Genomic DNA, 72,089 nt, shown 5'->3' on the forward strand with positions numbered 1-72,089 from the left:
ATGAAATATTCAAACACTTGTACTGTTGTGTAGCGCATTGCGTGTTTGCAATGATATATTCGAACACTTGCACTATTGTGTAGCGGATTGCGTGTTGGCAATGATATATTCGAACACTTGTGCTATGGTGTAGCGCATTACGTGCTGCATTGATATATTCGAACACTTGTACTATTGTGTAGCGGATTGCGTGTTGGCAATGATATATTCGAACACTTGTGCTATTGTGTTGCGGATTGCGTGCTGGTAATGATATATTCGAACACTTGTACTATTGTGTAGCGGATTGCATGTTGGCAATGATTTATTAAAACACTTGTGCTATTGTGTAGCGGATTGCGTGTTGGCAATGATATATTCGAACACTTGTGATATGGTGTAGCGGATTTCGTGTTGGCAATGATATATTCGAACACTTGTACTATTGTGTACCGGATAGCGTGTTGGCAATGATATATTAAAACACTTGTACTATTGTGTAGCGGATAGCGTGTCGGCAATGATATATTCGAACACTTGTACTATTGTGTAGCGAATTGTGTGTTGACAATGATATATTCGAACACTTGTACTATTGTGTTGCGGATTGCGTGTTTACAATAATATATTCGAACGCTTCTACTATTGTGTTGCGGATTGCGTGTTGGCAATGATTTACTCGAACATGTGTACTATTGTGTAGCGGATTGCGTGTTGCCAATGATATATTAGAAAACGTGTGCTATTGTATACCGGTTTGCGTGTTTGCAATGATTTATTCGAACACTTGTGCTATTGTGTAGCGGATTTCGTGTTGGCAATGATATATTCGAAAACTTGTACTATTGTGTAGCGGATTGCGTGTTTGCAATGATTTATTCGAACACTTGTGCTATTGTGTAGCGCATTGCGTGTTTGCAATGATATATTCGAACACTTGTGCTATTGTTTAGCGAATTGCGTGTTGGCAATGATATATTCAAACACGTCTGCTATTGTGTAGCGGATTGCGTGTTTGCAATAATATATTCGAACACTTGTGCTATTGTGTAGCGGATTGCGTGTTGACAATGATATTTTCGAACACTTGTGCTATTGTGTAGCGGATTGCGTGTCGGCAATGATATATTCGAACACTTTTGCTATTGTATAGCGGATTGCGTGTTGGCAATGATATATTCGAACACTTGTGCTATTGTGTAGCGGATTGCGTGTTGGCAATGATATATTCGAACACTTGTGCTATTGTGTAGCGCATTACGTGCTGCAATGATATATTCGAACACTTGTACTATTGTGTAGCGGATTGCGTGTTGGCAATGATATATTCGAACACTTGTGCTATTGTGTAGCGGTTTGCGTGTTGGCAACGATATATTCGAACACTTGTGCTATTGTGTTGCGGATTGCGTGCTGGTAATGATATATTCGAACACTTGTACTATTGTGTAGAGGATTGCGTGTTGTCAATGATGTATTCGAACACTTGTACTATTGTGTAGCGGATTGCGTGTTGACAATGATATATTCGAACACTTGTGCTATTGTGTAGCGGATTGCGTGTCGGCAATGATATATTGGAACACTTTTGCTATTGTATAGAGGATTGCGTGTTGGCAATGATATATTCGAACACTTGTGCTATTGTGTAGCGGATTGCGTGTTGGCAATGATATATTCGAACACTTGTGCTATGGTGTAGCGCATTACGTGCTGCAATGATATATTCGAACACTTGTACTATTGTGTAGCGGATTGCGTGTTGGCAATGATATATTCGAACACTTGTGCTATTGTGTTGCGGATTGCGTGCTGGTAATGATATATTCGAACACTTGTATTATTGTGTAGAGGATTGCGTGTTGTCAATGATGTATTCGAACACTTGTACTATTGTGTAGCGGATTGCGTGTTGACAATGATATATTCGAACACTTGTGCTATTGTGTAGCGGATTTTGTGTTGGCAATGATTTATTCGAACATGTGTACTATTGTGTAGCGGATTGCGTGTTGGCAATGATATATTCGAACACTTGTACTATTGTGTAGAGGATTGCGTGTTGTCAATGATGTATTCGTACACTTGTACTATTGTGTAGCGGATTGCGTGTTGACAATGATATATTCGAACAATTGTGCTATTGTGTAGCGGATTTCGTGTTGGCCATGATTTATTCGAACATGTGTACTATTGTGTAGCGGATTGCGTATTGGCAATGATATATTCGAACACTTGTACTATTGTGTAGCGCATTGCGTGTTGGCAATGATATATTCGAACACATGTACTATTGTGTAGCGGATTGTGTGTTGGCAACGATATATTCGAACACTTGTGCTATTGTGTTGCGGATTGCGTGCTGGTAATGATATATTCGAACACTTGTACTATTGTGTAGAGGATTGCGTGTTGTCAATGATGTATTCGAACACTTGTACTATTGTGTAGCGCATTGCGTGTTGGCAATGATATATTCGAACACATGTACTATTGTGTAGCGGATTGTGTGTTGGCAACGATATATTCGAACACTTGTGCTATTGTGTAGCGCATTACGTGCTACAATGATATATTCGAACACTTGTACTATTGTGTAGCGGATTGCGTGTTGGCAATGATATATTCGAACACTTGTGCTATTGTGTAGCGGTTTGCGTGTTGGCAACGATATATTCGAACACTTGTGCTATTGTGTACCGGATTGCGTGTTGGCAATGATATATTAAAACACTTGTACTATTGTGTAGCGGATTGCGTGTCGGCAATGATATATTCGAACACTTGTACTATTGTGTAGCGAATTGTGTGTTGACAATGATATATTCGAACACTTGTACTATTGTGTTGCGGATTGCGTGTTTACAATAATATATTCGAACGCTTCTACTATTGTGTTGCGGATTGCGTGTTGGCAATGATTTACTCGAACATGTGTACTATTGTGTAGCGGATTGCGTGTTGCCAATGATATATTAGAAAACGTGTGCTATTGTATACCGGTTTGCGTGTTTGCAATGATTTATTCGAACACTTGTGCTATTGTGTAGCGGATTTCGTGTTGGCAATGATATATTCGAAAACTTGTACTATTGTGTAGCGGATTGCGTGTTGGCAACGAAATATTCAAACACTTGTACTGTTGTGTAGCGCATTGCGTGTTTGCAATGATATATTCGAACACTTGTGCTATTGTGAAGCGGTTTTCGTGTTTGCAATGATATATTCGAACACTTGTGCTATTGTTTAGCGAATTGCGTGTTGGCAATGATATATTCAAACACGTCTGCTATTGTGTAGCGGATTGCGTGTTTGCAATAATATATTCGAACACTTGTGCTATTGTGTAGCGGATTGCGTGTTGACAATGATATTTTCGAACACTTGTGCTATTGTGTAGCGGATTGCGTGTCGGCAATGATATATTGGAACACTTTTGCTATTGTATAGCGGATTGCGTGTTGGCAATGATATATTCGAACACTTGTGCTATTGTGTAGCGGATTGCGTGTTGGCAATGATATATTCGAACACTTGTGCTATTGTGTAGCGCATTACGTGCTGCAATGATATATTCGAACACTTGTACTATTGTGTAGCGGATTGCGTGTTGGCAATGATATATTCGAACACTTGTGCTATTGTGTAGCGGTTTGCGTGTTGGCAACGATATATTCGAACACTTGTGCTATTGTGTTGCGGATGGCGTGCTGGTAATGATATATTCGAACACTTGTACTATTGTGTAGAGGATTGCGTGTTGTCAATGATGTATTCGAACACTTGTACTATTGTGTAGCGGATTGCGTGTTGACAATGATATATTCGAACACTTGTGCTATTGTGTAGCGGATTGCGTGTCGGCAATGATATATTGGAACACTTTTGCTATTGTATAGCGGATTGCGTGTTGGCAATGATATATTCGAACACTTGTGCTATTGTGTAGCGGATTGCGTGTTGGCAATGATATATTCGAACACTTGTGCTATGGTGTAGCGCATTACGTGCTGCAATGATATATTCGAACACTTGTACTATTGTGTAGCGGATTGCGTGTTGGCAATGATATATTCGAACACTTGTGCTATTGTGTTGCGGATTGCGTGCTGGTAATGATATATTCGAACACTTGTATTATTGTGTAGAGGATTGCGTGTTGTCAATGATGTATTCGAACACTTGTACTATTGTGTAGCGGATTGCGTGTTGACAATGATATATTCGAACACTTGTGCTATTGTGTAGCGGATTTTGTGTTGGCAATGATTTATTCGAACATGTGTACTATTGTGTAGCGGATTGCGTGTTGGCAATGATATATTTGAACACTTGTACTATTGTGTAGAGGATTGCGTGTTGTCAATGATGTATTCGTACACTTGTACTATTGTGTAGCGGATTGCGTGTTGACAATGATATATTCGAACAATTGTGCTATTGTGTAGCGGATTTCGTGTTGGCCATGATTTATTCGAACATGTGTACTATTGTGTAGCGGATTGCGTATTGGCAATGATATATTCGAACACTTGTACTATTGTGTAGCGCATTGCGTGTTGGCAATGATATATTCGAACACATGTACTATTGTGTAGCGGATTGTGTGTTGGCAACGATATATTCGAACACTTGTGCTATTGTGTTGCGGATTGCGTGCTGGTAATGATATATTCGAACACTTGTACTATTGTGTAGAGGATTGCGTGTTGTCAATGATGTATTCGAACACTTGTACTATTGTGTAGCGCATTGCGTGTTGGCAATGATATATTCGAACACATGTACTATTGTGTAGCGGATTGTGTGTTGGCAACGATATATTCGAACACTTGTGCTATTGTGTAGCGCATTACGTGCTGCAATGATATATTCGAACACTTGTACTATTGTGTAGCGGATTGCGTGTTGGCAATGATATATTCGAACACTTGTGCTATTGTGTAGCGGTTTGCGTGTTGGCAACGATATATTCGAACACTTGTGCTATTGTGTAGCGGATTGCGTGTCGGCAATGATATATTGGAACACTTTTGCTATTGTATAGCGGATTGCGTGTTGGCAAAGATATATTCGAACACTTGTGCCATTGTGTAGCGGATTGCGTGTTGGCAATGATATATTCGAACACTTGTGCTATGGTGTAGCGCATTACGTGCTGCAATGATATATTCGAACACTTGTACTATTGTGTAGCGGATTGCGTGTTGGCAATGATATATTCGAACCCTTGTGCTATTGTGTTGCGGATTGCGTGCTGGTAATTATATATTCGAACACTTGTATTATTGTGTAGAGGATTGCGTGTTGTCAATGATGTATTCGAACACTTGTACTATTGTGTAGCGGATTGCGTGTTGACAATGATATATGCGAACACTTGTGCTATTGTGTAGCGGATTTTGTGTTGGCAATGATTTATTCGAACATGTGTACTATTGTGTAGCGGATTGCGTGTTGGCAATGATATATTCGAACACTTGTACTATTGTGTAGAGGATTGCGTGTTGTCAATGATATATTCGTACACTTGTACTATTGTGTAGCGGATTGCGTGTTGACAATGATATATTCGAACAATTGTGCTATTGTGTAGCGGATTTCGTGTTGGCCATGATTTATTCGAACATGTGTACTATTGTGTAGCGGATTGCGTATTGGCAATGATATATTCGAACACTTGTACTATTGTGTAGCGCATTGCGTGTTGGCAATGATATATTCGAACACATGTACTATTGTGTAGCGGATTGTGTGTTGGCAACGATATATTCGAACACTTGTGCTATTGTGTTGCGGATTGCGTGCTGGTAATGATATATTCGAACACTTGTACTATTGTGTAGAGGATTGCGTGTTGTCAATGATGTATTCGAACACTTGTACTATTGTGTAGCGCATTGCGTGTTGGCAATGATATATTCGAACACATGTACTATTGTGTAGCGGATTGTGTGTTGGCAAGGATATATTCGAACACTTGTGCTATTGTGTAGCGCATTACGTGCTGCAATGATATATTCGAACACTTGTACTATTGTGTAGCGGATTGCGTGTTGGCAATGATATATTCGAACACTTGTGCTATTGTGTAGCGGTTTGCGTGTTGGCAACGATATATTCGAACACTTGTGCTATTGTGTTGCGGATTGCGTGCTGGTAATGATATATTCGAACAATTGTGCTATTGTGTAGAGGATTGCGTGTTGTCAATGATGTATTCGTACACTTGTACTATTGTGTAGCGGATTGCGTATTGGCAATGATATATACGAACACTTGTACTATTGTGTAGCGGATTGTGTGTTGGCAACGATATATTCGAACACTTGTGCTATTGTGTAGCGCATTGCGTGTTGGCAATGATTTATTCGAACACATGTACTATTGTGTAGCGGATTGTGTGTTGGCAACGATATATTCGAACACTTGTGCTATTGTGTAGCGCATTACGTGCTGCAATGATATATTCGAACACTTGTACTATTGTGTAGCGGATTGCGTGTTGGCAATGATATATTCGAACACTTGTGCTATTGTGTAGCGGTTTGCGTGTTGGCAACGATATATTCGAACACTTGTGCTATTGTGTAGCGGATTGCGTGTCGGCAATGATATATTGGAACACTTTTGCTATTGTATAGCGGATTGCGTGTTGGCAATGATATATTCGAACACTTGTGCCATTGTGTAGCGGATTGCGTGTTGGCAATGATATATTCGAACACTTGTGCTATGGTGTAGCGCATTACGTGCTGCAATGATATATTCGAACACTTGTACTATTGTGTAGCGGATTGCGTGTTGGCAATGATATATTCGAACACTTGTGCTATTGTGTTGCGGATTGCGTGCTGGTAATGATATATTCGAACACTTGTATTATTGTGTAGAGGATTGCGTGTTGTCAATGATGTATTCGAACACTTGTACTATTGTGTAGCGGATTGCGTGTTGACAATGATATATTCGAACACTTGTGCTATTGTGTAGCGGATTTTGTGTTGGCAATGATTTATTCGAACATGTGTACTATTGTGTAGCGGATTGCGTGTTGGCAATGATATATTCGAACACTTGTACTATTGTGTAGAGGATTGCGTGTTGTCAATGATGTATTCGTACACTTGTACTATTGTGTAGCGGATTGCGTGTTGACAATGATATATTCGAACAATTGTGCTATTGTGTAGCGGATTTCGTGTTGGCCATGATTTATTCGAACACTTGTACTATTGTGTAGCGCATTGCGTGTTGGCAATGATATATTCGAACACATGTACTATTGTGTAGCGGATTGTGTGTTGGAAACGATATATTCGAACACTTGTGCTATTGTGTTGCGGATTGCGTGCTGGTAATGATATATTCGAACGCTTGTACTATTGTGTAGAGGATTGCGTGTTGTCAATGATGTATTCGAACACTTGTACTATTGTGTAGCGCATTGCGTGTTGGCAATGATATATTCGAACACATGTACTATTGTGTAGCGGATTGTGTGTTGGCAACGATATATTCGAACACTTGTGCTATTGTGTAGCGGATTGCGTGTTGGCAGTGATGTATTCGAACACTTGTACTATTGTGTAGCGGATTGCGTGTCGGCAATGATATATTCGAACACTTGTACTATTGTGTAGCGAATTGTGTGTTGACAATGATATATTCGAACACTTGTACTATTGTGTTGCGGATTGCGTGTTTACAATAATATATTCGAACGCTTCTACTATTGTGTTGCGGATTGCGTGTTGGCAATGATTTACTCGAACATGTGTACTATTGTGTAGCGGATTGCGTGTTGCCAATGATATATTAGAAAACGTGTGCTATTGTATACCGGTTTGCGTGTTTGCAATGATTTATTCGAACACTTGTGCTATTGTGTAGCGGATTTCGTGTTGGCAATGATATATTCGAAAACTTGTACTATTGTGTAGCGGATTGCGTGTTGGCAACGAAATATTCAAACACTTGTACTGTTGTGTAGCGCATTGCGTGTTTGCAATGATATATTCGAACACTTGTGCTATTGTGAAGCGGTTTTCGTGTTTGCAATGATATATTCGAACACTTGTGCTATTGTTTAGCGAATTGCGTGTTGGCAATGATATATTCAAACACGTCTGCTATTGTGTAGCGGATTGCGTGTTTGCAATAATATATTCGAACACTTGTGCTATTGTGTAGCGGATTGCGTGTTGACAATGATATTTTCGAACACTTGTGCTATTGTGTAGCGGATTGCGTGTCGGCAATGATATATTGGAACACTTTTGCTATTGTATAGCGGATTGCGTGTTGGCAATGATATATTCGAACACTTGTGCTATTGTGTAGCGGATTGCGTGTTGGCAATGATATATTCGAACACTTGTGCTATTGTGTAGCGCATTACGTGCTGCAATGATATATTCGAACACTTGTACTATTGTGTAGCGGATTGCGTGTTGGCAATGATATATTCGAACACTTGTGCTATTGTGTAGCGGTTTGCGTGTTGGCAACGATATATTCGAACACTTGTGCTATTGTGTTGCGGATTGCGTGCTGGTAATGATATATTCGAACACTTGTACTATTGTGTAGAGGATTGCGTGTTGTCAATGATGTATTCGAACACTTGTACTATTGTGTAGCGGATTGCGTGTTGACAATGATATATTCGAACACTTGTGCTATTGTGTAGCGGATTGCGTGTCGGCAATGATATATTGGAACACTTTTGCTATTGTATAGCGGATTGCGTGTTGGCAATGATATATTCGAACACTTGTGCTATTGTGTAGCGGATTGCGTGTTGGCAATGATATATTCGAACACTTGTGCTATGGTGTAGCGCATTACGTGCTGCAATGATATATTCGAACACTTGTACTATTGTGTAGCGGATTGCGTGTTGGCAATGATATATTCGAACACTTGTGCTATTGTGTTGCGGATTGCGTGCTGGTAATGATATATTCGAACACTTGTATTATTGTGTAGAGGATTGCGTGTTGTCAATGATGTATTCGAACACTTGTACTATTGTGTAGCGGATTGCGTGTTGACAATGATATATTCGAACACTTGTGCTATTGTGTAGCGGATTTTGTGTTGGCAATGATTTATTCGAACATGTGTACTATTGTGTAGCGGATTGCGTGTTGGCAATGATATATTTGAACACTTGTACTATTGTGTAGAGGATTGCGTGTTGTCAATGATGTATTCGTACACTTGTACTATTGTGTAGCGGATTGCGTGTTGACAATGATATATTCGAACAATTGTGCTATTGTGTAGCGGATTTCGTGTTGGCCATGATTTATTCGAACATGTGTACTATTGTGTAGCGGATTGCGTATTGGCAATGATATATTCGAACACTTGTACTATTGTGTAGCGCATTGCGTGTTGGCAATGATATATTCGAACACATGTACTATTGTGTAGCGGATTGTGTGTTGGCAACGATATATTCGAACACTTGTGCTATTGTGTAGCGGTTTGCGTGTTGGCAACGATATATTCGAACACTTGTGCTATTGTGTTGCGGATTGCGTGCTGGTAATGATATATTCGAACACTTGTACTATTGTGTAGCGCATTGCGTGTTGGCAATGATATATTCGAACACTTGTACTATTGTGTAGCGGATTGCGTGTTGGCAATGATATATTCGAACACTTGTGCTATTGTGTAGCGGTTTGCGTGTTGGCAACGATATATTCGAACACTTGTGCTATTGTGTTGCGGATTGCGTGCTGGTAATGATATATTCGAACACTTGTACTATTGTGTAGAGGATTGCGTGTTGTCAATGATGTATTCGAACACTTGTACTATTGTGTAGCGGATTGCGTGTTGACAATGATATATTCGAACACTTGTGCTATTGTGTAGCGGATTGCGTGTCGGCAATGATATATTGGAACACTTTTGCTATTGTATAGCGGATGGCGTGTTGGCAATGATATATTCGAACACTTGTGCTATTGTGTAGCGGATTGCGTGTTGGCAATGATATATTCGAACACTTGTGCTATGGTGTAGCGCATTACGTGCTGCAATGATATATTCGAACACTTGTACTATTGTGTAGCGGATTGCGTGTTGGCAATGATATATTCGAACACTTGTGCTATTGTGTTGCGGATTGCGTGCTGGTAATGATATATTCGAACATTTGTATTATTGTGTAGAGGATTGCGTGTTGTCAATGATGTATTCGAACACTTGTACTATTGTGTAGCGGATTGCGTGTTGACAATGATATATTCGAACACTTGTGCTATTGTGTAGCGGATTTTGTGTTGGCAATGATTTATTCGAACATGTGTACCATTGTGTAGCGGATTGCGTGTTGGCAATGATATATTTGAACACTTGTACTATTGTGTAGAGGATTGCGTGTTGTCAATGATGTATTCGTACACTTGTACTATTGTGTAGCGGATTGCGTGTTGACAATGATATATTCGAACAATTGTGCTATTGTGTAGCGGATTTCGTGTTGGCCATGATTTATTCGAACATGTGTACTATTGTGTAGCGGATTGCGTATTGGCAATGATATATTCGAACACTTGTACTATTGTGTAGCGCATTGCGTGTTGGCAATGATATATTCGAACACATGTACTATTGTGTAGCGGATTGTGTGTTGGCAACGATATATTCGAACACTTGTGCTATTGTGTTGCGGATTGCGTGCTGGTAATGATATATTCGAACACTTGTACTATTGTGTAGAGGATTGCGTGTTGTCAATGATGTATTCGAACACTTGTACTATTGTGTAGCGCATTGCGTGTTGGCAATGATATATTCGAACACATGTACTATTGTGTAGCGGATTGTGTGTTGGCAACGATATATTCGAACACTTGTGCTATTGTGTAGCGGATTGCGTGTTGGCAATGATATATTCGAACACTTGTGCTATTGTGTAGCGGTTTGCGTGTTGGCAACGATATATTCGAACACTTGTGCTATTGTGTAGCGGATTGCGTGTCGGCAATGATATATTGGAACACTTTTGCTATTGTATAGCGGATTGCGTGTTGGCAAAGATATATTCGAACACTTGTGCCATTGTGTAGCGGATTGCGTGTTGGCAATGATATATTCGAACACTTGTGCTATGGTGTAGCGCATTACGTGCTGCAATGATATATTCGAACACTTGTACTATTGTGTAGCGGATTGCGTGTTGGCAATGATATATTCGAACCCTTGTGCTATTGTGTTGCGGATTGCGTGCTGGTAATGATATATTCGAACACTTGTATTATTGTGTAGAGGATTGCGTGTTGTCAATGATGTATTCGAACACTTGTACTATTGTGTAGCGGATTGCGTGTTGACAATGATATATGCGAACACTTGTGCTATTGTGTAGCGGATTTTGTGTTGGCAATGATTTATTCGAACATGTGTACTATTGTGTAGCGGATTGCGTGTTGGCAATGATATATTCGAACACTTGTACTATTGTGTAGAGGATTGCGTGTTGTCAATGATGTATTCGTACACTTGTACTATTGTGTAGCGGATTGCGTGTTGACAATGATATATTCGAACAATTGTGCTATTGTGTAGCGGATTTCGTGTTGGCCATGATTTATTCGAACATGTGTACTATTGTGTAGCGGATTGCGTATTGGCAATGATATATTCGAACACTTGTACTATTGTGTAGCGCATTGCGTGTTGGCAATGATATATTCGAACACATGTACTATTGTGTAGCGGATTGTGTGTTGGCAACGATATATTCGAACACTTGTGCTATTGTGTTGCGGATTGCGTGCTGGTAATGATATATTCGAACACTTGTACTATTGTGTAGAGGATTGCGTGTTGTCAATGATGTATTCGAACACTTGTACTATTGTGTAGCGCATTGCGTGTTGGCAATGATATATTCGAACACTTGTACTATTGTGTAGCGGATTGTGTGTTGGCAAGGATATATTCGAACACTTGTGCTATTGTGTAGCGCATTACGTGCTGCAATGATATATTCGAACACTTGTACTATTGTGTAGCGGATTGCGTGTTGGCAATGATATATTCGAACACTTGTGCTATTGTGTAGCGGTTTGCGTGTTGGCAACGATATATTCGAACACTTGTGCTATTGTGTTGCGGATTGCGTGCTGGTAATGATATATTCGAACAATTGTGCTATTGTGTAGAGGATTGCGTGTTGTCAATGATGTATTCGTACACTTGTACTATTGTGTAGCGGATTGCGTATTGGCAATGATATATTCGAACACTTGTACTATTGTGTAGCGGATTGTGTGTTGGCAACGATATATTCGAACACTTGTGCTATTGTGTAGCGCATTGCGTGTTGGCAATGATTTATTCGAACACATGTACTATTGTGTAGCGGATTGTGTGTTGGCAACGATATATTCGAACACTTGTGCTATTGTGTAGCGCATTACGTGCTGCAATGATATATTCGAACACTTGTACTATTGTGTAGCGGATTGCGTGTTGGCAATGATATATTCGAACACTTGTGCTATTGTGTAGCGGTTTGCGTGTTGGCAACGATATATTCGAACACTTGTGCTATTGTGTAGCGGATTGCGTGTCGGCAATGATATATTGGAACACTTTTGCTATTGTATAGCGGATTGCGTGTTGGCAATGATATATTCGAACACTTGTGCCATTGTGTAGCGGATTGCGTGTTGGCAATGATATATTCGAACACTTGTGCTATGGTGTAGCGCATTACGTGCTGCAATGATATATTCGAACACTTGTACTATTGTGTAGCGGATTGCGTGTTGGCAATGATATATTCGAACACTTGTGCTATTGTGTTGCGGATTGCGTGCTGGTAATGATATATTCGAACACTTGTATTATTGTGTAGAGGATTGCGTGTTGTCAATGATGTATTCGAACACTTGTACTATTGTGTAGCGGATTGCGTGTTGACAATGATATATTCGAACACTTGTGCTATTGTGTAGCGGATTTTGTGTTGGCAATGATTTATTCGAACATGTGTACTATTGTGTAGCGGATTGCGTGTTGGCAATGATATATTCGAACACTTGTACTATTGTGTAGAGGATTGCGTGTTGTCAATGATGTATTCGTACACTTGTACTATTGTGTAGCGGATTGCGTGTTGACAATGATATATTCGAACAATTGTGCTATTGTGTAGCGGATTTCGTGTTGGCCATGATTTATTCGAACATGTGTACTATTGTGTAGCGGATTGCGTATTGGCAATGATATATTCGAACACTTGTACTATTGTGTAGCGCATTGCGTGTTGGCAATGATATATTCGAACACATGTACTATTGTGTAGCGGATTGTGTGTTGGAAACGATATATTCGAACACTTGTGCTATTGTGTAGCGCATTACGTGCTGGTAATGATATATTCGAACGCTTGTACTATTGTGTAGAGGATTGCGTGTTGTCAATGATGTATTCGAACACTTGTACTATTGTGTAGCGCATTGCGTGTTGGCAATGATATATTCGAACACATGTACTATTGTGTAGCGGATTGTGTGTTGGCAACGATATATTCGAACACTTGTGCTATTGTGTAGCGCATTACGTGCTGCAATGATATATTCGAACACTTGTACTATTGTGTAGCGGATTGCGTGTTGGCAATGATATATTCGAACACTTGTGCTATTGTGTAGCGGTTTGCGTGTTGGCAACGATATATTCGAACACTTGTGCTATTGTGTTGCGGATTGCGTGCTGGTAATGATATATTCGAACAATTGTGCTATTGTGTAGAGGATTGCGTGTTGTCAATGATGTATTCGTACACTTGTACTATTGTGTAGCGGATTGCGTATTGGCAATGATATATTCGAACACTTGTACTATTGTGTAGCGGATTGTGTGTTGGCAACGATATATTCGAACACTTGTGCTATTGTGTAGCGCATTGCGTGTTGGCAATGATTTATTCGAACACATGTACTATTGTGTAGCGGATTGTGTGTTGGCAACGATATATTCGAACACTTGTACTATTGTGTAGCGTATTGCGTGTTGACAATGATATATTCGAACACTTGTGCTATTGTGTAGCGGATTTTGTGTTGGCAATGATTTATTCGAACATGTGTACTATTGTGTAGCGGATTGCGTGTTGGCAATGATATATTCGAACACTTGTACTATTGTGTTGCGGACTGCGTGTTTACAATGATATTTTCGAACGCTTCAACTATTGTGTGGCGGATTGCGTGTTCGCAATGATATATTCGAACACTTGTACTATTGTGTTGCGGATTGCGTGTTGGCAATGATTTACTCGAACATGTGTGCTATTGTGTAGCGGATTGCGTGTTGCCAATGATATATTAGAACACGTGTGCTATTGTATACCGGTTTGCGTGTTTGCAATGATTTATTCAAACACTTGTGCTATCGTGTAGCGGATTGCGTGTTGGCAATGAAATATTCAAACACTTGTACTGTTGTGTAGCGCATTGCGTGTTTGCAATGATATATTCGAACACTTCTGCTATTGTGTAGCGGATTGCGTGTTTGCAATGATATATTCGAACACTTGTGCTATTGTGTAGCGGTTTTCGTGTTTGCAATGATATATTCGAACACATGTGCTATTGTTTAACGAATTGCGTGTTGGCAATGATATATTCGAACACTTGTGCTATTGTGTAGCGGTTTTCGTGTTTGCAATGATATATTCAAACACGTCTGCTATTGTGTAGCGGATTGCGTGTTTGCAATAATATATTCGAACACTTGTGCTATTGTGTAGCGGATTGCGTGTTGACAATGATATATTCGAACACTTGTGCTATTGTGTAGCGGATTGCGTGTCGGCAATGATATATTGGAACACTTTTGCTATTGTATAGCGGATTGCGTGTTGGCAATGATATATTCGAACACTTGTGCTATTGTGTAGCGTATTGCGTGTTGACAATGATATATTCGAACACTTGTGCTATTGTGTAGCGGATTTTGTGTTGGCAATGATTTATTCGAACATGTGTACTATTGTGTAGCGGATTGCGTGTTGGCAATGATATATTCGAACACTTGTACTATTGTGTTGCGGACTGCGTGTTTACAATGATATTTTCGAACGCTTCAACTATTGTGTGGCGGATTGCGTGTTCGCAATGATATATTCGAACACTTGTACTATTGTGTTGCGGATTGCGTGTTGGCAATGATTTACTCGAACATGTGTGCTATTGTGTAGCGGATTGCGTGTTGCCAATGATATATTAGAACACGTGTGCTATTGTATACCGGTTTGCGTGTTTGCAATGATTTATTCAAACACTTGTGCTATCGTGTAGCGGATTGCGTGTTGGCAATGAAATATTCAAACACTTGTACTGTTGTGTAGCGCATTGCGTGTTTGCAATGATATATTCGAACACTTCTGCTATTGTGTAGCGGATTGCGTGTTTGCAATGATATATTCGAACACTTGTGCTATTGTGTAGCGGTTTTCGTGTTTGCAATGATATATTCGAACACATGTGCTATTGTTTAACGAATTGCGTGTTGGCAATGATATATTCGAACACTTGTGCTATTGTGTAGCGGTTTTCGTGTTTGCAATGATATATTCAAACACGTCTGCTATTGTGTAGCGGATTGCGTGTTTGCAATAATATATTCGAACACTTGTGCTATTGTGTAGCGGATTGCGTGTTGACAATGATATATTCGAACACTTGTGCTATTGTGTAGCGGATTGCGTGTCGGCAATGATATATTGGAACACTTTTGCTATTGTATAGCGGATTGCGTGTTGGCAATGATTTATTCGAACACTTGTGCTATTGTGTAGCGGATTGCGTGTTGGCAATGATATATTCGAACACTTGTGCTATTGTGTAGCGGTTTGCGTGTTGGCAACGATATATTCGAACACTTGTGCTATTGTGTTGCGGATTGCGTGCTGGTAATGATATATTCGAACAATTGTGCTATTGTGTAGAGGATTGCGTGTTGTCAATGATGTATTCGTACACTTGTACTATTGTGTAGCGGATTGCGTATTGGCAATGATATATTCGAACACTTGTACTATTGTGTAGCGGATTGTGTGTTGGCAACGATATATTCGAACACTTGTGCTATTGTGTAGCGCATTGCGTGTTGGCAATGATTTATTCGAACACATGTACTATTGTGTAGCGGATTGTGTGTTGGCAACGATATATTCGAACACTTGTACTATTGTGTAGCGTATTGCGTGTTGACAATGATATATTCGAACACTTGTGCTATTGTGTAGCGGATTTTGTGTTGGCAATGATTTATTCGAACATGTGTACTATTGTGTAGCGGATTGCGTGTTGGCAATGATATATTCGAACACTTGTACTATTGTGTTGCGGACTGCGTGTTTACAATGATATTTTCGAACGCTTCAACTATTGTGTGGCGGATTGCGTGTTCGCAATGATATATTCGAACACTTGTACTATTGTGTTGCGGATTGCGTGTTGGCAATGATTTACTCGAACATGTGTGCTATTGTGTAGCGGATTGCGTGTTGCCAATGATATATTAGAACACGTGTGCTATTGTATACCGGTTTGCGTGTTTGCAATGATTTATTCAAACACTTGTGCTATCGTGTAGCGGATTGCGTGTTGGCAATGAAATATTCAAACACTTGTACTGTTGTGTAGCGCATTGCGTGTTTGCAATGATATATTCGAACACTTCTGCTATTGTGTAGCGGATTGCGTGTTTGCAATGATATATTCGAACACTTGTGCTATTGTGTAGCGGTTTTCGTGTTTGCAATGATATATTCGAACACATGTGCTATTGTTTAACGAATTGCGTGTTGGCAATGATATATTCGAACACTTGTGCTATTGTGTAGCGGTTTTCGTGTTTGCAATGATATATTCAAACACGTCTGCTATTGTGTAGCGGATTGCGTGTTTGCAATAATATATTCGAACACTTGTGCTATTGTGTAGCGGATTGCGTGTTGACAATGATATATTCGAACACTTGTGCTATTGTGTAGCGGATTGCGTGTCGGCAATGATATATTGGAACACTTTTGCTATTGTATAGCGGATTGCGTGTTGGCAATGATATATTCGAACACTTGTGCTATTGTGTAGCGTATTGCGTGTTGACAATGATATATTCGAACACTTGTGCTATTGTGTAGCGGATTTTGTGTTGGCAATGATTTATTCGAACATGTGTACTATTGTGTAGCGGATTGCGTGTTGGCAATGATATATTCGAACACTTGTACTATTGTGTTGCGGACTGCGTGTTTACAATGATATTTTCGAACGCTTCAACTATTGTGTGGCGGATTGCGTGTTCGCAATGATATATTCGAACACTTGTACTATTGTGTTGCGGATTGCGTGTTGGCAATGATTTACTCGAACATGTGTGCTATTGTGTAGCGGATTGCGTGTTGCCAATGATATATTAGAACACGTGTGCTATTGTATACCGGTTTGCGTGTTTGCAATGATTTATTCAAACACTTGTGCTATCGTGTAGCGGATTGCGTGTTGGCAATGAAATATTCAAACACTTGTACTGTTGTGTAGCGCATTGCGTGTTTGCAATGATATATTCGAACACTTCTGCTATTGTGTAGCGGATTGCGTGTTTGCAATGATATATTCGAACACTTGTGCTATTGTGTAGCGGTTTTCGTGTTTGCAATGATATATTCGAACACATGTGCTATTGTTTAACGAATTGCGTGTTGGCAATGATATATTCGAACACTTGTGCTATTGTGTAGCGGTTTTCGTGTTTGCAATGATATATTCAAACACGTCTGCTATTGTGTAGCGGATTGCGTGTTTGCAATAATATATTCGAACACTTGTGCTATTGTGTAGCGGATTGCGTGTTGACAATGATATATTCGAACACTTGTGCTATTGTGTAGCGGATTGCGTGTCGGCAATGATATATTGGAACACTTTTGCTATTGTATAGCGGATTGCGTGTTGGCAATGATTTATTCGAACACTTGTGCTATTGTGTAGCGGATTGCGTGTTGGCAATGATATATTCGAACACTTGTGCTATTGTGTAGCGGTTTGCGTGTTGGCAACGATATATTCGAACACTTGTGCTATTGTGTTGCGGATTGCGTGCTGGTAATGATATATTCGAACAATTGTGCTATTGTGTAGAGGATTGCGTGTTGTCAATGATGTATTCGTACACTTGTACTATTGTGTAGCGGATTGCGTATTGGCAATGATATATTCGAACACTTGTACTATTGTGTAGCGGATTGTGTGTTGGCAACGATATATTCGAACACTTGTGCTATTGTGTAGCGCATTGCGTGTTGGCAATGATTTATTCGAACACATGTACTATTGTGTAGCGGATTGTGTGTTGGCAACGATATATTCGAACACTTGTACTATTGTGTAGCGTATTGCGTGTTGACAATGATATATTCGAACACTTGTGCTATTGTGTAGCGGATTTTGTGTTGGCAATGATTTATTCGAACATGTGTACTATTGTGTAGCGGATTGCGTGTTGGCAATGATATATTCGAACACTTGTACTATTGTGTTGCGGACTGCGTGTTTACAATGATATTTTCGAACGCTTCAACTATTGTGTGGCGGATTGCGTGTTCGCAATGATATATTCGAACACTTGTACTATTGTGTTGCGGATTGCGTGTTGGCAATGATTTACTCGAACATGTGTGCTATTGTGTAGCGGATTGCGTGTTGCCAATGATATATTAGAACACGTGTGCTATTGTATACCGGTTTGCGTGTTTGCAATGATTTATTCAAACACTTGTGCTATCGTGTAGCGGATTGCGTGTTGGCAATGAAATATTCAAACACTTGTACTGTTGTGTAGCGCATTGCGTGTTTGCAATGATATATTCGAACACTTCTGCTATTGTGTAGCGGATTGCGTGTTTGCAATGATATATTCGAACACTTGTGCTATTGTGTAGCGGTTTTCGTGTTTGCAATGATATATTCGAACACATGTGCTATTGTTTAACGAATTGCGTGTTGGCAATGATATATTCGAACACTTGTGCTATTGTGTAGCGGTTTTCGTGTTTGCAATGATATATTCAAACACGTCTGCTATTGTGTAGCGGATTGCGTGTTTGCAATAATATATTCGAACACTTGTGCTATTGTGTAGCGGATTGCGTGTTGACAATGATATATTCGAACACTTGTGCTATTGTGTAGCGGATTGCGTGTCGGCAATGATATATTGGAACACTTTTGCTATTGTATAGCGGATTGCGTGTTGGCAATGATATATTCGAACACTTGTGCTATTGTGTAGCGGATTGCGTGTTGGCAATGATATATTCGAACACTTGTGCTATGGTGTAGCGCATTACGTGCTGCAATGATATATTCGAACACTTGTACTATTGTGTAGCGGATTGCGTGTTGGCAATGATATATTCTAACACTTGTGCTATTGTGTAGCGGTTTGCGTGTTGGTAACGATATATTCGAACACTTGTGCTATTGTGTTGCGGATTGCGTACTGGTAATGATATATTCGAACACTTGTATTATAGTGTAGAGGATTGCGTGTTGTCAATGATGTATTCGAACACTTGTACTATTGTGTAGCGGATTGCGTGTTGACAATGATATATTCGAACACTTGGGCTATTGTGTAGCGGATTTTGTGTTGGCAATGATTTATTCGAACATGTGTACTATTGTGTAGCGGATTGCGTGTTGGCAATGATATATTCGAACACTTGTACTATTGTGTAGAGGATTGCGTGTTGTCAATGATGTATTCGTACACTTGTACTATTGTGTAGCGGATTGCGTGTTGACAATGATATATTCGAACAATTGTGCTATTGTGTAGCGGATTTCGTATTGGCAATGATATATTCGCACACTTGTACTATTGTGTAGCGCATTGCGTGTTGGCAATGATATATTCGAACACATGTACTATTGTGTAGCGGATTGTGTGTTGGCAACGATATATTCGAACACTTGTGCTATTGTGTTGCGGATTGCGTGCTGGTAATGATATATTCGAACACTTGTACTATTGTGTAGAGGATTGCGTGTTGTCAATGATGTATTCGAACACTTGTACTATTGTGTAGCGGATTGCGTGTTGGCAATGATATATTCGAACACTTGTACTATTGTGTAGAGGATTGCGTGTTGTCAATGATGTATTCGTACACTTGTACTATTGTGTAGCGGATTGCGTGTTGACAATGATATATTCGAACAATTGTGCTATTGTGTAGCGGATTTCGTGTTGGCCATGATTTATTCGAACATGTGTATTATTGTGTAGCGGATTGCGTATTGGCAATGATATATTCGAACACTTGTACTATTGTGTAGCGCATTGCGTGTTGGCAATGATATATTCGAACACATGTACTATTGTGTAGCGGATTGTGTGTTGGCAACGATATATTCGAACACTTGTGCTATTGTGTAGCGCATTGCGTGTTGGCAATGATATATTCGAACACATGTACTATTGTGTAGCGGATTGTGTGTTGGCAACGATATATTCGAACACTTGTACTATTGTGTAGCGGATTGCGTGTTGACAATGATATATTCGAACACTTGTGCTATTGTGTGGCGGATTTTGTGTTGGCAATGATTTATTCGAACATGTGTACTATTGTGTAGCGGATTGCGTGTTGGCAATGATATATTCGAACACTTGTACTATTGTGTTGCGGACTGCGTGTTTACACTGATATTTTCGAACGCTTCAACTATTGTGTGGCGGATTGCGTGTTCGCAATGATATATTCGAACACTTGTACTATTGTGTTGCGGATTGCGTGTTGGCAATGATTTACTCGAACATGTGTGCTATTGTGTAGCGGATTGCGTGTTGCCAATGATATATTAGAACACGTGTGCTATTGTATACCGGTTTGCGTGTTTGCAATGATTTATTCGAACACTTGTGCTATCGTGTAGCGGATTGCGTGTTGGCAATGAAATATTCAAACACTTGTACTGTTGTGTAGCGCATTGCGTGTTTGCAATGATATATTCGAACACTTCTGCTATTGTGTAGCGGATTGCGTGTTTGCAATGATATATTCGAACACTTGTGCTATTGTTTAACGAATTGCGTGTTGGCAATGATATATTCGAACACTTGTGCTATTGTGTAGCGGTTTTCGTGTTTGCAATGATATATTCAAACACGTCTGCTATTGTGTAGCGGATTGCGTGTTTGCAATAATATATTCGAACACTTGTGCTATTGTGTAGCGGATTGCGTGTTGACAATGATATATTCGAACACTTGTGCTATTGTGTAGCGGATTGCGTGTCGGCAATGATATATTGGAACACTTTTGCTATTGTATAGCGGATTGCGTGTTGGCAATGATATATTCGAACACTTGTGCTATTGTGTAGCGGATTGCGTGTTGGCAATGATATATTCGAACACTTGTGCTATGGTGTAGCGCATTACGTGCTGCAATGATATATTCGAACACTTGTACTATTGTGTAGCGGATTGCGTGTTGGCAATGATATATTCGAACACTTGTACTATTGTGTTGCGGACTGCGTGTTTACAATGATATTTTCGAACGCTTCAACTATTGTGTGGCGGATTGCGTGTTCGCAATGATATATTCGAACACTTGTATTATTGTGTTGCGGATTGCGTGTTGGCAATGATTTACTCGAACATGTGTGCTATTGTGTAGCGGATTGCGTGTTGCCAATGATATATTAGAACACGTGTGCTATTGTATACCGGTTTGCGTGTTTGCAATGATTTATTCGAACACTTGTTCTATCGTGTAGCGGATTGCGTGTTGGCAATGAAATATTCAAACACTTGTACTGTTGTGTAGCGCATTGCGTGTTTGCAATGATATATTCGAACACTTGTGCTATTGTGTAGCGGATTGCGTGTTTGCAATGATATATTCGAACACTTGTGCTATTGTGTAGCGGTTTTCGTGTTTGCAATGATATATTCGAACACTTGTGCTATTGTTTAACGAATTGCGTGTTGGCAATGATATATTCGAACACTTGTGCTATTGTTTAGCGGTTTTCGTGTTTGCAATGATATATTCAAACACGTCTGCTATTGTGTAGCGGATTGCGTGTTTGCAATAATATATTCGAACACTTGTGCTATTGTGTAGCGGATTGCGTGTTGACAATGATATATTCGAACACTTGTGCTATTGTGTAGCGGATTGCGTGTCGGCAATGATATATTGGAACACTTTTGCTATTGTATAGCGGATTGCGTGTTGGCAATGATATATTCGAACACTTGTGCTATTGTGTAGCGGATTGCGTGTTGGCAATGATATATTCGAACACTTGTGCTATGGTGTAGCGCATTACGTGCTGCAATGATATATTCGAACACTTGTACTATTGTGTAGCGGATTGCGTGTTGGCAATGATATATTCGAACACTTGTGCTATTGTGTAGCGGTTTGCGTGTTGGTAACGATATATTCGAACACTTGTGCTATTGTGTTGCGGATTGCGTACTGGTAATGATATATTCGAACACTTGTATTATAGTGTAGAGGATTGCGTGTTGTCAATGATGTATTCGAACACTTGTACTATTGTGTAGCGGATTGCGTGTTGACAATGATATATTCGAACACTTGTGCTATTGTGTAGCGGATTTTGTGTTGGCAATGATTTATTCGAACATGTGTACTATTGTGTAGCGGATTGCGTGTTGGCAATGATATATTCGAACACTTGTACTATTGTGTAGAGGATTGCGTGTTGTCAATGATGTATTCGTACACTTGTACTATTGTGTAGCGGATTGCGTGTTGACAATGATATATTCGAACAATTGTGCTATTGTGTAGCGGATTGCGTGTTGGCAATGATATATTCGCACACTTGTACTATTGTGTAGCGCATTGCGTGTTGGCAATGATATATTCGAACACATGTACTATTGTGTAGCGGATTGTGTGTTGGCAACGATATATTCGAACACTTGTGCTATTGTGTTGCGGATTGCGTGCTGGTAATGATATATTCGAACACTTGTACTATTGTGTAGAGGATTGCGTGTTGTCAATGATGTATTCGAACACTAGTACTATTGTGTAGCGGATTGCGTGTTGGCAATGATATATTCGAACACTTGTACTATTGTGTAGAGGATTGCGTGTTGTCAATGATGTATTCGTACACTTGTACTATTGTGTAGCGGATTGCGTGTTGACAATGATATATTCGAACAATTGTGCTATTGTGTAGCGGATTTCGTGTTGGCCATGATTTATTCGAACATGTGTGCTATTGTGTAGCGGATTGCGTGTTGCCAATGATATATTAGAACACGTGTGCTATTGTATACCGGTTTGCGTGTTTGCAATGATTTATTCGAACACTTGTGCTATCGTGTAGCGGATTGCGTGTTGGCAATGAAATATTCAAACACTTGTACTGTTGTGTAGCGCATTGCGTGTTTGCAATGATATATTCGAACACTTCTGCTATTGTGTAGCGGATTGCGTGTTTGCAATGATATATTCGAACACTTGTGCTATTGTTTAACGAATTGCGTGTTGGCAATGATATATTCGAACACTTGTGCTATTGTGTAGCGGTTTTCGTGTTTGCAATGATATATTCAAACACGTCTGCTATTGTGTAGCGGATTGCGTGTTTGCAATAATATATTCGAACACTTGTGCTATTGTGTAGCGGATTGCGTGTTGACAATGATATATTCGAACACTTGTGCTATTGTGTAGCGGATTGCGTGTTGGCAATGATATATTCGAACACTTGTGCTATGGTGTAGCGCATTACGTGCTGCAATGATATATTCGAACACTTGTACTATTGTGTAGCGGATTGCGTGTTGGCAATGATATATTCGAACACTTGTGCTATTGTGTAGCGGTTTGCGTGTTGGTAACGATATATTCGAACACTTGTGCTATTGTGTTGCGGATTGCGTACTGGTAATGATATATTCGAACACTTGTATTATAGTGTAGAGGATTGCGTGTTGTCAATGATGTATTCGAACACTTGTACTATTGTGTAGCGGATTGCGTGTTGACAATGATATATTCGAACACTTGTGCTATTGTGTAGCGGATTTTGTGTTGGCAATGATTTATTCGAACATGTGTACTATTGTGTAGCGGATTGCGTGTTGGCAATGATATATTCGAACACTTGTACTATTGTGTAGAGGATTGCGTGTTGTCAATGATGTATTCGTACACTTGTACTATTGTGTAGCGGATTGCGTGTTGACAATGATATATTCGAACAATTGTGCTATTGTGTAGCGGATTTCGTATTGGCAATGATATATTCGCACACTTGTACTATTGTGTAGCGCATTGCGTGTTGGCAATGATATATTCGAACACATGTACTATTGTGTAGCGGATTGTGTGTTGGCAACGATATATTCGAACACTTGTGCTATTGTGTTGCGGATTGCGTGCTGGTAATGATATATTCGAACACTTGTACTATTGTGTAGAGGATTGCGTGTTGTCAATGATGTATTCGAACATTTGTACTATTGTGTAGCGGATTGCGTGTTGGCAATGATATATTCGAACACTTGTACTATTGTGTAGAGGATTGCGTGTTGTCAATGATGTATTCGTACACTTGTACTATTGTGTAGCGGATTGCGTGTTGACAATGATATATTCCAACAATTGTGCTATTGTGTAGCGGATTTCGTGTTAACCATGATTTATTCGAACATGTGTACTATTGTGTAGCGGATTGCGTATTGGCAATGATATATTCGAACACTTGTACTATTGTGTAGCGCATTGCGTGTTGGCAATGATATATTCGAACACATGCACTATTGTGTAGCGGATTGTGTGTTGGCAACGATATATTCGAACACTTGTGCTATTGTGTAGCGCATTGCGTGTTGGCAATGATATATTCGAACACATGTACTATTGTGTAGCGGATTGTGTGTTGGCAACGATATATTCGAACACTTGTACTATTGTGTAGCGGATTGCGTGTTGACAATGATATATTCGAACACTTGTGCTATTGTGTAGCGGATTTTGTGTTGGCAATGATTTATTCGAACATGTGTACTATTGTGTAGCGGATTGCGTGTTGGCAATGATATATTCGAACACTTGTACTATTGTGTTGCGGACTGCGTGTTTACACTGATATTTTCGAACGCTTCAACTATTGTGTGGCGGATTGCGTGTTCGCAATGATATATTCGAACACTTGTACTATTGTGTTGCGGATTGCGTGTTGGCAATGATTTACTCGAACATGTGTGCTATTGTGTAGCGGATTGCGTGTTGCCAATGATATATTAGAACACGTGTGCTATTGTATACCGGTTTGCGTGTTTGCAATGATTTATTCGAACACTTGTGCTATCGTGTAGCGGATTGCGTGTTGGCAATGAAATATTCAAACACTTGTACTGTTGTGTAGAGCATTGCGTGTTTGCAATGATATATTCGAACACTTCTGCTATTGTGTAGCGGATTGCGTGTTTGCAATGATATATTCGAACACTTGTGCTATTGTTTAACGAATTGCGTGTTGGCAATGATATATTCGAACACTTGTGCTATTGTGTAGCGGTTTTCGTGTTTGCAATGATATATTCAAACACGTCTGCTATTGTGTAGCGGATTGCGTGTTTGCAATAATATATTCGAACACTTGTGCTATTGTGTAGCGGATTGCGTGTTGACAATGATATATTCGAACACTTGTGCTATTGTGTAGCGGATTGCGTGTCGGCAATGATATATTGGAACACTTTTGCTATTGTATAGCGGATTGCGTGTTGGCAATGATATATTCGAACACTTGTGCTATTGTGTAGCGGATTGCGTGTTGGCAATGATATATTCGAACACTTGTGCTATGGTGTAGCGCATTACGTGCTGCAATGATATATTCGAACACTTGTACTATTGTGTAGCGGATTGCGTGTTGGCAATGATATATTCGAACACTTGTGCTATTGTGTAGCGGTTTGCGTGTTGGTAACGATATATTCGAACACTTGTGCTATTGTGTTGCGGATTGCGTGCTGGTAATGATATATTCGAACACTTGTATTATTGTGTAGAGGATTGCGTGTTGTCAATGATGTATTCGAACACTTGTACTATTGTGTAGCGGATTGCGTGTTGACAATGATATATTCGAACACTTGTGCTATTGTGTAGCGGATTTTGTGTTGGCAATGATTTATTCGAACATGTGTACTATTGTGTAGCGGATTGCGTGTTGGCAATGATATATTCGAACACTTGTACTATTGTGTAGAGGATTGCGTGTTGTCAATGATGTATTCGTACACTTGTACTATTGTGTAGCGGATTGCGTGTTGACAATGATATATTCGAACAATTGTGCTATTGTGTAGCGGATTTCGTATTGGCAATGATATATTCGCACACTTGTACTATTGTGTAGCGCATTGCGTGTTGGCAATGATATATTCGAACACATGTACTATTGTGTAGCGGATTGTGTGTTGGCAACGATATATTCGAACACTTGTGCTATTGTGTTGCGGATTGCGTGTTGGCAATGATTTACTCGAACATGTGTGCTATTGTGTAGCGGATTGCGTGTTGCCAATGATATATTAGAACACGTGTGCTATTGTATACCGGTTTGCGTGTTTGCAATGATTTATTCGAACACTTGTGCTATCGTGTAGCGGATTGCGTGTTGGCAATGAAATATTCAAACACTTGTACTGTTGTGTAGAGCATTGCGTGTTTGCAATGATATATTCGAACACTTCTGCTATTGTGTAGCGGATTGCGTGTTTGCAATGATATATTCGAACACTTGTGCTATTGTTTAACGAATTGCGTGTTGGCAATGATATATTCGAACACTTGTGCTATTGTGTAGCGGTTTTCGTGTTTGCAATGATATATTCAAACACGTCTGCTATTGTGTAGCGGATTGCGTGTTTGCAATAATATATTCGAACACTTGTGCTATTGTGTAGCGGATTGCGTGTTGACAATGATATATTCGAACACTTGTGCTATTGTGTAGCGGATTGCGTGTCGGCAATGATATATTGGAACACTTTTGCTATTGTATAGCGGATTGCGTGTTGGCAATGATATATTCGAACACTTGTGCTATTGTGTAGCGGATTGCGTGTTGGCAATGATATATTCGAACACTTGTGCTATGGTGTAGCGCATTACGTGCTGCAATGATATATTCGAACACTTGTACTATTGTGTAGCGGATTGCGTGTTGGCAATGATATATTCGAACACTTGTGCTATTGTGTAGCGGTTTGCGTGTTGGTAACGATATATTCGAACACTTGTGCTATTGTGTTGCGGATTGCGTGCTGGTAATGATATATTCGAACACTTGTATTATTGTGTAGAGGATTGCGTGTTGTCAATGATGTATTCGAACACTTGTACTATTGTGTAGCGGATTGCGTGTTGACAATGATATATTCGAACACTTGTGCTATTGTGTAGCGGATTTTGTGTTGGCAATGATTTATTCGAACATGTGTACTATTGTGTAGCGGATTGCGTGTTGGCAATGATATATTCGAACACTTGTACTATTGTGTAGAGGATTGCGTGTTGTCAATGATGTATTCGTACACTTGTACTATTGTGTAGCGGATTGCGTGTTGACAATGATATATTCGAACAATTGTGCTATTGTGTAGCGGATTTCGTATTGGCAATGATATATTCGCACACTTGTACTATTGTGTAGCGCATTGCGTGTTGGCAATGATATATTCGAACACATGTACTATTGTGTAGCGGATTGTGTGTTGGCAACGATATATTCGAACACTTGTGCTATTGTGTTGCGGATTGCGTGCTGGTAATGATATATTCGAACACTTGTACTATTGTGTAGAGGATTGCGTGTTGTCAATGATGTATTCGAACACTTGTACTATTGTGTAGCGGATTGCGTGTTGGCAATGATATATTCGAACACTTGTACTATTGTGTAGAGGATTGCGTGTTGTCAATGATGTATTCGTACACTTGTACTATTGTGTAGCGGATTGCGTGTTGGCAATGATATATTCGAACACTTGTACTATTGTGTAGCGCATTGCGTGTTGGCAATGATATATTCGAACACATGTACTATTGTGTAGCGGATTGTGTGTTGGCAACGATATATTCGAACACTTGTGCTATTGTGTAGCGCATTGCGTGTTGGCAATGATATATTCGAACACTTGTACTATTGTGTAGCGGATTGCGTGTTGACAATGATATATTCGATCACTTGTGCTATTGTGTAGCGGATTTTGTGTTGGCAATGATTTATTCGAACATGTGTACTATTGTGTAGCGGATTGCGTGTTGGCAATGATATATTCGAACGCTTCAACTATTGTGTGGCGGATTGCGTGTTCGCAATGATATATTCGAACACTTGTACTATTGTGTTGCGGATTGCGTGTTGGCAATGATTTACTCGAACATGTGTGCTATTGTGTAGCGGATTGCGTGTTGCCAATGATATATTAGAACACGTGTGCTATTGTATACCGGTTTGAATGTTTGCAATGATTTATTCGAACACTTGTGCTATCGTGTAGCGGATTGCGTGTTGGCAATGAAATATTCAAACACTTGTACTGTTGTGTAGCGCATTGCGTGTTTGCAATGATATATTCGAACACTTCTGCTATTGTGTAGCGGATTGCGTGTTTGCAATGATATATTCGAACACTTGTGCTATTGTGTAGCGGTTTTCGTGTTTGCAATGATATATTCGAACACGTGTGCTATTGTTTAACGAATTGCGTGTTGGCAATGATATACTCGAACACTTGTGCTATTGTGTAGCGGTTTTCGTGTTTGAAATGATATATTCAAACACGTCTGCTATTGTGTAGCGGATTGCGTGTTTGCAATAATATATTCGAACACTTGTGCTATTGTGTAGCGGATTGCGTGTTGACAATGATATATTCGAACACTTGTGCTATTGTGTATCGGATTGCGTGTCGGCAATGATATATTGGAACACTTTTGCTATTGTATAGCGGATTGCGTGTTGGCAATGATATATTCGAACACTTGTGCTATTGTGTAGCGGATTGCGTGTTGGCAATGATATATTCGAACACTTGTGCTATGGTGTAGCGCATTACGTGCTGCAATGATATATTCGAACACTTGTACTATTGTGTAGCGGATTGCGTGTTGGCAATGATATATTCGAACACTTGTGCTATTGTGTAGCGGTTTGCGTGTTGGTAACGATATATTCGAACACTTGTGCTATTGTGTTGCGGATTGCGTGCTGGTAATGATATATTCGAACACTTGTATTATTGTGTAGAGGATTGCGTGTTGTCAATGATGTATTCGAACACTTGTACTATTGTGTAGCGGATTGCGTGTTGACAATGATATATTCGAAAACTTGTGCTATTGTGTAGCGGATTTTGTGTTGGCAATGATTTATTCGAACATGTGTACTATTGTGTAGCGGATTGCGTGTTGGCAATGATATATTCGAACGCTTCAACTATTGTGTGGCGGATTGCGTGTTCGCAATGATATATTCGAACACTTGTACTATTGTGTTGCGGATTGCGTGTTGGCAATGATTTACTCGAACATGTGTGCTATTGTGTAGCGGATTGCGTGTTGCCAATGATATATTAGAACACGTGTGCTATTGTATACCGGTTTGAATGTTTGCAATGATTTATTCGAACACTTGTGCTATCGTTTAGCGGATTGCGTGTTGGCAATGAAATATTCAAACACTTGTACTGTTGTGTAGCGCATTGCGTGTTTGCAATGATATATTCGAACACTTCTGCTATTGTGTAGCGGATTGCGTGTTTGCAATGATATATTCGAACACTTGTGCTATTGTGTAGCGGTTTTCGTGTTTGCAATGATATATTCGAACACTTGTGCTATTGTTTAACGAATTGCGTGTTGGCAATGATATACTCGAACACTTGTGCTATTGTGTAGCGGTTTTCGTGTTTGCAATGATATATTCAAACACGTCTGCTATTGTGTAGCGGATTGCGTGTTTGCAATAATATATTCGAACACTTGTGCTATTGTGTAGCGGATTGCGTGTTGACAATGGTATATTCGAACACTTGTGCTATTGTGTAGCGGATTGCGTGTCGGCAATGATATATTGGAACACTTTTGCTATTGTATAGCGGATTGCGTGTTGGCAATGATATATTCGAACACTTGTGCTATTGTGTAGCGGATTGCGTGTTGGCAATGATATATTCGAACACTTGTGCTATGGTGTAGCGCATTACGTGCTGCAATGATATATTCGAACACTTGTACTATTGTGTAGCGGATTGCGTGTTGGCAATGATATATTCGAACACTTGTGCTATTGTGTAGCGGTTTGCGTGCTGGTAACGATATATTCGAACACTTGTGCTATTGTGTTGCGGATTGCGTGCTGGTAATGATATATTCGAACACTTGTATTATTGTGTAGAGGATTGCGTGTTGTCAATGATGTATTCGAACACTTGTACTATTGTGTAGCGCATTGCGTGTTGGCAATGATATATTCGAGCACATGTACTATTGTGTAGCGGATTGTGTGTTGGCAACGATATATTCGAACACTTGTGCTATTGTGTAGCGCATTGCGTGTTGGCAATGATATATTCGAACACTTGTACTATTGTGTAGCGGATTGCGTGTTGACAATGATATATTCGATCACTTGTGCTATTGTGTAGCGGATTTTGTGTTGGCAATGATTTATTCGAACATGTGTACTATTGTGTAGCGGATTGCGTGTTGGCAATGATATATTCGAACGCTTCAACTATTGTGTGGCGGATTGCGTGTTCGCAATGATATATTCGAACACTTGTACTATTGTGTTGCGGATTGCGTGTTGGCAATGATTTACTCGAACATGTGTGCTATTGTGTAGCGGATTGCGTGTTGCCAATGATATATTAGAACACGTGTGCTATTGTATACCGGTTTGAATGTTTGCAATGATTTATTCGAACACTTGTGCTATCGTGTAGCGGATTGCGTGTTGGCAATGAAATATTCAAACACTTGTACTGTTGTGTAGCGCATTGCGTGTTTGCAATGATATATTCGAACACTTCTGCTATTGTGTAGCGGATTGCGTGTTTGCAATGATATATTCGAACACTTGTGCTATTGTGTAGCGGTTTTCGTGTTTGCAATGATATATTCGAACACGTGTGCTATTGTTTAACGAATTGCGTGTTGGCAATGATATACTCGAACACTTGTGCTATTGTGTAGCGGTTTTCGTGTTTGAAATGATATATTCAAACACGTCTGCTATTGTGTAGCGGATTGCGTGTTTGCAATAATATATTCGAACACTTGTGCTATTGTGTAGCGGATTGCGTGTTGACAATGATATATTCGAACACTTGTGCTATTGTGTAGCGGATTGCGTGTCGGCAATGATATATTGGAACACTTTTGCTATTGTATAGCGGATTGCGTGTTGGCAATGATATATTCGAACACTTGTGCTATTGTGTAGCGGATTGCGTGTTGGCAATGATATATTCGAACACTTGTGCTATGGTGTAGCGCATTACGTGCTGCAATGATATATTCGAACACTTGTACTATTGTGTAGCGGATTGCGTGTTGGCAATGATATATTCGAACACTTGTGCTATTGTGTAGCGGTTTGCGTGTTGGTAACGATATATTCGAACACTTGTGCTATTGTGTTGCGGATTGCGTGCTGGTAATGATATATTCGAACACTTGTATTATTGTGTAGAGGATTGCGTGTTGTCAATGATGTATTCGAACACTTGTACTATTGTGTAGCGGATTGCGTGTTGACAATGATATATTCGAAAACTTGTGCTATTGTGTAGCGGATTTTGTGTTGGCAATGATTTATTCGAACATGTGTACTATTGTGTAGCGGATTGCGTGTTGGCAATGATATATTCGAACGCTTCAACTATTGTGTGGCGGATTGCGTGTTCGCAATGATATATTCGAACACTTGTACTATTGTGTTGCGGATTGCGTGTTGGCAATGATTTACTCGAACATGTGTGCTATTGTGTAGCGGATTGCGTGTTGCCAATGATATATTAGAACACGTGTGCTATTGTATACCGGTTTGAATGTTTGCAATGATTTATTCGAACACTTGTGCTATCGTTTAGCGGATTGCGTGTTGGCAATGAAATATTCAAACACTTGTACTGTTGTGTAGCGCATTGCGTGTTTGCAATGATATATTCGAACACTTCTGCTATTGTGTAGCGGATTGCGTGTTTGCAATGATATATTCGAACACTTGTGCTATTGTGTAGCGGTTTTCGTGTTTGCAATGATATATTCGAACACTTGTGCTATTGTTTAACGAATTGCGTGTTGGCAATGATATACTCGAACACTTGTGCTATTGTGTAGCGGTTTTCGTGTTTGCAATGATATATTCAAACACGTCTGCTATTGTGTAGCGGATTGCGTGTTTGCAATAATATATTCGAACACTTGTGCTATTGTGTAGCGGATTGCGTGTTGACAATGATATATTCGAACACTTGTGCTATTGTGTAGCGGATTGCGTGTCGGCAATGATATATTGGAACACTTTTGCTATTGTATAGCGGATTGCGTGTTGGCAATGATATATTCGAACACTTGTGCTATTGTGTAGCGGATTGCGTGTTGGCAATGATATATTCGAACACTTGTGCTATGGTGTAGCGCATTACGTGCTGCAATGATATATTCGAACACTTGTACTATTGTGTAGCGGATTGCGTGTTGGCAATGATATATTCGAACACTTGTGCTATTGTGTAGCGGTTTGCGTGCTGGTAACGATATATTCGAACACTTGTGCTATTGTGTTGCGGATTGCGTGCTGGTAATGATATATTCGAACACTTGTATTATTGTGTAGAGGATTGCGTGTTGTCAATGATGTATTCGAACACTTGTACTATTGTGTAGCGGATTGCGTGTTGACAATGATATATTCGAAAACTTGTGCTATTGTGTAGCGGTTTTCGTGTTTGCAATGATATATTCAAACACGTCTGCTATTGTGTAGCGGATTGCGTGTTTGCAATAATATATTCGAACACTTGTGCTATTGTGTAGCGGATTGCGTGTTGACAATGGTATATTCGAACACTTGTGCTATTGTGTAGCGGATTGCGTGTCGGCAATGATATATTGGAACACTTTTGCTATTGTATAGCGGATTGCGTGTTGGCAATGATATATTCGAACACTTGTGCTATTGTGTAGCGGATTGCGTGTTGGCAATGATATATTCGAACACTTGTGCTATGGTGTAGCGCATTACGTGCTGCAATGATATATTCGAACACTTGTACTATTGTGTAGCGGATTGCGTGTTGGCAATGATATATTCGAACACTTGTGCTATTGTGTAGCGGTTTGCGTGCTGGTAACGATATATTCGAACACTTGTGCTATTGTGTTGCGGATTGCGTGCTGGTAATGATATATTCGAACACTTGTATTATTGTGTAGAGGATTGCGTGTTGTCAATGATGTATTCGAACACTTGTACTATTGTGTAGCGCATTGCGTGTTGGCAATGATATATTCGAGCACATGTACTATTGTGTAGCGGATTGTGTGTTGGCAACGATATATTCGAACACTTGTGCTATTGTGTAGCGCATTGCGTGTTGGCAATGATATATTCGAACACTTGTACTATTGTGTAGCGGATTGCGTGTTGACAATGATATATTCGATCACTTGTGCTATTGTGTAGCGGATTTTGTGTTGGCAATGATTTATTCGAACATGTGTACTATTGTGTAGCGGATTGCGTGTTGGCAATGATATATTCGAACGCTTCAACTATTGTGTGGCGGATTGCGTGTTCGCAATGATATATTCGAACACTTGTACTATTGTGTTGCGGATTGCGTGTTGGCAATGATTTACTCGAACATGTGTGCTATTGTGTAGCGGATTGCGTGTTGCCAATGATATATTAGAACACGTGTGCTATTGTATACCGGTTTGAATGTTTGCAATGATTTATTCGAACACTTGTGCTATCGTGTAGCGGATTGCGTGTTGGCAATGAAATATTCAAACACTTGTACTGTTGTGTAGCGCATTGCGTGTTTGCAATGATATATTCGAACACTTCTGCTATTGTGTAGCGGATTGCGTGTTTGCAATGATATATTCGAACACTTGTGCTATTGTGTAGCGGTTTTCGTGTTTGCAATGATATATTCGAACACGTGTGCTATTGTTTAACGAATTGCGTGTTGGCAATGATATACTCGAACACTTGTGCTATTGTGTAGCGGTTTTCGTGTTTGAAATGATATATTCAAACACGTCTGCTATTGTGTAGCGGATTGCGTGTTTGCAATAATATATTCGAACACTTGTGCTATTGTGTAGCGGATTGCGTGTTGACAATGATATATTCGAACACTTGTGCTATTGTGTAGCGGATTGCGTGTCGGCAATGATATATTGGAACACTTTTGCTATTGTATAGCGGATTGCGTGTTGGCAATGATATATTCGAACACTTGTGCTATTGTGTAGCGGATTGCGTGTTGGCAATGATATATTCGAACACTTGTGCTATGGTGTAGCGCATTACGTGCTGCAATGATATATTCGAACACTTGTACTATTGTGTAGCGGATTGCGTGTTGGCAATGATATATTCGAACACTTGTGCTATTGTGTAGCGGTTTGCGTGTTGGTAACGATATATTCGAACACTTGTGCTATTGTGTTGCGGATTGCGTGCTGGTAATGATATATTCGAACACTTGTATTATTGTGTAGAGGATTGCGTGTTGTCAATGATGTATTCGAACACTTGTACTATTGTGTAGCGGATTGCGTGTTGACAATGATATATTCGAAAACTTGTGCTATTGTGTAGCGGATTTTGTGTTGGCAATGATTTATTCGAACATGTGTACTATTGTGTAGCGGATTGCGTGTTGGCAATGATATATTCGAACGCTTCAACTATTGTGTGGCGGATTGCGTGTTCGCAATGATATATTCGAACACTTGTACTATTGTGTTGCGGATTGCGTGTTGGCAATGATTTACTCGAACATGTGTGCTATTGTGTAGCGGATTGCGTGTTGCCAATGATATATTAGAACACGTGTGCTATTGTATACCGGTTTGAATGTTTGCAATGATTTATTCGAACACTTGTGCTATCGTTTAGCGGATTGCGTGTTGGCAATGAAATATTCAAACACTTGTACTGTTGTGTAGCGCATTGCGTGTTTGCAATGATATATTCGAACACTTCTGCTATTGTGTAGCGGATTGCGTGTTTGCAATGATATATTCGAACACTTGTGCTATTGTGTAGCGGTTTTCGTGTTTGCAATGATATATTCGAACACTTGTGCTATTGTTTAACGAATTGCGTGTTGGCAATGATATACTCGAACACTTGTGCTATTGTGTAGCGGTTTTCGTGTTTGCAATGATATATTCAAACACGTCTGCTATTGTGTAGCGGATTGCGTGTTTGCAATAATATATTCGAACACTTGTGCTATTGTGTAGCGGATTGCGTGTTGACAATGATATATTCGAACACTTGTGCTATTGTGTAGCGGATTGCGTGTCGGCAATGATATATTGGAACACTTTTGCTATTGTATAGCGGATTGCGTGTTGGCAATGATATATTCGAACACTTGTGCTATTGTGTAGCGGATTGCGTGTTGGCAATGATATATTCGAACACTTGTGCTATGGTGTAGCGCATTACGTGCTGCAATGATATATTCGAACACTTGTACTATTGTGTAGCGGATTGCGTGTTGGCAATGATATATTCGAACACTTGTGCTATTGTGTAGCGGTTTGCGTGCTGGTAACGATATATTCGAACACTTGTGCTATTGTGTTGCGGATTGCGTGCTGGTAATGATATATTCGAACACTTGTATTATTGTGTAGAGGATTGCGTGTTGTCAATGATGTATTCGAACACTTGTACTATTGTGTAGCGGATTGCGTGTTGACAATGATATATTCGAAAACTTGTGCTATTGTGTAGCGGATTTTGTGTTGGCAATGATTTATTCGAACATGTGTACTATTGTGTAGCGGATTGCGTGTTGGCAATGATATATTCGAACACTTGTACTATTGTGTAGAGGATTGCGTGTTGTCAATGATGTATTCGAACACTTGTACTATTGTGTAGCGGATTGCGTGTTGACAATGATATATTCGAAAACTTGTGCTATTGTGTAGCGGATTTTGTGTTGGCAATGATTTATTCGAACATGTGTACTATTGTGTAGCGGATTGCGTGTTGGCAATGATATATTCGAACGCTTCAACTATTGTGTGGCGGATTGCGTGTTCGCAATGATATATTCGAACACTTGTACTATTGTGTTGCGGATTGCGTGTTGGCAATGATTTACTCGAACATGTGTGCTATTGTGTAGCGGATTGCGTGTTGCCAATGATATATTAGAACACGTGTGCTATTGTATACCGGTTTGAATGTTTGCAATGATTTATTCGAACACTTGTGCTATCGTTTAGCGGATTGCGTGTTGGCAATGAAATATTCAAACACTTGTACTGTTGTGTAGCGCATTGCGTGTTTGCAATGATATATTCGAACACTTCTGCTATTGTGTAGCGGATTGCGTGTTTGCAATGATATATTCGAACACTTGTGCTATTGTGTAGCGGTTTTCGTGTTTGCAATGATATATTCGAACACTTGTGCTATTGTTTAACGAATTGCGTGTTGGCAATGATATACTCGAACACTTGTGCTATTGTGTAGCGGTTTTCGTGTTTGCAATGATATATTCAAACACGTCTGCTATTGTGTAGCGGATTGCGTGTTTGCAATAATATATTCGAACACTTGTGCTATTGTGTAGCGGATTGCGTGTTGACAATGATATATTCGAACACTTGTGCTATTGTGTAGCGGATTGCGTGTCGGCAATGATATATTGGAACACTTTTGCTATTGTATAGCGGATTGCGTGTTGGCAATGATATATTCGAACACTTGTGCTATTGTGTAGCGGATTGCGTGTTGGCAATGATATATTCGAACACTTGTGCTATGGTGTAGCGCATTACGTGCTGCAATGATATATTCGAACACTTGTACTATTGTGTAGCGGATTGCGTGTTGGCAATGATATATTCGAACACTTGTGCTATTGTGTAGCGGTTTGCGTGCTGGTAACGATATATTCGAACACTTGTGCTATTGTGTTGCGGATTGCGTGCTGGTAATGATATATTCGAACACTTGTATTATTGTGTAGAGGATTGCGTGTTGTCAATGATGTATTCGAACACTTGTACTATTGTGTAGCGGATTGCGTGTTGACAATGATATATTCGAAAACTTGTGCTATTGTGTAGCGGATTTTGTGTTGGCAATGATTTATTCGAACATGTGTACTATTGTGTAGCGGATTGCGTGTTGGCAATGATATATTCGAACACTTGTACTATTGTGTAGAGGATTGCGTGTTGTCAATGATGTATTCGTACACTTGTACTATTGTGTAGCGGATTGCGTGTTGACAATGATATATTCGAACAATTGTGCTATTGTGTAGCGGATTTCGTATTGGCAATGATATATTCGCACACTTGTACTATTGTGTAGCGCATTGCGTGTTGGCAATGATATATTCGAACACATGTTCTATTGTGTAGCGGATTGTGTGTTGGCAACGATATATTCGAACACTTGTGCTATTGTGTTGCGGATTGCGTGCTGGTAATGATATATTCGAACACTTGTACTATTGTGTAGAGGATTGCGTGTTGACAATGATGTATTCGAACACTTGTACTATTGTGTAGCGGATTGCGTGTTGGCAATGATATATTCGAACACTTGTACTATTGTGTAGAGGATTGCGTGTTGTCAATGATGTATTCGTACACTTGTACTATTGTGTAGCGGATTGCGTGTTGACAATGATATATTCGAACAATTGTGCTATTGTGTAGCGGATTTCGTGTTGGCCATGATTTATTCGAACATGTGTACTATTGTGTAGCGGATTGCGTATTGGCAATGATATATTCGAACACTTGTACTATTGTGTAGCGCATTGCGTGTTGGCAATGATATATTCGAACACATGTACTATTGTGTAGCGGATTGTGTGTTGGCAACGATATATTCGAACACTTGTGCTATTGTGTTGCGGATTGCGTGCTGGTAATGATATATTCGAACACTTGTACTATTGTGTAGAGGATTGCGTGTTGTCAATGATGTATTCGAACACTTGTACTATTGTGTAGCGCATTGCGTGTTGGCAATGATATATTCGAACACATGTACTATTGTGTAGCGGATTGTGTGTTGGCAACGATATATTCGAACACTTGTGCTATTGTGTAGCGCATTACGTGCTGCAATGATATACTCGAACACTTGTACTATTGTGTAGCGGATTGCGTGTTGGCAATGATATATTCGAACACTTGTGCTATTGTGTAGCGGTTTGCGTGTTGGCAACGATATATTCGAACACTTGGGCTATTGTGTTGCGGATTGCGTGCTGGTAATGATATATTCGAACACTTGTACTATTGTGTAGAGGATTGCGTGTTGTCAATGATGTATTCGAACACTTGTACTATTGTGTAGCGGATTGCGTGTTGACAATGATATATTCGAACACTTGTGCTATTGTGTAGCGGATTTTGTGTTGGCAATGATTTATTCGAACATGTGTACTATTGTGTAGCGGATTGCGTGTTGGCAATGATATATTCGAACACTTGTACTATTGTGTTGCGGACTGCGTGTTTACAATGATATATTCGAACGCTTCAACTATTGTGTGGCGGATTGCGTGTTCGCAATGATATATTCGAACACTTGTACTATTGTGTTGCGGATTGCGTGTTGGCAATGATTTACTCGAACATGTGTGCTATTGTGTAGCGGATTGCGTGTTGCCAATGATATATTAGAACACGTGTGCTATTGTATACCGGTTTGCGTGTTTGCAATGATTTATTCGAACACTTGTGCTATTGTGTAGCGCATTGCGTGTTGGCAATGATATATTCGAACACATGTACTATTGTGTAGCGGATTGTGTGTTGGCAACGATATATTCGAACACTTGTACTATTGTGTAGCGGATTGCGTGTTGACAATGATATATTCGATCACTTGTGCTATTGTGTAGCGGATTTTGTGTTGGCAATGATTTATTCGAACATGTGTACTATTGTGTAGCGGATTGCGTGTTGGCAATGATATATTCGAACGCTTCAACTATTGTGTGGCGGATTGCGTGTTCGCAATGATATATTCGAACACTTGTACTATTGTGTTGCGGATTGCGTGTTGGCAATGATTTACTCGAACATGTGTGCTATTGTGTAGCGGATTGCGTGTTGCCAATGATATATTAGAACACGTGTGCTATTGTATACCGATTTGAATGTTTGCAATGATTTATTCGAACACTTGTGCTATCGTGTAGCGGATTGCGTGTTGGCAATGAAATATTCAAACACTTGTACTGTTGTGTAGCGCATTGCGTGTTTGCAATGATATATTCGAACACTTCTGCTATTGTGTAGCGGATTGCGTGTTTGCAATGATATATTCGAACACTTGTGCTATTGTGTAGCGGTTTTCGTGTTTGCAATGATATATTCGAACACTTGTGCTATTGTTTAACGAATTGCGTGTTGGCAATGATATACTCGAACACTTGTGCTATTGTGTAGCGGTTTTCGTGTTTGCAATGATATATTCAAACACGTCTGCTATTGTGTAGCGGATTGCGTGTTTGCAATAATATATTCGAACACTTGTGCTATTGTGTAGCGGATTGCGTGTTGACAATGATATATTCGAACACTTGTGCTATTGTGTAGCGGATTAAGTGTCGGCAATGATATATTGGAACACTTTTGCTATTGTATAGCGGATTGCGTGTTGGCAATGATATATTCGAACACTTGTGATATTGTGTAGCGGATTGCGTGTTGGCAATGATATATTCGAACACTTGTGCTATGGTGTAGCGCATTACGTGCTGCAATGATATATTCGAACACTTGTACTATTGTGTAGCGGATTGCGTGTTGGCAATGATATATTCGAACACTTGTGCTATTGTGTAGCGGTTTGCCTGTTGGTAACGATATATTCGAACACTTGTGCTATTGTGTTGCGGATTGCGTGCTGGTAATGATATATTCGAACACTTGTATTATTGTGTAGAGGATTGCGTGTTGTCAATGATGTATACGAACACTTGTACTATTGTGTAGCGGATTGCGTGTTGACAATGATATATTCGAAAACTTGTGCTATTGTGTAGCGGATTTTGTGTTGGCAATGATTTATTCGAACATGTGTACTATTGTGTAGCGGATTGCGTGTTGGCAATGATATATTCGAACACTTGTACTATTGTGTAGAGGATTGCGTGTTGTCAATGATGTATTCGTACACTTGTACTATTGTGTAGCGGATTGCGTGTTGACAATGATATATTCGAACAATTGTGCTATTGTGTAGCGGATTTCGTATTGGCAATGATATATTCGCACACTTGTACTATTGTGTAGCGCATTGCGTGTTGGCAATGATATATTCGAACACATGTTCTATTGTGTAGCGGATTGTGTGTTTGCAACGATATATTCGAACACTTGTGCTATTGTGTTGCGGATTGCGTGCTGGTAATGATATATTCGAACACTTGTACTATTGTGTAGAGGATTGCGTGTTGACAATGATGTATTCGAACACTTGTACTATTGTGTAGCGGATTGCGTGTTGGCAATGATATATTCGAACACTTGTACTATTGTGTAGAGGATTGCGTGTTGTCAATGATGTATTCGTACACTTGTACTATTGTGTAGCGGATTGCGTGTTGACAATGATATATTCGAACAATTGTGCTATTGTGTAGCGGATTTCGTGTTGGCCATGATTTATTCGAACATGTGTACTATTGTGTAGCGGATTGCGTATTGGCAATGATATATTCGAACACTTGTACTATTGTGTAGCGCATTGCGTGTTGGCAATGATATATTCGAACACATGTACTATTGTGTAGCGGATTGTGTGTTGGCAATGATATATTCGAACACTTGTGCTATTGTGTAGCGGTTTTCGTGTTTGCAATGATATATTCGAACACTTGTGCTATTGTTTAACGAATTGCGTGTTGGCAATGATATATTCGAACACTTGTGCTATTGTGTAGCGGTTTTCGTGTTTGCAATGATATATTCAAACACGTCTGCTATTGTGTAGCGGATTGCGTGTTTGCAATAATATATTCGAACACTTGTGCTATTGTGTAGCGGATTGCGTGTTGACAATGATATATTCGAACACATGTACTATTGTGTAGCGGATTGTGTGTTGGCAACGATATATTCGAACACTTGTGCTATTGTGTAGCGCATTACGTGCTGCAATGATATACTCGAACACTTGTACTATTGTGTAGCGGATTGCGTGTTGGCAATGATATATTCGAACACTTGTGCTATTGTGTAGCGGTTTGCGTGTTGGCAACGATATATTCGAACACTTGTGCTATTGTGTTGCGGATTGCGTGCTGGTAATGATATATTCGAACACTTGTACTATTGTGTAGAGGATTGCGTGTTGTCAATGATTTATTCGAACATGTGTACTATTGTGTAGCGGATTGCGTGTTGGCAATGATATATTCGAACACTTGTACTATTGTGTTGCGGACTGCGTGTTTACAATGATATATTCGAACGCTTCAACTATTGTGTGGCGGATTGCGTGTTCGCAATGATATATTCGAACACTTGTACTATTGTGTTGCGGATTGCGTGTTGGCAATGATTTACTCGAACATGTGTGCTATTGTGTAGCGGATTGCGTGTTGCCAATGATATATTAGAACACGTGTGCTATTGTATACCGGTTTGCGTGTTTGCAATGATTTATTCGAACACTTGTGCTATTGTGTAGCGGATTGCGTGTTTGCAATGATATATTCGAACACTTGTGCTATTGTGTAGCGGTTTTCGTGTTTGCAATGATATATTCGAACACTTGTGCTATTGTTTAACGAATTGCGTGTTGGCAATGATATATTCGAACACTTGTGCTATTGTGTAGCGGTTTTCGTGTTTGCAATGATATATTCAAACACGTCTGCTATTGTGTAGCGGATTGCGTGTTTGCAATAATATATTCGAACACTTGTGCTATTGTGTAGCGGATTGCGTGTTGACAATGATATATTCGAACACTTGTGCTATTGTGTAGCGGATTGCGTGTCGGCAATGATATATTGGAACACTTTTGCTATTGTATAGCGGATTGCGTGTTGGCAATGATATATTCGAACACTTGTGCTATTGTGTAGCGGATTGCGTGTTGGCAATGATATATTCGAACACATGTGCTATGGTGTAGCGCATTACGTGCTGCAATGATATATTCGAACACTTGTACTATTGTGTAGCGCATTGCGTGTTGGCAATGATATATTCGAACACATGTACTATTGTGTAGCGGATTGTGTGTTGGCAACGATATATTCGAACACTTGTGCTATTGTGTTGCGGATTGCGTGCTGGTAATGATATATTCGAACACTTGTACTATTGTGTAGAGGATTGCGTGTTGTCAATGATGTATTCGAGAACACTTGTACTATTGTGTAGCGGATTGCGTGTTGACAATGATATATTCGAACACTTGTGCTATTGTGTAGCGGATTTCGTGTTGGCCATGATTTATTCGAACATGTGTACTATTGTGTAGCGGATTGCGTGTTGGCAATGATATATTCGAACACTTGTGCTATTGTGTAGCGCATTACGTGCTGCAATTATATATTCGAACACTTGTGCTATTGTGTAGCGGTTTGCGTGTTGGTAACGATATATTCGAACACTTGTACTATTGTGTAGCGGATTTTGTGTTGGCAATGATTTATTCGAACATGTGAACTATTGTGTAGCGGATTGCGTGTTGGCAATGATATATTCGAACACTTGTACTATTGTGTAGCGCATTGCGTGTTGGCAATGATATATTCGAACACTTGTACTATTGTGTAGCGGATTGCGTGTTGGAAATGATATATTCGAACACTTGTACTATTGTGTAGCGGATTGCGTGTTGGCAATGATATATTCGAACACTTCTGCTATTGTGTACCGGATAGCGTGTTTGCAATAATTTATTCGAACATGTGTCCTATTGTGTAGCGGATTGTGTGTTGGCAACGATATATTCGAACACTTGTGCTATTGTGTAGCGCATTACGTGCTGCAATGATATACTCGAACACTTGTACTATTGTGTAGCGGATTGCGTGTTGGCAATGATATATTCGAACACTTGTGCTATTGTGTAGCGGTTTGCGTGTTGGCAACGATATATTCGAACACTTGTGCTATTGTGTTGCGGATTGCGTGCTGGTAATGATATATTCGAACACTTGTACTATTGTGTAGAGGATTGCGTGTTGTCAATGATGTATTCGAACACTTGTACTATTGTGTAGCGGATTGCGTGTTGACAATGATATATTCGAACACTTGTGCTATTGTGTAGCGGATTTTGTGTTGGCAATGATTTATTCGAACATGTGTACTATTGTGTAGCGGATTGCGTGTTGGCAATGATATATTCGAACACTTGTACTATTGTGTTGCGGACTGCGTGTTTACAATGATATATTCGAACGCTTCAACTACTGTGTGGCGGATTGCGTGTTCGCAATGATATATTCGAACACTTGTACTATTGTGTTGCGGATTGCGTGTTGGCAATGATTTACTCGAACATGTGTGCTATTGTGTAGCGGATTGCGTGTTGCCAATGATATATTAGAACACGTGTGCTATTGTATACCGGTTTGCGTGTTTGCAATGATTTATTCGAACACTTGTGCTATTGTGTAGCGGATTGCGTGTTTGCAATGATATATTCGAACACTTGTGCTATTGTGTAGCGGTTTTCGTGTTTGCAATGATATATTCGAACACTTGTGCTATTGTTTAACGAATTGCGTGTTGGCAATGATATATTCGAACACTTGTGCTATTGTGTAGCGGTTTTCGTGTTTGCAATGATATATTCAAACACGTCTGCTATTGTGTAGCGGATTGCGTGTTTGCAATAATATATTCGAACACTTGTGCTATTGTGTAGCGGATTGCGTGTTGACAATGATATATTCGAACACTTGTGCTATTGTGTAGCGGATTGCGTGTCGGCAATGATATATTGGAACACTTTTGCTATTGTATAGCGGATTGCGTGTTGGCAATGATATATTCGAACACTTGTGCTATTGTGTAGCGGATTGCGTGTTGGCAATGATATATTCGAACACATGTGCTATGGTGTAGCGCATTACGTGCTGCAATGATATATTCGAACACTTGTACTATTGTGTAGCGCATTGCGTGTTGGCAATGATATATTCGAACATGTGTACTATTGTGTAGCGGATTGTGTGTTGGCAACGATATATTCGAACACTTGTGCTATTGTGTTGCGGATTGCGTGCTGGTAATGATATATTCGAACACTTGTACTATTGTGTAGAGGATTGCGCGTTGTCAATGATGTATTCGAGAACACTTGTACTATTGTGTAGCGGATTGCGTGTTCACAATGATATATTCGAACACTTGTGCTATTGTGTAGCGGATTTCGTGTTGGCCATGATTTATTCGAACATGTGTACTATTGTGTAGCGGATTGCGTGTTGGCAATGATATATTCGAACACTTGTGCTATTGTGTAGCGCATTACGTGCTGCAATTATATATTCAAACACTTGTGCTATTGTGTAGCGGTTTGCGTGTTGGTAACGATATATTCGAACACTTGTGCTATTGTGTTGCGGATTGCGTGCTGGTAATGATATATTCGAACACTTGTACTATTGTGTAGCGGATTTTGTGTTGGCAATGATTTATTCGAACATGTGTACTATTGTGTAGCGGATTGCGTGTTGGCAATGATATATTCGAACACTTGTACTATTGTGTAGCGCATTGCGTGTTGGCAATGATATATTCGAACACTTGTACTATTGTGTAGCGGATTGCGTGTTGGAAATGATATATTCGAACACTTGTACTATTGTGTAGCGGATTGCGTGTTGGCAATGATATATTCGAACACTTCTGCTATTGTGTACCGGATAGCGTGTTTGCAATAATTTATTCGAACATGTGTCCTATTGTGTAGCGAATTGCGTTTTGACAATGATATATTCGAACACTTGTATTATTGTGTAGCGGATTGCGTGTTGGAAGTGATATATTCGAACACTTGTACTGTTGTCTAGCGGATTGCGTGTTTGCAATGATATATTCGAAGACTTCTGCTATTGTGTAGCGGATTGCGTGTTTGCAATGATTTATTCGAACACTTGTACTATTGTGTAGCGGGTTGCGTGTTGGCAATGATATATTAAAACACTTGTGCTATTGTGTAGCGGATTGCGTGTTGGCAATGATATATTCGAACACTTGTGCTATTGTGTAGCGGTTTGCGTGTTGGCAACGATATATTCGAACACTTGTGCTATTGTGTTGCGGATTGCGTGCTGGTAATGATATATTCGAACACTTGTACTATTGTGTAGAGGATTGCGTGTTGTCAATGATGTATTCGAACACTTGTACTATTGTGTAGCGGATTGCGTGTTGACAATGATATATTCGAACACTTGTACTATTGTGTAGCGGATTGCGTGTTGGAAATGATATATTCGAACACTTGCGCTATTGTGTAGCGGATTGCGTGTTGGCAGTGATATATTTGAATACTTGTACTACTGTGTAGCGAATTGCGTGTTGGCAATGATATATTAGAACACTTGTACTATTGTGTAGCGGATTGCGTGTTGGCAGTGATATATTTGAATACTTGTACTACTGTGTAGCCAATTGCGTGTTGGTAATGATACATTAGAACACTTGTACTATTGTGTAGCGGATTGCGTGTTGGCAATGATATATTCGAACACTTGTGCTATTGCGTAGCGGATTTCGTGTTGGCCATGATTTATTCGAACATGTGTACTATTGTGTAGCGGATTGCGTGTTGGCAATGATATATTCGAACACTTGTGCTATTGTGTAGCGCATTACGTGCTGCAATGATATATTCGAACACTTGTGCTATTGTGTAGCGGTTTGCGTGTTGGTAACGATATATTCGAACACTTGTGCTATTGTGTTGCGGATTGCGTGCTGGTAATGATATATTCGAACACTTGTACTATTGTGTAGAAGATTGCGTGTTGTCAATGATGTATTCGAACACTTGTACTATTGTGTAGCGGATTGCGTGTTGACAATGATATATTCGAAGACTTGTGCTATTGTGTAGCGGATTTTGTGTTGGCAATGATCTATTCGAACATGTGTACTATTGTGTAGCGGATTGCGTGTTGGCAATGATATATTCGAACACTTGTACTATTGTGTAGCGCATTGCGTGTTGGCAATGATATATTCGAACACTTGTACTATTGTGTAGCGGATTGCGTGTTTGGAATGATATATTCGAACTCTTGTACTATTGTGTAGCGGATTGCGTGTTGGCAATGATATATTCGAACACTTCTGCTATTGTGTACCGGATAGCGTGTTTGCAATAATTTATTCGAACATGTGTCCTATTGTGCAGCGAATTGCGTTTTGACAATGATATATTCGAACACTTGTATTATTGTGTAGCGGATTGCGTGTTGGAAGTGATATATTCGAACACTTGTACTATTGTGTAGCGGATTGCGTGTTGGCAATGATATATTCGAACACTTGTGCTATTGTGTAGCGGTTTGCGTGTTGGCAATGATATATTCGAACACTTGTACTATTGTGTAGCTGATTGCGTGTTGACAATGATATATTCGAACAATTATGCTATTGTGTAGCGGATTTCGTGTTGTCCATGATTTATTCGAACATGTTTACTATTGTGTAGCGGATTGCGTATTGGCAATGATATATTCGAACACTTGTACTATTGTGTAGCGCATTGCGTGTTGGCAATTATATATTCGAACACTTGTACTATTGTGTAGCGGATTGCGTGTTGGCAACGATATATTCGAACACTTGTGCTATTGTGTTGCGGATTGCGTGCTGGTAATGATATATTCGAACACTTGTACTATTGTGTAGAGGATTGCGTGTTGTCAATGATGTATTCGAACACTTGTACTATTGTGTAGCGGATAGCGTGTTGACAATGATATATTCGAACACTTGTACTATTGTGTAGCGGATTGCGTGATGGAAATGATATATTCGAACACTTGCGCTATTGTGTAGCGGATTGCGTGTTGGCAGTGATATATTTGAATACTTGTACTACTGTGTAGCGGATTGCGTGTTGGCAGTGATATATTTGAATACTTGTACTACTGTGTAGCGAATTGCGTGTTGGCAATGATACATTAGAACACTTGTACTATTGTGTAGCGGATTGCGTGATGGAAATGATATATTCGAACACTTGTGCTATTGTTTAGCGAATTGCGTTTTGGCAATGATATTCAAACATGTCTGCTATTGTGTAGCGGATTGCGTGTTTGCAATAATATATTCGAACACTTGTGCTCTTGGGTAGCGGATTGCGTGTTGACAATGATATATTCGAACACTTGTACTATTGTGTAGCGGATTGCGTGTTGGAAATGATATATTCGAACACTTGCGCTATTGTGTAGCGGATTGCGTGTTGGCAGTGATATATTTGAATACTTGTACTACTGTGTAGCGAATTGCGTGTTGGCAATGATATATTAGAACACTTGTACTATTGTGTAGCGGATTGCGTGTTGGCAGTGATATATTTGAATACTTGTACTACTGTGTAGCGAATTGCGTGTTGGTAATGATACATTAGAACACTTGTACTATTGTGTAGCGGATTGCGTGTTGGCAATGATATATTCGAACACTTGTGCTATTGTGTAGCGGATTTCGTGTTGGCCATGATTTATTCGAACATGTGTACTAATGTGTAGCGGATTGCGTGTTGGCAATGATATATTCGAACACTTGTGCTATTGTGTAGCGCATTACGTGCTGCAATGATATATTCGAACACTTGTGCTATTGTGTAGCGGTTTGCGTGTTGGTAACGATATATTCGAACACTTGTGCTATTGTGTTGCGGATTGCGTGCTGGTAATGATATATTCGAACACTTGTACTATTGTGTAGAAGATTGCGTGTTGTCAATGATGTATTCGAACACTTGTACTATTGTGTAGCGGATTGCGTGTTGACAATGATATATTCGAAGACTTGTGCTATTGTGTAGCGGATTTTGTGTTGGCAATGATCTATTCGAACATGTGTACTATTGTGTAGCGGATTGCGTGTTGGCAATGATATATTCGAACACTTGTACTATTGTGTAGCGCATTGCGTGTTGGCAATGATATATTCGAACACTTGTACTATTGTGTAGCGGATTGCGTGTTTGGAATGATATATTCGAACACTTGTACTATTGTGTAGCGGATTGCGTGTTGGCAATGATATATTCGAACACTTCTGCTATTGTGTACCGGATAGCGTGTTTGCAATAATTTATTCGAACATGTGTCCTATTGTGTAGCGAATTGCGTTTTGACAATGATATATTCGAACACTTGTATTATTGTGTAGCGGATTGCGTGTTGGAAGTGATATATTCGAACACTTGTACTATTGTGTAGCGGATTGCGTGTTGGCAATGATATATTCGAACACTTGTGCTATTGTGTAGCGGTTTGCGTGTTGGCAATGATATATTCGAACACTTGTACTATTGTGTAGCTGATTGCGTGTTGACAATGATATATTCGAACAATTATGCTATTGTGTAGCGGATTTCGTGTTGTCCATGATTTATTCGAACATGTTTACTATTGTGTAGCGGATTGCGTATTGGCAATGATATATTCGAACACTTGTACTATTGTGTAGCGCATTGCGTGTTGGCAATGATATATTCGAACACTTGTACTATTGTGTAGCGGATTGCGTGTTGGCAACGATATATTCGAACACTTGTGCTATTGTGTTGCGGATTGCGTGCTGGTAATGATATATTCGAACACTTGTACTATTGTGTAGAGGATTGCGTGTTGTCAATGATGTATTCGAACACTTGTACTATTGTGTAGCGGATAGCGTGTTGACAATGATATATTCGAACACTTGTACTATTGTGTAGCGGATTGCGTGATGGAAATGATATATTCGAACACTTGCGCTATTGTGTAGCGGATTGCGTGTTGGCAGTGATATATTTGAATACTTGTACTACTGTGTAGCGAATTGCGTGTTGGCAATGATACATTAGAACACTTGTACTATTGTGTAGCGGATTGCGTGATGGAAATGATATATTCGAACACTTGTGCTATTGTTTAGCGAATTGCGTTTTGGCAATGATATTCAAACATGTCTGCTATTGTGTAGCGGATTGCGTGTTTGCAATAATATATTCGAACACTTGTGCTCTTGTGTAGCGGATTGCGTGTTGACAATGATATATTCGAACGCTTGTGCTATTGTGTAGCGGATTGCGTGTCGGCAATGATATATTGGAACACTTTTGCTATTGTATAGCGGATTGCGTGTTGGCAATGATATATTCGAACACTTGTGCTATTGTGTAGCGGATTGCGTGTTGGCAATGATATATTCGAACACTTGTGCTATTGTGTAGCGGATTGCGTGCTGCAATGATTTATTCGAACACTTGTACTATTGTGTAGCGGATTGCGTGTTGGCAATGATATATTCGAACACTTGTGCTATTGTGTAGCGGTTTGCGTGTTGGCAACGATATATTCGAACACTTGTGCTATTGTGTTGCGGATTGCGTGCTGGTAATGATATATTCGAACATTTGTACTATTGTGTAGAGGATTGCGTGTTGTCAATGATATATTCGAACACTTGTACTATTGTGTAGCGGATTGCGTGTTGGAAATGATATATTCGAACACTTGCGCTATTGTGTAGCGGATTGCGTGTTGGCAGTGATATATTTGAATACTTGTACTACTGTGTATTGAATTGCGTGTTGGCAATGATACATTAGAACACTTGTACTATTGTGTAGCGGATTGCGTGTTGGAAATGATATATTCGAACACTTGTGCTATTGTTTAGCGGATTGCGTTTTGGCAATGATATATTCGAACATGTTTGCTGTTGTGTAGCGAATTCGTGTTGGCAATGATATATTCGAACAATTGCACTATTGTGTAGCGGATTGCGTCTTGGCAATGATATATTCGAACACTTGTGCTATTGTGTAGCGGATTACGTGCTGCAATGATGTATTCGAACACTTGTACTATTGTGTAGCGGATTGCGTGTTGACAATGATATATTCGAACACTTGTGCTATTGTGTAGCGGATTGCGTGCTGCAATGATTTATTCGAACACTTGTACTATTGTGTAGCGGATTGCGTGTTGGCAATGATATATTCGAACACTTGTGCTATTGTGTAGCGGTTTGCGTGTTGGCAACGATATATTCGAACACTTGTGCTATTGTGTTGCGGATTGCGTGCTGGTAATGATATATTCGAACATTTGTACTATTGTGTAGAGGATTGCGTGTTGTCAATGATATATTCGAACACTTGTGCTATTGTGTAGCGGATTGCGTGTCGACAATGATATATTGGAACATTTTTGCTATTGTATAGCGGATTGCGTGTTGGCAATGATATATTCGAACACTTGTACTATTGTGTAGAGGATTGCGTGTTGTCAATGATATATTCGAACACGTGTACTATTGTGTAGAGGATTGCGTGTTGTCAATGATATATTCGAACACTTGTACTATTGTGTAGCGGATTGCGTTTTGACAATGATATATTCGAACACTTGTATTATTGTGTAGCGGATTGCGTGTTGGAAGTGATATATTCGAACACTTGTACTATTGTGTAGCGGATTGCGTGTTGGCAATGATATATTCGAACACTTGTGCTATTGTGTAGCGGTTTGCGTGTTGGCAATGATATATTCGAACACTTGTACTATTGTGTAGCTGATTGCGTGTTGACAATGATATATTCGAACAATTATGCTATTGTGTAGCGGATTTCGTGTTGTCCATGATTTATTCGAACATGTTTACTATTGTGTAGCGGATTGCGTATTGGCAATGATATATTCGAACACTTGTACTATTGTGTAGCGCATTGCGTGTTGGCAATGATATATTCGAACACTTGTACTATTGTGTAGCGGATTGCGTGTTGGCAACGATATATTCGAACACTTGTGCTATTGTGTTGCGGATTGCGTGCTGGTAATGATATATTCGAACACTTGTACTATTGTGTAGAGGATTGCGTGTTGTCAATGATGTATTCGAACACTTGTACTATTGTGTAGCGGATTGCGTGTAGGCAATGATATATTCGAACACTTGTGCTATTGTGTTGCGGATTGCGTGCTGGTAATGATATATTCGAACACTTGTACTATTGTGTAGAGGATTGCGTGTTGACAATGATATATTCGAACACTTGTACTATTGTATAGCGGATTGCGTGTTGGCAATGATATATTCGAACACTTGTGCTATTGTGTAGCGGATTGCGTGTTGGCAATGATATATTCGAACACTTGTGCTATTGTGTAGCGGATTGCGTGCTGCAATGATTTATTCGAACACTTGTACTATTGTGTAGCGGATTGCGTGTTGGCAATGATATATTCGAACACTTGTGCTATTGTGTAGCGGTTTGCGTGTTGGCAACGATATATTCGAACACTTGTGCTATTGTGTTGCGGATTGCGTGCTGGTAATGATATATTCGAACATTTGTACTATTGTGTAGAGGATTGCGTGTTGTCAATGATATATTCGAACACTTGTACTATTGTGTAGCGGATTGCGTGTTGGAAATGATATATTCGAACACTTGCGCTATTGTGTAGCGGATTGCGTGTTGGCAGTGATATATTTGAATACTTGTACTACTGTGTAGCGAATTGCGTGTTGGCAATGATACATTAGAACACTTGTACTATTGTGTAGCGGATTGCGTGTTGGAAATGATATATTCGAACACTTGTGCTATTGTTTAGCGGATTGCGTTTTGGCAATGATATATTCGAACATGTTTGCTGTTGTGTAGCGAATTCGTGTTGGCAATGATATATTCGAACAATTGCACTATTGTGTAGCGGATTGCGTCTTGGCAATGATATATTCGAACACTTGTGCTATTGTGTAGCGGATTACGTGCTGCAATGATGTATTCGAACACTTGTACTATTGTGTAGCGGATTGCGTGTTGACAATGATATATTCGAACACTTGTGCTATTGTGTAGCGGATTGCGTGCTGCAATGATTTATTCGAACACTTGTACTATTGTGTAGCGGATTGCGTGTTGGCAATGATATATTCGAACACTTGTGCTATTGTGTAGCGGTTTGCGTGTTGGCAACGATATATTCGAACACTTGTGCTATTGTGTTGCGGATTGCGTGCTGGTAATGATATATTCGAACATTTGTACTATTGTGTAGAGGATTGCGTGTTGTCAATGATATATTCGAACACTTGTGCTATTGTGTAGCGGATTGCGTGTCGGCAATGATATATTGGAACATTTTTGCTATTGTATAGCGGATTGCGTGTTGGCAATGATATATTCGAACACTTGTACTATTGTGTAGAGGATTGCGTGTTGTCAATGATATATTCGAACACGTGTACTATTGTGTAGAGGATTGCGTGTTGTCAATGATATATTCGAACACTTGTACTATTGTGTAGCGGATTGCGTTTTGACAATGATATATTCGAACACTTGTATTATTGTGTAGCGGATTGCGTGTTGGAAGTGATATATTCGAACACTTGTACTATTGTGTAGCGGATTGCGTGTTGGCAATGATATATTCGAACACTTGTGCTATTGTGTAGCGGTTTGCGTGTTGGCAATGATATATTCGAACACTTGTACTATTGTGTAGCTGATTGCGTGTTGACAATGATATATTCGAACAATTATGCTATTGTGTAGCGGATTTCGTGTTTTCCATGATTTATTCGAACATGTTTACTATTGTGTAGCGGATTGCGTATTGGCAATGATATATTCGAACACTAGTACTATTGTGTAGCGCATTGCGTGTTGGCAATGATATATTCGAACACTTGTACTATTGTGTAGCGGATTGCGTGTTGGCAACGATATATTCGAACACTTGTGCTATTGTGTTGCGGATTGCGTGCTGGTAATGATATATTCGAACACTTGTACTATTGTGTAGAGGATTGCGTGTTGTCAATGATGTATTCGAACACTTGTACTATTGTGTAGCGGATTGCGTGTTGACAATGATATATTCGAACACTTGTACTATTGTGTAGCGGATTGCGTGATGGAAATGATATATTCGAACACTTGCGCTATTGTGTAGCGGATTGCGTGTTGGCAGTGATATATTTGAATACTTGTACTACTGTGTAGCGGATTGCGTGTTGGCAGTGATATATTTGAATACTTGTACTACTGTGTAGCGAATTGCGTGTTGGCAATGATACATTAGAACACTTGTACTATTGTGTAGCGGATTGCGTGATGGAAATGATATATTCGAACACTTGTGCTATTGTTTAGCGAATTGCGTTTTGGCAATGATATTCAAACATGTGTGCTATTGTGTAGCGGATTGCGTGTTTGCAATAATATATTCGAACACTTGTGCTCTTGTGTAGCGGATTGCGTGTTGACAATGATATATTCGAACGCTTGTGCTATTGTGTAGCGGATTGCGTGTCGGCAATGATATATTGGAACACTTTTGCTATTGTATAGCGGATTGCGTGTTGGCAATGATATATTCGAACACTTGTGCTATTGTGTAGCGGATTGCGTGTTGGCAATGATATATTCGAACACTTGTGCTATTGTGTAGCGGATTGCGTGCTGCAATGATTTATTCGAACACTTGTACTATTGTGTAGCGGATTGCGTGTTGGCAATGATATATTCGAACACTTGTGCTATTGTGTAGCGGTTTGCGTGTTGGCAACGATATATTCGAACACTTGTGCTATTGTGTTGCGGATTGCGTGCTGGTAATGATATATTCGAACATTTGTACTATTGTGTAGAGGATTGCGTGTTGTCAATGATATATTCGAACACTTGTACTATTGTGTAGCGGATTGCGTGTTGGAAATGATATATTCGAACACTTGCGCTATTGTGTAGCGGATTGCGTGTTGGCAGTGATATATTTGAATACTTGTACTACTGTGTAGCGAATTGCGTGTTGGCAATGATACATTAGAACACTTGTACTATTGTGTAGAGGATTGCGTGTTGGAAATGATATATTCGAACACTTGTGCTATTGTTTAGCGGATTGCGTGTTGGCAATGATATATTCGAACAATTGCACTATTGTGTAGCGGATTGCGTCTTGGCAATGATATATTCGAACACTTGTGCTATTGTGTAGCGGATTACGTGCTGCAATGATGTATTCGAACACTTGTACTATTGTGTAGCGGATTGCGTGTTGACAATGATATATTCGAACACTTGTGCTATTGTGTAGCGGATTGCGTGCTGCAATGATTTATTCGAACACTTGTACTATTGTGTAGCGGATTGCGTGTTGGCAATGATATATTCGAACACTTGTGCTATTGTGTAGCGGTTTGCGTGTTGGCAACGATATATTCGAACACTTGTGCTATTGTGTTGCGGATTGCGTGCTGGTAATGATATATTCGAACATTTGTACTATTGTGTAGAGGATTGCGTGTTGTCAATGATATATTCGAACACTTGTGCTATTGTGTAGCGGATTGCGTGTCGGCAATGATATATTGGAACATTTTTGCTATTGTATAGCGGATTGCGTGTTGGCAATGATATATTCGAACACTTGTACTATTGTGTAGAGGATTGCGTGTTGTCAATGATATATTCGAACACGTGTACTATTGTGTAGAGGATTGCGTGTTGTCAATGATATATTCGAACACTTGTACTATTGTGTAGCGGATTGCGTGTTGGCAATGATATATTCGAACAATTGTGCTATTGTGTAGCGGATTTCGTGTTGTCCATGATTTATTCGAACATGTTTACTATTGTGTAGCGGATTGCGTATTGGCAATGATATATTCGAACACTTGTACTATTGTGTAGCGCATTGCGTGTTGGCAATGATATATTCGAACACTTGTACTATTGTGTAGCGGATTGCGTGTTGGCAACGATATATTCGAACACTTGTGCTATTGTGTTGCGGATTGCGTGCTGGAAATGATATATTCGAACACTTGTACTATTGTGTAGAGGATTGCGTGTTGTCAATGATGTATTCGAACACTTGTACTATTGTGTAGCGGATTGCGTGTTGGCAATGATACATTAGAACACTTGTACTATTGTGTAGCGGATTGCGTGTTGGAAATGATGTATTCGAACACTTGTGCTATTGTGTAGCGGATTGCGTGTTGGCAATGATATTCAAACACGTCTGCTATTGTGTAGCGAATTGCGTGTTTGCAATAATATATTCGAACACTTGTGCTATTGTGTAGCGGATTGCGTGTCGGCAATGATATATTGGAACACTTTTGCTATTGTGTAGCGGATTGCGTGTTGGCAATGATATATTCGAACACTTGTGCTATTGTGTAGCGGATTGCGTGTTGGCAATGATATATTCGAACACTTGTGCTATTGTGTAGCGGATTGCGTGCTGCAATGATTTATTCGAACACTTGTACTATTGTGTAGCGGATTGCGTGTTGGCAATGATATATTCGAACACTTGTGCTATTGTGTAGCGGTTTGCGTGTTGGCAACGATATATTCGAACACTTGTGCTATTGTGTTGCGGATTGCGTGCTGGTAATGATATATTCGAACACTTGTACTATTGTGTAGAGGATTGCGTGTTGTCATTGATATATTCGAACACTTGTGCTATTGTGTAGCGGATTGCGTGTCGGCAATGATATATTGGAACATTTTTGCTATTGTATAGCGGATTGCGTGTTGGCAATGATATCTTCGAACACTTGTGCTATTGTGTAGCGGATTGCGTGTTGGCAATGATATATTCCAACACTTGTGCTATTGTGTAGCGGATTACGTGCTGCAATGATGTATTCGAACACTTGTACTATTGTGTAGCGGATTGCGTGTTGACAATGATATATTCGAACACTTGTGCTATTGTGTAGCGGATGTTGTGTTGCCAATGATTTATTCGAACATGTGTACTATTGTGTAGCGGATTGCGTGTTGGCAATGATATATTCGAACACTTGTACTATTGTGTAGCGCATTGCGTGTTGGCAATGATGTATTCGAACACTTGTACTATTGTGTAGCGGATTGCGTGTTAGAAATGATATATTCGAACACTTGTACTATTGTGTAGCGGATTGCGTTTTGGCAATGATATATTCGAACAGTTCTGCTATTGTGTACCGGATTGCGTGTTTGCAATGATTTATTCGAACATGTGTGCTATTGTGTAGCGAATTGCGTTTTGACATTGATATATTCGAACACTTGTACTATTGTGTAGCGGATTGCGTGTTGGAAGTGATATATTCGAACACTTGTGCTATTGTGTAGCGGATTGCGTGTTGGCAATGATATATTCGAACACTTGTGCTATTATGTAGCGGATTACGTGCTGCAATGATATATTCGAACACTTGCGCTATTGTGTAGCGGATTGCCTGTTGGCAGTGATATATTTGAATACTTGTACTACTGTGTAGCGAATTGCGTGTTGGCAATGATACATTAGAACACTTGTGCTATTGTTTAGCGGATTGCGTGTTGACAATGATATATTCGAACACTTGTGCTATTGTGCAGCGGATTGCGTGTTGGCATTGATATATTCGAACACTTGTGCTATTGTTTAGCGGATTTTGTGTTGGCAATGATATATTCGAACACTTGTACTATTGTGTATCGGATTGCGTGTTGACAATGATATATATATTCGAACACTTGTGCTATTGTGTAGCGCATTTTGTGTTGGCAATGATATATTCGAACACTTGTGCTATTGTTTAGCGGATTGCGTTTTGGCAATGATATATTCGAACATGTTTGCTATTGTGTAGCGAATTGCGTGTTGGCAATGATATATTCGAACACTTGTGCTATTGTGTAGCGGATCACGTGCTGCAATGATGTATTCGAACATTTGTACTATTGTGTAGCGGATTGCGTGTTGACAATGATATATTTGAATACTTGTACTACTGTGTAGCGAATTGCGAGTTGGCAATGATATATTTGAATACTTGTACTACTGTGTAGCGAATTGCGTGTTGGCAATTATACATTAGAACACTTGTACTATTGTGTAGCGGATTGCGTGTTGGAAATGATATATTCGAACACTTGTGCTATTGTTTAGCGGATTGCGTTTTGGCAATGATATATTCGAACATGTTTGCTATTGTGTAGCGAATTGCGTGTTGGCAATGATATATTCGAACACTTGTTCTATTGTGTAGCGGATTGCCTCTTGGCAATGATATATTCGAACACTTGTGCTATTGTGTAGCGGATTACGTGCTGCAATGATGTATTCGAACACTTGTACTATTGTGTAGCGGATTGCGTGTTGACAATGATATATTCGAACACTTGTGCTATTGTGTAGCGGATTTTGTGTTGGCAATGATATATTCGAACACTTGTGCTATTGTGTAGCGGATTTCGTGTTGGCCATGATTTATTCGAACATGTGTACTATTGTGTAGCGGATTGCGTATTGGCAATGATATATTCGAACACTTGTACTATTGTGTAGCGCATTGCGTGTTGGCAATGATATATTCGAACACTTGTACTATTGTGTAGCGGATTGCGTGTTGGCAACGATATATTCGAACACTTGTGCTATTGTGTTGCGGATTGCGTGCTGGTAATGATATATTCGAACACTTGTACTATTGTGTAGAAGATTGCGTGTTGTCAATGATGTATTCGAACACTTGTACTATTGTGTAGCGGATTGCGTGTTGACAATGATATATTCGAAGACTTGTGCTATTGTGTAGCGGATTTTGTGTTGGCAATGATCTATTCGAACATGTGTACTATTGTGTAGCGGATTGCGTGTTGGCAATGATATATTCGAACACTTGTACTATTGTGTAGCGCATTGCGTGTTGGCAATGATATATTCGAACACTTGTACTATTGTGTAGCGGATTGCGTGTTTGGAATGATATATTCGAACACTTGTACTATTGTGTAGCGGATTGCGTGTTGGCAATGATATATTCGAACACTTCTGCTATTGTGTACCGGATAGCGTGTTTGCAATAATTTATTCGAACATGTGTCCTATTGTGTAGCGAATTGCGTTTTGACAATGATATATTCGAACACTTGTATTATTGTGTAGCGGATTGCGTGTTGGAAGTGATATATTCGAACACTTGTACTATTGTGTAGCGGATTGCGTGTTGGCAATGATATATTCGAACACTTGTGCTATTGTGTAGCGGTTTGCGTGTTGGCAATGATATATTCGAACACTTGTACTATTGTGTAGCTGATTGCGTGTTGACAATGATATATTCGAACAATTATGCTATTGTGTAGCGGATTTCGTGTTGTCCATGATTTATTCGAACATGTTTACTATTGTGTAGCGGATTGCGTATTGGCAATGATATATTCGAACACTTGTACTATTGTGTAGCGCATTGCGTGTTGGCAATGATATATTCGAACACTTGCGCTATTGTGTAGCGGATTGCCTGTTGGCAGTGATATATTTGAATACTTGTACTACTGTGTAGCGAATTGCGTGTTGGCAATGATACATTAGAACACTTGTGCTATTGTTTAGCGGATTGCGTGTTGACAATGATATATTCGAACACTTGTGCTATTGTGCAGCGGATTGCGTGTTGGCATTGATATATTCGAACACTTGTGCTATTGTTTAGCGGATTTTGTGTTGGCAATGATATATTCGAACACTTGTACTATTGTGTATCGGATTGCGTGTTGACAATGATATATATATTCGAACACTTGTGCTATTGTGTAGCGGATTTTGTGTTGGCAATGATATATTCGAACACTTGTGCTATTGTTTAGCGGATTGCGTTTTGGCAATGATATATTCGAACATGTTTGCTATTGTGTAGCGAATTGCGTGTTGGCAATGATATATTCGAACACTTGTGCTATTGTGTAGCGGATCACGTGCTGCAATGATGTATTCGAACATTTGTACTATTGTGTAGCGGATTGCGTGTTGACAATGATATATTTGAATACTTGTACTACTGTGTAGCGAATTGCGAGTTGGCAATGATATATTTGAATACTTGTACTACTGTGTAGCGAATTGCGTGTTGGCAATTATACATTAGAACACTTGTACTATTGTGTAGCGGATTGCGTGTTGGAAATGATATATTCGAACACTTGTGCTATTGTTTAGCGGATTGCGTTTTGGCAATGATATATTCGAACATGTTTGCTATTGTGTAGCGAATTGCGTGTTGGCAATGATATATTCGAACACTTGTTCTATTGTGTAGCGGATTGCCTCTTGGCAATGATATATTCGAACACTTGTGCTATTGTGTAGCGGATTACGTGCTGCAATGATGTATTCGAACACTTGTACTATTGTGTAGCGGATTGCGTGTTGACAATGATATATTCGAACACTTGTGCTATTGTGTAGCGGATTTTGTGTTGGCAATGATATATTCGAACACTTGTGCTATTGTGTAGCGGATTTCGTGTTGGCCATGATTTATTCGAACATGTGTACTATTGTGTAGCGGATTGCGTATTGGCAATGATATATTCGAACACTTGTACTATTGTGTAGCGCATTGCGTGTTGGCAATGATATATTCGAACACTTGTACTATTGTGTAGCGGATTGCGTGTTGGCAACGATATATTCGAACACTTGTGCTATTGTGTTGCGGATTGCGTGCTGGTAATGATATATTCGAACACTTGTACTATTGTGTAGAAGATTGCGTGTTGTCAATGATGTATTCGAACACTTGTACTATTGTGTAGCGGATTGCGTGTTGACAATGATATATTCGAAGACTTGTGCTATTGTGTAGCGGATTTTGTGTTGGCAATGATCTATTCGAACATGTGTACTATTGTGTAGCGGATTGCGTGTTGGCAATGATATATTCGAACACTTGTACTATTGTGTAGCGCATTGCGTGTTGGCAATGATATATTCGAACACTTGTACTATTGTGTAGCGGATTGCGTGTTTGGAATGATATATTCGAACACTTGTACTATTGTGTAGCGGATTGCGTGTTGGCAATGATATATTCGAACACTTCTGCTATTGTGTACCGGATAGCGTGTTTGCAATAATTTATTCGAACATGTGTCCTATTGTGTAGCGAATTGCGTTTTGACAATGATATATTCGAACACTTGTATTATTGTGTAGCGGATTGCGTGTTGGAAGTGATATATTCGAACACTTGTACTATTGTGTAGCGGATTGCGTGTTGGCAATGATATATTCGAACACTTGTGCTATTGTGTAGCGGTTTGCGTGTTGGCAATGATATATTCGAACACTTGTACTATTGTGTAGCTGATTGCGTGTTGACAATGATATATTCGAACAATTATGCTATTGTGTAGCGGATTTCGTGTTGTCCATGATTTATTCGAACATGTTTACTATTGTGTAGCGGATTGCGTATTGGCAATGATATATTCGAACACTTGTACTATTGTGTAGCGCATTGCGTGTTGGCAATGATATATTCGAACACTTGTACTATTGTGTAGCGGATTGCGTGTTGGCAACGATATATTCGAACACTTGTGCTATTGTGTTGCGGATTGCGTGCTGGTAATGATATATTCGAACACTTGTACTATTGTGTAGAGGATTGCGTGTTGTCAATGATGTATTCGAACACTTGTACTATTGTGTAGCGGATAGCGTGTTGACAATGATATATTCGAACACTTGTACTATTGTGTAGCGGATTGCGTGATGGAAATGATATATTCGAACACTTGCGCTATTGTGTAGCGGATTGCGTGTTGGCAGTGATATATTTGAATACTTGTACTACTGTGTAGCGGATTGCGTGTTGGCAGTGATATATTTGAATACTTGTACTACTGTGTAGCGAATTGCGTGTTGGCAATGATACATTAGAACACTTGTACTATTGTGTAGCGGATTGCGTGATGGAAATGATATATTCGAACACTTGTGCTATTGTTTAGCGAATTGCGTTTTGGCAATGATATTCAAACATGTCTGCTATTGTGTAGCGGATTGCGTGTTTGCAATAATATATTCGAACACTTGTGCTCTTGTGTAGCGGATTGCGTGTTGACAATGATATATTCGAACGCTTGTGCTATTGTGTAGCGGATTGCGTGTCGGCAATGATATATTGGAACACTTTTGCTATTGTATAGCGGATTGCGTGTTGGCAATGATATATTCGAACACTTGTGCTATTGTGTAGCGGATTGCGTGTTGGCAATGATATATTCGAACACTTGTGCTATTGTGTAGCGGATTGCGTGCTGCAATGATTTATTCGAACACTTGTACTATTGTGTAGCGGATTGCGTGTTGGCAATGATATATTCGAACACTTGTGCTATTGTGTAGCGGTTTGCGTGTTGGCAACGATATATTCGAACACTTGTGCTATTGTGTTGCGGATTGCGTGCTGGTAATGATATATTCGAACATTTGTACTATTGTGTAGAGGATTGCGTGTTGTCAATGATATATTCGAACACTTGTACTATTGTGTAGCGGATTGCGTGTTGGAAATGATATATTCGAACACTTGCGCTATTGTGTAGCGGATTGCGTGTTGGCAGTGATATATTTGAATACTTGTACTACTGTGTAGCGAATTGCGTGTTGGCAATGATACATTAGAACACTTGTACTATTGTGTAGCGGATTGCGTGTTGGAAATGATATATTCGAACACTTGTGCTATTGTTTAGCGGATTGCGTTTTGGCAATGATATATTCGAACATGTTTGCTGTTGTGTAGCGAATTCGTGTTGGCAATGATATATTCGAACAATTGCACTATTGTGTAGCGGATTGCGTCTTGGCAATGATATATTCGAACACTTGTGCTATTGTGTAGCGGATTACGTGCTGCAATGATGTATTCGAACACTTGTACTATTGTGTAGCGGATTGCGTGTTGACAATGATATATTCGAACACTTGTGCTATTGTGTAGCGGATTGCGTGCTGCAATGATTTATTCGAACACTTGTACTATTGTGTAGCGGATTGCGTGTTGGCAATGATATATTCGAACACTTGTGCTATTGTGTAGCGGTTTGCGTGTTGGCAACGATATATTCGAACACTTGTGCTATTGTGTTGCGGATTGCGTGCTGGTAATGATATATTCGAACATTTGTACTATTGTGTAGAGGATTGCGTGTTGTCAATGATATATTCGAACACTTGTGCTATTGTGTAGCGGATTGCGTGTCGGCAATGATATATTGGAACATTTTTGCTATTGTATAGCGGATTGCGTGTTGGCAATGATATATTCGAACACTTGTACTATTGTGTAGAGGATTGCGTGTTGTCAATGATATATTCGAACACGTGTACTATTGTGTAGAGGATTGCGTGTTGTCAATGATATATTCGAACACTTGTACTATTGTGTAGCGGATTGCGTTTTGACAATGATATATTCGAACACTTGTATTATTGTGTAGCGGATTGCGTGTTGGAAGTGATATATTCGAACACTTGTACTATTGTGTAGCGGATTGCGTGTTGGCAATGATATATTCGAACACTTGTGCTATTGTGTAGCGGTTTGCGTGTTGGCAATGATATATTCGAACACTTGTACTATTGTGTAGCTGATTGCGTGTTGACAATGATATATTCGAACAATTATGCTATTGTGTAGCGGATTTCGTGTTGTCCATGATTTATTCGAACATGTTTACTATTGTGTAGCGGATTGCGTATTGGCAATGATATATTCGAACACTTGTACTATTGTGTAGCGCATTGCGTGTTGGCAATGATATATTCGAACACTTGTACTATTGTGTAGCGGATTGCGTGTTGGCAACGATATATTCGAACACTTGTGCTATTGTGTTGCGGATTGCGTGCTGGTAATGATATATTCGAACACTTGTACTATTGTGTAGAGGATTGCGTGTTGTCAATGATGTATTCGAACACTTGTACTATTGTGTAGCGGATTGCGTGTTGACAATGATATATTCGAACACTTGTACTATTGTATAGCGGATTGTGTGTTGGCAATGATATATTCGAACACTTGTGCTATTGTGTAGCGGATTGCGTGTTGGCAATGATATATTCGAACACTTGTGCTATTGTGTAGCGGATTGCGTGCTGCAATGATTTATTCGAACACTTGTACTATTGTGTAGCGGATTGCGTGTTGGCAATGATATATTCGAACACTTGTGCTATTGTGTAGCGGTTTGCGTGTTGGCAACGATATATTCGAACACTTGTGCTATTGTGTTGCGGATTGTGTGCTGGTAATGATATATTCGAACATTTGTACTATTGTGTAGAGGATTGCGTGTTGTCAATGATATATTCGAACACTTGTACTATTGTGTAGCGGATTGCGTGTTGGAAATGATATATTCGAACACTTGCGCTATTGTGTAGCGGATTGCGTGTTGGCAGTGATATATTTGAATACTTGTACTACTGTGTAGCGAATTGCGTGTTGGCAATGATACTTTAGAACACTTGTACTATTGTGTAGCGGATTGCGTGTTGGAAATGATATATTCGAACACTTGTGCTATTGTTTAGCGGATTGCGTGTTGGCAATGATATATTCGAACAATTGCACTATTGTGTAGCGGATTGCGTCTTGGCAATGATATATTCGAACACTTGTGCTATTGTGTAGCGGATTACGTGCTGCAATGATGTATTCGAACACTTGTACTATTGTGTAGCGGATTGCGTGTTGACAATGATATATTCGAACACTTGTGCTATTGTGTAGCGGATTGCGTGCTGCAATGATTTATTCGAACACTTGTACTATTGTGTAGCGGATTGCGTGTTGGCAATGATATATTCGAACACTTGTGCTATTGTGTAGCGGTTTGCGTGTTGGCAACGATATATTCGAACACTTGTGCTATTGTGTTGCGGATTGCGTGCTGGTAATGATATATTCGAACATTTGTACTATTGTGTAGAGGATTGCGTGTTGTCAATGATATATTCGAACACTTGTGCTATTGTGTAGCGGATTGCGTGTCGGCAATGATATATTGGAACATTTTTGCTATTGTATAGCGGATTGCGTGTTGGCAATGATATATTCGAACACTTGTACTATTGTGTAGAGGATTGCGTGTTGTCAATGATATATTCGAACACGTGTACTATTGTGTAGAGGATTGCGTGTTGTCAATGATATATTCGAACACTTGTACTATTGTGTAGCGGATTGCGTGTTGGCAATGATATATTCGAACAATTGTGCTATTGTGTAGCGGATTTCGTGTTGTCCATGATTTATTCGAACATGTTTACTATTGTGTAGCGGATTGCGTATTGGCAATGATATATTCGAACACTTGTACTATTGTGTAGCGCATTGCGTGTTGGCAATGATATATTCGAACACTTGTACTATTGTGTAGCGGATTGCGTGTTGGCAACGATATATTCGAACACTTGTGCTATTGTGTTGCGGATTGCGTGCTGGAAATGATATATTCGAACACTTGTACTATTGTGTAGAGGATTGCGTGTTGTCAATGATGTATTCGAACACTTGTACTATTGTGTAGCGGATTGCGTGTTGGCAATGATACATTAGAACACTTGTACTATTGTGTAGCGGATTGCGTGTTGGAAATGATGTATTCGAACACTTGTGCTATTGTGTAGCGGATTGCGTGTTGGCAATGATATTCAAACACGTCTGCTATTGTGTAGCGAATTGCGTGTTTGCAATAATATATTCGAACACTTGTGCTATTGTGTAGCGGATTGCGTGTCGGCAATGATATATTGGAACACTTTTGCTATTGTGTAGCGGATTGCGTGTTGGCAATGATATATTCGAACACTTGTGCTATTGTGTAGCGGATTGCGTGTTGGCAATGATATATTCGAACACTTGTGCTATTGTGTAGCGGATTGCGTGCTGCAATGATTTATTCGAACACTTGTACTATTGTGTAGCGGATTGCGTGTTGGCAATGATATATTCGAACACTTGTGCTATTGTGTAGCGGTTTGCGTGTTGGCAACGATATATTCGAACACTTGTGCTATTGTGTTGCGGATTGCGTGCTGGTAATGATATATTCGAACACTTGTACTATTGTGTAGAGGATTGCGTGTTGTCATTGATATATTCGAACACTTGTGCTATTGTGTAGCGGATTGCGTGCCGGCAATGATATATTGGAACATTTTTGCTATTGTATAGCGGATTGCGTGTTGGCAATGATATCTTCGAACACTTGTGCTATTGTGTAGCGGATTGCGTGTTGGCAATGATATATTCCAACACTTGTGCTATTGTGTAGCGGATTACGTGCTGCAATGATGTATTCGAACACTTGTACTATTGTGTAGCGGATTGCGTGTTGACAATGATATATTCGAACACTTGTGCTATTGTGTAGCGGATGTTGTGTTGCCAATGATTTATTCGAACATGTGTACTATTGTGTAGCGGATTGCGTGTTGGCAATGATATATTCGAACACTTGTACTATTGTGTAGCGCATTGCGTGTTGGCAATGATGTATTCGAACACTTGTACTATTGTGTAGCGGATTGCGTGTTAGAAATGATATATTCGAACACTTGTACTATTGTGTAGCGGATTGCGTGTTGGCAATGATATATTCGAACAGTTCTGCTATTGTGTACCGGATTGCGTGTTTGCAATGATTTATTCGAACATGTGTGCTATTGTGTAGCGGATTGCGTGTTGGCAATGATATATTCGAACACTTGTGCTATTATGTAGCGGATTACGTGCTGCAATGATATATTCGAACACTTGTACTATTGTGTAGCGGATTGCGTGTTGGAAGTGATATATTCGAACACTTGTACTATTGTGTAGCGGATTGCGTGTTGGAAATGATATATTCGAACACTTGCGCTATTGTGTAGCGGATTGCCTGTTGGCAGTGATATATTTGAATACTTGTACTACTGTGTAGCGAATTGCGTGTTGGCAATGATACATTAGAACACTTGTACTATTGTGTAGCGGATTGCGTGTTGGAAATGATATAATCGAACACTTGTGCTATTGTTTAGCGGATTGCGTTTTGGCAATGATATATTCGAACATGTTTGCTATTGTGTAGCGAATTCGTGTTGGCAATGATATATTCGAACAATTGCACTATTGTGTAGCGGATTGCGTCTTGGCAATGATATATTCGAACACTTGTGCTATTGTGTAGCGGATTACGTGCTGCAATGATGTATTCGAACACTTGTACTATTGTGTAGCGGATTGCGTGTTGACAATGATATATTCGAACACTTGTGCTATTGTGTAGCGGATTTTGTGTTGGCAATGATATATTCGAACACTTGTGCTATTGTTTAGCGGATTGCGTGTTGACAATGATATATTCGAACACTTGTGCTATTGTGCAGCGGATTGCGTGTTGGCATTGATATATTCGAACACTTGTGCTATTGTTTAGCGGATTGCGTGTTGACAATGATATATTCGAACACTTGTGCTATTGTGTAGCGGATTTTGTGTTGGCAATGATATATTCGAACACTTGTACTATTGTGTATCGGATTGCGTGTTGACAATGATATATATATTCGAACACTTGTGCTATTGTGTAGCGGATTTTGTGTTGGCAATGATATATTCGAACACTTGTGCTATTGTTTAGCGGATTGCGTTTTGGCAATGATATATTCGAACATGTTTGCTATTGTGTAGCGAATTGCGTGTTGGCAATGATATATTCGAACACTTGTGCTATTGTGTAGCGGATCACGTGCTGCAATGATGTATTCGAACATTTGTACTATTGTGTAGCGGATTGCGTGTTGACAATGATATATTTGAATACTTGTACTACTGTGTAGCGAATTGCGAGTTGGCAATGATATATTTGAATACTTGTACTACTGTGTAGCGAATTGCGTGTTGGCAATTATACATTAGAACACTTGTACTATTGTGTAGCGGATTGCGTGTTGGAAATGATATATTCGAACACTTGTGCTATTGTTTAGCGGATTGCGTTTTGGCAATGATATATTCGAACATGTTTGCTATTGTGTAGCGAATTGCGTGTTGGCAATGATATATTCGAACACTTGTTCTATTGTGTAGCGGATTGCCTCTTGGCAATGATATATTCGAACACTTGTGCTATTGTGTAGCGGATTACGTGCTGCAATGATGTATTCGAACACTTGTACTATTGTGTAGCGGATTGCGTGTTGACAATGATATATTCGAACACTTGTGCTATTGTGTAGCGGATTTTGTGTTGGCAATGATATATTCGAACACTTGTGCTATTGTGTAGCGGATTTCGTGTTGGCCATGATTTATTCGAACATGTGTACTATTGTGTAGCGGATTGTGTGTTGGCAATGATATATTCGAACACTTGTACTATTGTGTAGCGGATTTTGTGTTGGCAATGATATATTCGAACACTTCTGCTATTGTGTACCGGATAGCGTGTTTGCAATAATTTATTCGAACATGTGTCCTATTGTGTAGCGAATTGCGTTTTGACAATGATATATTCGAACACTTGTATTATTGTGTAGCGGATTGCGTGTTGGAAGTGATATATTCGAACACTTGTACTATTGTGTAGCGGATTGCGTGTTGGCAATGATATATTCGAACACTTGTGCTATTGTGTTGCGGATTGCGTGCTGGTAATGATATATTCGAACACTTGTACTATTGTGTAGAGGATTGCGTGTTGTCAATGATATATTCGAACACTTGTACTATTGTGTAGAGGATTGCGTGTTGTCAATGATATATTCGAACACTTGTACTATTGTGTAGCGGTTAGCGTGTTGGCAACGATATATTCGAACACTTGTGCTATTGTGTTGCGGATTGCGTGCTGGTAATGATATATTCGAACACTTGTACTATTGTGTAGAGGATTGCGTGTTGTCAATGATATATTCGAACACTTGTACGATTGTGTAGCGGATTGCGTGTTGACAATGATATATTCGAACAATTGTGCTACTGTGTAGCGGATTTCGTGTTGTCCATGATTTATTCGAACATGTTTACTATTGTGTAGCGGATTGCGTATTGGCAATGATATATTCGAACACTTGTACTATTGTGTAGCGCATTGCGTGTTGGCAATGATATATTGGAACACTTGTACTATTGTGTAGCGGATTGCGTGTTGGCAACGATATATTCGAACACTTGTGCTATTGTGTTGCGGATTGCGTGCTGGTAATGATATATTCGAACACTTGTACTATTGTGTAGAGGATTGCGTGTTGTCAATGATGTATTCGAACACTTGTACTATTGTGTAGCGGATTGCGTGTTGACAATGATATATTCGAACACTTGTACTATTGTGTAGCGGATTGCGTGTTGGAAATGATATATTTGAATACTTGTACTACTGTGTAGCGAATTGCGTGTTGGCAATGATATATTAGAACACTTGTACTATTGTGTAGCGGATTGCGTGTTGACAATGATATATTCGAACACTTGTACTATTGTGTAGCGGATTGCGTGTTGGAAATGATATATTTGAATACTTGTACTACTGTGTAGCGAATTGCGTGTTGGCAATGATACATTAGAACACTTGTACTATTGTGTAGAGGATTGCGTGTTGGAAATGATATATTCGAACACTTGTGCTATTGTTTAGCGGATTGCGTTTTGGCAATGATATTCAAACACGTCTGCTATTGTGTAGCGGCTTTCGTGTTTGCAATGATATATTCAAACACGTCTGTTATTGTGTAGCGGATTGCGTGTTTGCAATAATATATTCGAACACTTGTGCTATTGTGTAGCGGTTTGCGTGTTGGCAACGATATATTCGAACACTTGTGCTATTGTGTTGCGGATTGCGTGTTGACAATGATATATTCGAACACTTGTGCTATTGTGTTGCGGATTGCGTGCTTGTAATGATATATTCGAACACTTGTACTATTGTGTAGAGGATTGCGTGTTGTCAATGATATATTCGAACACTTGTGCTATTGTGTAGCGGATTGCGTGTCGGCAATGATATATTGGAACATTTTTGCTATTGTATAGCGGATTGCGTGTTGGCAATGACATATTCGAACACTTGTGCTATTGTGTAGCGGATTGCGAGTTGGCTATGATATATTCCAACACTTGTGCTATTGTGTAGCGGATTACGTGCTGCAATGATGTATTCGAACACTTGTACTATTGTGTAGCGGATTGCGTGTTGACAATGATATATTCGAACACTTGTGCTATTGTGTAGCGGATTTTGTGTTGGCAATGATTTATTCGAACATGTGTACTATTGTGTAGCGGATTGCGTGTTGGCAATGATATATTCGAACACTTGTTCTATTGTGTAGCGCATTGCGTGTTGGCAATGATATATTCGAACACTTGTGCTATTGTGTAGCGGATTGCGTGTTGGAAATGATATATTCGAACACTTGTACTATTGTGTAGCGGATTGCGTGTTGGCAATGATATATTCGAACACTTCTGCTATTGTGTACCGGATTGCGTGTTTGCAATGATTTATTCGAACATGTGTGCTATTGTGTAGCGAATTGCGTTTTGACATTGATATATTCGAACACTTGTACTATTGTGTAGCGGATTGCGTGTTGGAAGTGATATATTCGAACACTTGTGCTATTGTGTAGCGGATTGCGTGTTGGCAATAATATATTCGAACACTTGTGCTATTGTGTAGCGGATTACGTGCTGCAATGATATATTCGAACACTTGTACTATTGTGTAGCGGATTGCGTGTTGGAAGTGATATATTCGAACACTTGTACTATTGTGTAGCGGATTGCGTGTTGGAAATGATATATTCGAGCACTTGCGCTATTGTGTAGCGGATTGCGTGTTGGCAGTGATATATTTGAATACTTGTACTACTGTGTAGCGAATTGCGTGTTGGCAATGATATATTAGAACACTTGTACTATTGTGTAGCGGATTGCGTGTTGGCAGTGATATATTTGAATACTTGTACTACTGTGTAGCGAATTGTGTGTTGGCAATGATACATTAGAACACTTGTACTATTGTGTAGCGGATTGCGTGTTGGAAATGATATATTCGAGCGCTTGTGCTATTGTTTAGCGGATTGCGTTTTGGCAATGATATATTCGAACATGTTTGCTATTGTATAGCGAATTGCGTGTTGGCAATGATATATTCGAACACTTGTACTATTGTGTAGCGGATTGCGTCTTGGCAATGATATATTCGAACACTTCTGCTATTGTGTACCGGATTGCGTGTTTGCAATGGTTTATTCGAACATGTGTGCTATTTTGTAGCGGATTGCGTGTCGGGCAATGATATATTCGAACACTTGTACTATTGTGTAGCGGATTGCGTGTTGGCAATGATATTTTCGAACACTTGTACTATTGTGTAGCGGATTGCGTGTTGGCAGTGATATATTCGAACACTTGTACTATTCAGTAGCGGATTGCGTGTTGGAAATGATATATTCGAACACTTTTGCTATTGTATAGCGGATTGCGTGTTGGCAATGATATATTCGAACACTTGTACTATTGTGTAGCGGATTGCGTGTTGGCAATGATAAATTCGAACACTTGTACTATTGTGTAGCGGATTGCGTGTTGGCAGTGATATATTTGAATACTTGTACTACTGTGTAGCGAATTGCGTGTTGGCAATGATACATTAGAACACTTGTACTATTGTGTAGCGGATTGCGTGTTGGAAATGATATATTCGAACACTTGTGCTATTGTTTAGCGAATTGCGTGTTGGCAATGATATATTCGAACACTTGTGCTATTGTGTAGCGGTTTTCGTGTTTGCAATGATATATTCAAACACGTCTGTTATTGTGTAGCGGATTGCGTGTTTGCAATAATATATTCGAACACTTGTGCTATTGTGTAGCGGTTTGCGTGTTGGCAACGATATATTCGAACACTTGTGCTATTGTGTTGCGGATTGCGTGCTGGTAATGATATATACGAACACTTGTACTATTGTGTAGCGGATTGCGTGTCGGCAATGATATATTGGAACATTTTTGCTATTGTATAGCGGATTGCGTGTTGGCAATGATAAATTCGAACACTTGTGCTATTGTGTAGCGGATTGCGTGTTGGCAATGATATATTCCAACACTTGTGCTATTGTGTAGCGGTTTTTGTGTTGGCAATGATTTATTCGAACATGTGTACTATTGTGTAGCGGATTGCGTGTTGGCAATGATATATTCGAACACTTGTACTATTGTGTAGCGCATTGCGTGTTGGCAATGATATATTCGAACACTTGTACTATTGTGTAGCGGATTGCGTGTTGGAAATGATATATTCGAACACTTGTACTATTGTGTAGCGGATTGCGTGTTGGCAATGATAAATTCGAACACTTCTGCTATTGTGTACCGGATTGCGTGTTTGCAATGATTTATTCGAACATGTGTGCTATTGTGTAGCGAATTGCGTTTTGACATTGATATATTCGAACACTTGTACTATTGTGTAGCGGATTGCGTGTTGGAAGTGATGTATTCGAACACTTGTGCTATTGTGTAGCGGATTGCGTGTTGGCAATGATATATTCGAACACTTGTGCTATTGTGTAGCGGATTACGTGCTGCAATGATATATTCGAACACTTGTACTATTGTGTAGCGGATTGCGTGTTGGCAATGATATATTCGAA

This window comes from Saccoglossus kowalevskii, chromosome 1 (assembly GCF_978046115.1).
Source record: "Saccoglossus kowalevskii chromosome 1, keSacKowa6.1, whole genome shotgun sequence".
NCBI classification, from domain to species: Eukaryota; Metazoa; Hemichordata; class Enteropneusta; family Harrimaniidae; genus Saccoglossus; species Saccoglossus kowalevskii.